At 39.1% G+C, this 72,089-nt stretch overlaps 1 protein-coding gene across 1 annotated transcript; it reads left to right on the top strand.

The window, feature by feature from the left end:
- Positions 1 to 15,679: 15,679 nt before the first annotated feature.
- FAM83B (family with sequence similarity 83 member B) lies at positions 15,680 to 65,880 on the top strand. The gene is made up of 5 exons (XM_049819362.1): positions 15,680 to 15,760; positions 20,545 to 21,048; positions 53,056 to 53,220; positions 61,248 to 61,372; positions 63,522 to 65,880. Exons 2-5 carry the CDS (start codon positions 20,599 to 20,601, stop codon positions 65,878 to 65,880), a joined length of 3,099 nt encoding a protein of 1,032 aa, XP_049675319.1. The 5' UTR covers positions 15,680 to 15,760; positions 20,545 to 20,598.
- Positions 65,881 to 72,089: the final 6,209 nt, after the last annotated feature.

Raw genomic sequence — 72,089 nt, 5'->3', positions numbered from 1 at the left:
GACAATTGCTTTTGATTCATGGACAGGTTCTGTTCACACTGCTGATCCTTTCAACACCAAAATTGAAAGACTTAAGTATGGGACACCATGGTCAAATCAATCGTTCAAACACACGTGTGATTCTGAAGTCTTCCTTAGAGGTCTCATGAACAGCCCGGTACAGACATTGCTGACCAGCATCTCCCCTGGAAAGACCCTAATTTCAGTTGCTTCCAACCTGGTCAAATGTTAACTGGTTGGCTGGAATCTCTTACCTTAGCTATCTCTCTTGTTGATCATTTTTAACCTTCCCATGTCTGGTTGTGCACTGCCCAGTGGAGAACAGTGCCTTCCTGTGCTTCACCATGACGAGGTAGCTCTGAGGAGGCTGCAGCTAAAGGATGAAACCAAACTCACATGCCAGCTGGTGAAGTGGAAAGTGTTCTGAGCAGAAGCACATGAGCTCTTTCAGAATGGCAATGGGAAGGAATTGCTGTTGGAGCCAGAAGGAATGGGCAGGAAGGGATGAAAGAGGAAGAAGGTGGAGGGGACAGAGGGGCTGGCTAGATGTGGATGTTCCACAGGACTGGAGCAAGAAGCCACTGAGCATTAGTGGAAAACTGAGACCAGAAACAGAATAGGGCACACGGAGAGAAAATCAGCTTGACAGGACTCTGATCACCTGTAATGGTAGAGAGGGGCATGAGTTCTGGAACTAATGGAAAACTGGGAGGCAGGACTACAGACACACTGCTGGAACAGAACAGGAACAATGGAGTGGCAGAAGTCATGATTAGGGAAAGCAGGCACAGATATTTCTATCGGCAGCCTACCCTGTTAGCAGAGTGAGACAAGTGAGCTGGCCCCAAAACAAGGTAACTATTGCCATTAAGTTACTGTGTATGAGCTAATTCGTCCATCTGAAAATTGGGGCTTGTTACTAGAGGTGTGTCACCATGCTGATATAAAGACACCACTTACCTGATAGCACAGGATTAGTGCTTGTATTTCCTAATATGAATAGCATCATGTGAACATTTCAGCTCAAGTGGCACTAGCTTAGTATCTCTATAATCCACTCCGTACAAACAAATGTGTGCCCAAAACTGTCAGAGCACACTGCCTTCCAAAGCCTAGAACAGAACTGAAGCACCACTTTCCTCTTCTGGCAAGGCATATTTGCGACACTCAGTGTACCTCATCTCTCAGATACAGAGCTATAAATGCATTTGCTAAACATTCAATCTTGGTCTCTCCAGGCTGAGAGACAGCTACAATACTGTTCTTAAAGTCGATCAACTTCAAGTTGATTAAAGCTGTGCTTTGAAGATAAAAAGTGTGATAAAAGTATTATGTACTTTGAAAATGAAGCATGAGACATCTCCTGTCGGGCATCCAAAATTAAGGGATGCTTTTGACAATTCTGACCTTAATCTTTGTGTGTCTCAATTTCTCCGTTATAAAATTGGGATAATAGTGGCACTTAATTTTGCAGGGAACCATAGTTTAGCTAATATTGTGAAGCACTTATGTGCTATGCTGAAAGCACAGCACAATCATACATGAAGATATCAGATAATTTTACATTCGATGCAGGATCTGTCTGTTGGATGTTGAGTAAGAGCTGATACCAAATATTGAAGGAAGAAGAAATATTGAGTAACTACCCCTTTATTGAATATGGCACGATTTCCCAAAGAGGGAAAAAACAATACCTATAAAATCATATGATTAAAAGCTGTCTGATAATGTGGCACAATGAGAAGCCTTTATTTTTACATTCCTCACATTTTAAGCACCTGACTTTGCAATTCTTATCACTGTTTTGGTATGGTTTCTCCCTGTAGGCAACTCTATTTTAATTACATACTGAGTTTATTGCATAAACTAGTTAAGCAGTTTAAAAGTTTGAAAGTTCTGGTTTTCATACACAATGTCATTAAAATTATTTTGATTGTCCTTTTTATCTTACTATGTATTTCTGATTCCTTTGTAAGTATTTTTATATTATGATAAAATAATTTATTGTTTTCATTATTGTTACTGAAATCTTATCAGGAAGTTTAGCAGTTCATTAAATTACATAATGCATGAAGTACATGGAATCAGTTAAATTAATGGAAAAATAGACTCCTGACATTTTATTAAAATAACACTTTTCATTCAAAAAGATCCAACTGGTATCAAAAAATTGTAAATGAGATTTGTGGTTCAATACAATGCTTTTATGAATTGATGTGCACAACAGTCCAACTTTCTGCCTAAGGGTAAAGTGATTCTCCAAGAGAAGGAATTCTTTGTAGGTCATTCCAAGAAGCGTAAAATTATTTTGGACAGAAAATAATAACCATTGCATGTTTAGTAATTTGCACTTCAGATACAAAGCACATCTCTTCAGTCTTAAATTTTCTAGTAAAAACATATGAGGTTTTTGTTTACTTTATCTGCTTGTTTATTTTTTAAATCCCCCAACTCTTCCTGCAAAAAATCCTACAAAACCAAGCAGTATAAAATGTAAACAACTTTTCTTCTGAGGGAAAAGGAACAGAGTGAACTGTATCTGCTGTTTCATATACCACTGGCAAGCCTTAGTCAAAACTTGGTGGGGTATGAATAAAATGATGAAGGATAAGAAATAAGATCTATATTGATCAAAATATGGTTTTTACTGTATTTAAGAGTACTTAATGCAAACTGAAGCACATATGCATTCAGACTATATGTTTACTAGCACTAAATGTCATTTAATGTCACAGAAATTCCATTACAATCAGGGCACAACAGCTGAAATATAAAGCTGCCCTGTGTAAACAAATACACCTAAATATTGACCTTAAGTCACTACAGTCTTACCTGCATTACAGTCTTTGTTTTTCCTCCTAATAACTAATGTTAATTTGAAGAAGAACTATATTCCAAGTATAAGCACCAGCATGTTCTAGACAAATGTGTTCATTTAGTTCTATGAATAAATTAATTAGTGTTTCTCATGAAATAAACCATTACTGTCATACAATTTCCTTTTTTTCCCCCTTCCTTTTCAATACATGTGCTATGTGCCTCATTTTTGTGTTAAATTTGCTGATCTGAGTATTTTAAGCTCCACCCTGAATATTTTAAGTTCCGTATGGATTATTTGTATTTTCTGCTGGATTTCATTTACTATGTTGCCAGTAATTCATTGGAGTAATCTATTCAGATCCGCTGTGAGAGCTCTCCTCAAAGTTGCCAGTTGCTCTTACACATTTCTCAGCATTCTGATAAATGCACGTCCAGAATCTACTTGCTAACAAAATAGATTCCAGTAGCTGTTATGAATTATAACACTAAATTAGACTTTAATTTTACACTACACAGAATTAAAACCTGTATAAATCTCCTTTCTCCCTATCTTTGTATTTCTAGTCTCAAAGGCCAGGATCACCCTTACAGCCAGGCATTTTCAGAGATCTCTCAAGGCTTCTTCTAGGGATAGTGTGACTCCTATGTGTCACTTGACAACATGATGATCTCCACTGTACTATTTTCTATCTGGCAATGGAGTAAGAAGAATTCAGTCAAACACATATTCACTCAAGCACTTCTTACCATAAATATTATTGATGTTTGTTGTACCTGGCTTTCTGCAATGCCCAATCTGGAATTAAATCAAATCAAAGCTTATAGACAAGGTATGGAAACTCAGTGCGTTGTGCATTTTTTCCTTTATTAGGCTATGGAGAAATGACTTTGTTTTGGGTTTGTGTGGTGGGGTTTTGGTAGCGGGGCAGGGGCTGCAGGGCCGGCTCCTGTGAGAAGCTGCCAGAAGCTTCCCCGGCTCCAAGTCGGACCCGCCGCTGGCCCAGGCCGAGCCCGTCAGTGACGGCGGTAGTGCCGCTGGGAGAACAGAGTTCAGAAGGGGAACAAACCTGCAGGGAGTGAGGGGATCGGAACGGGAGAGGAACCCCTGTGCAGATCCCGAGGGGAGTGAGGAAGGAGGGGAGGAGGAGCGGGGCAGAGAGGAGCCCACGCCGGAGCAGGGGGATGGATGCCCCCCAAGATGGCCGCCGCTCCCTGGGAGAGCCCACGCTGGAGCAGGCTGTGCCTGGAGGACTGCAGCCCGTGGGAGGGACCCATGCCAGAGAAGTTTGTGAAGGACTGTCTCCCGTGGGAGGGACCCCCCGGTGGAGCAGGGGCCGAGTGCGGAGTCCTCCCCGTGAGGAGAAAGGAGCGGCAGAGACAAGGGGTGAGGAACTGACCCCAACCCCCATTCCCCGTCCCCCTGCGCCGCCGGGGGGAGGAGGGAGAGAAAACCGGGAGTGGGGTTGAACTGGGAAGGAGGGAGGGGTGGGGGGAAGGTGTCCTGAGGTTTGGTCATACTTCTCATTATCCTTGTTTTGATTTGATTGTTAGTAAATTAAATTGATTTTGTTTCTTCCCCAAGTTGAGCCTGTCTTTTGCCTGTGACCATAAGTGGTGAGTGATCCCTCCATGTCCTTGTCTCAACCCACGAGCTTTTCTTTATATTTTCTCCTCATCCCCTGGGACTGGGAGGGGGGGGAGTGAACGAGCATCCTTGTGGTGCTTTGCTGCCAGCTGGGCTCAAACCATGACAGTCTTGCAACAATAATGGACAAACCCACAGGGGAAAGGAGAATGAAAATTTAGTTTTTTCAGGAATAGCAGGCTTTATTAGGAAACTGAATGACTACAAGGAAAAGAGCAAAATTCTGTCAGTGAAAACTACATTGCTAAGAAGGTATGTTACAACAGTATGTATGTGCACATTCAGGTAAGGGGATAAAGGAGATTACAGAGGAGGCTATTAAGTCATTTGCCTATAAAATAGCCCTCAAGGAACACTTTTGTTCTTATCACATCTGCTATTGCTTGTATTGATATTTCTCACTCATCCTTTTGTCTCTCTGTGTTACTTTTGACATAGGCAGTAGTTTCCCAAATTCAGACCATGATTCATTATGACCCTCCCTCACAAAAAGCCTGTTTCTGCTATGAATAATATAGCAATTAAATGCCTAATGTTACTGCCAATTTGGAATTTATTGATCAAAATCTAATTGTTGTTGTTGACTTGTATTCCAGCTGCACTATTCTTTTTTGTTGCTTCCTACTACAAGGATATGCACAATAACAACTGGACATAACCTTGTATTTGTTGTTCTTCCTGTGGGTGTGGACATGTTGCATGCTGGTTCATGATGCAGAAGGTCACCCAGCACTGCACGTTTCTGAGGTCACCGGAAGCCTTACTTACTCACTACAGTCTACGCACCAGTCTTCTTTCACGTGCTCTACTCATGTCTCTGCTGAGATTTGTGCTGTTTGTTAAGTGCCTGAACTAAAGCTGATTGATGAAAATTAAAATGGGAGCATTTTCTTTCATTGCATGGCAAATCACAGTAAATGAAAACTGAAATATAGCTGAGAAGACTAGAGCCAAGAGAAGACCTATGTACCTAAACCCCTTTTGATCTGAGCATCACGTGGGATGCAAGAGGAGGAATTCAAAGATGCTGGATGTTGATCAGGCTTATGAGTTAAGTGTGAAGCTGCCCAGAGGGGCCAAGATCTGTGTATACACAGGCACAGAATGCCAGGCACCCTGGAACTTTAAAATGGAAAAGTAAGACCCTGTGGAGTCAGTTTAAGTAACAGTTGAGAAGGGCTTATTTAGTGAGCAATTTTCAAAACAGGTGCCTGAGGTCTTGTGTTAGTCATCAAAGGTCCTTGTTAGAGTTGAAATCATTTTGGCTACTTCATTCAGAAGTTGCTTAGGCTTTGCTAAAAAATGAAAGGATAACATTTACTTCATTTGGAGAAGGTTTTTATGCTGTCTTACACTTTTATGAGAGTCTGCCTCATTCTACCTTGACATATATTTATAGTTCAGCATGACTGAACTTTAGATATTTTCTCGCTTCAAAACACTTTTTTTTTTTCTGTATAAATGATTCCATTTTAAAACAAGTTTAATTCTTGGCAAGGGCAACTGCCAATTTCCATGTTCATAAGCCAGCCATTTTTACTGAATTACTCCTTAGTCTACGTATTTTTTGTCCTGAGTTGAACTACCCTTATTCATTTACTAATTAAGTACAAGTCAGATTAGGATTGCCACTTAAATGTTAATGTATCTTTTTGATCAAAATGAATTGCAAGCACATGATGTCTCATAATTGGTAAACATAAGATAATAGCTCAAATCCACCTCTAGGCCTTTATCACACAGGTTAACAATTTTCCATTTCAGACAGCTGAAGGTAATGGAGACAATCCACAAACGTTTGAATTTATGAGTATGTTTTGCCCAAGATACTATTCAGGAATTTGACTATTTCAGATTAACCATCAAGTATCATAAAGGACTCAAAGTTTTGAATTATTTCAAGGTTTGATGCACAACACAATCTCTTGCAGGCATATCAATGTTATTGATAAAGTACAGAACCTTTTCAGCTTGTTGTAAACATTTGACATAAAATTTCTCTCTGACATGAGACGGTCCAATAATAACCAGTAGAATCTCACAGTATTTGTTTTGCTTGACTTGCAGTTTCACGAATGATAGTAGTGTATAGTCCATATACAAGGAATCTACATAGCACCACAATATAATGGTCTCAGATCTATTAAAAATAATACATATTTCTGGGCTTCAGAACTTCAGGACAGGCCCTAAGGATATTAACAGAGCTAAATGAAGACTCTAGTGTTGGGAGTGAATGGTCTCCATTGTTCTTGCTGTTTTAACTCCAAAGCCAATTTAAGTATCAGAGAAATTAGCCATTCTATTGCTGATAATATTAGTAAACATAACCAGGTAATAATATATAATTTCATAATCTCAAGCTATTACTTCTCACTGTTTCTCAGTTGCTTCTCTTATGAACTGGCAAACCCTTTAGTCTCCAAGAGGTAACTTCTACAGTGCTCTTATGTGCTGATAACGTAAAACAAAGTTGTAAAACCAAAATTTTGATTACCACCACGTAATTCCAGTTAAAGACTAGGGGCTGTAATCTAACACACAACAGAGAGAGAAACATAAAGAAAAAATTGCCTTTTAGCGAAAGTCTGGTGAGGACTTTACCGTTCTATTGATGGAGTAAACTCTGTCAGAATTACAGCTGTTACAGGAAGGAGAGTAAGTATAGAATCACAGTATCATGAAAAAATTAGGTTAGAAAGGGTTTTTGGAAGTCATCTAGTCCAACCTTCTGCTTCAAGCTGGTCTAACTGAAAAATTAGAAGAGGATGGCCAAGGCCTTGTCCAGTCATGTTTTGAAAATCACCACGGAGGCGGATCCCACAGGCTGTCCGGGAAGCACATCCCAGCGCTTAACCACCCTCACAGAGAGGAATTTTTCCGGTGTGCAATTAGAATTTCCCCTGCTGCAACTTGTGATTGTTGTGTCTTGTTGTCTCATTGTCATGGAGAGCACTGCCTAAGTGCCATCACAACATCTCTCCTTCCTCCCACAACTTTACAGCAAGAGTTTTTAAAACTTTAAATTGAATCAAGTGACTCCTCTGTCTTTTCCCTACTTGAGATTTCAGTTATGTTTGGATTTTCAGCATACCTTATCCGTCATCTCCAACTCGCCTTTCAGATTCCTGTGAAAGACCTGGCAACTGAAGATGGGAGACTACAAATGTGCCCAAATCTTTTATTCTAACCACTTACTGTCGGAGACATGATGTTGAATTAAATGGATCTAGTTTTGCTACTTCTGTATTTCTTCTTCTGTACCTCAAACATCTCTAATTCAACTCAGAGCAACTGTTCACAATTCGTAGTTGGACTTGAAGTTTGCTGCCTCTGTTTCAGACCTGGAGAAGCTTGAGCATCCATAAGCTTGTCTACTTTATACAACTATTAGCTAATTTGATGAAAGACGTTATCTCTTCATAAATGTCTGCATAATCTATAACCTTATGTCATGGTTTAACCCCAGCCAGCAACTAAGCACCACGCAGCTGCTCACTCACTCCCCCCCCACCCAGTGGGATGGGGGAGAGAATAGGGAAAAGTAAAACTCACGGGTTGAGGTAAGAATGGTTTAACAGAACAGAAATGAAGAAACTCATAATGGTAACACTAATAAAATGACAATAGTAATAATAAAAGGATTGGAATATACAAGTGATGCACAATGCAATTGCTCACCACCCGCCGATTGACGCTCCATTAGTCCCAGGGGGCAATCCCCCCACCCCCACCTCCCCCAGTTCCTATACTAGATGTGTCGTCCCATGGTATGGAATATCCCGTTGGCCACTTTGGGTCAGCTGTCCTGGCTGTGTCCCCTTCCAACTTCTTGTGCCCCTCCAGCTTTCTCACTGGCTGGGCATGAGAAGCTGAAAAATCCTTGACTTTAGTCTAAACACTACTTAGCAACAACTGAAAAACATCAGTGTTATCAACATTCTTCTCATATCTCGCTCAAAAACATAGCACTGTACCAGCTACTAGGAAGACAATTAACTCTATCCCAGCTGAAACCAGGACACCTGACTTTATCATTGTCACAGTAACACTACTTCTACATTAATTCTGAAGACAGCTTGATAAATGTTTCATTAATTCTAAGTTTAACAACTTCACACTGATTGTAAAGCACCAAATTAATGAGAAAGCATTTGCTAAGCTCATGTGTGAATTCCAGCATCTGCTTGTTACCACTCAGCTAATAAATGATCCCTAATCATAGGCCATTTGTGTTTTCTGGACAGGTATGTGGACAGTTAAGAAAACCTTGACTTTGAGCATGGAATATTTTTGGAACTTATTTACAGCTTATAATTCTGTGGTTATAACTTCATTGACAGTTCATTAATTTACCCAGAAAAGAATCAGCCTGCCATTTCTTAGAAGCCGCATTCAGAGTATAATGTTGTTGATACTTTGGAACATCAATATAACTTTCTATGCTGCTGAGACTTTTATGTGATTTTATTGTTTGATATAGGTTGCTCTATTCCCTGGTTTCTTTTTCCTTTCTACTTCTGCCAGTATCACTATGGATGGCCAGAGACCTCCCAAAGGCATTGTGAAACCTTTAATCCTTCCCAAATTTTAGCATTAGAAAAAGGTTACAGGAAAGATGGGCTTGGGTTTACAAAGCTCATTAGGACCATAAGCACCCAAGCAAACACTAAGGTAACACTGCAGGCTCCAAGCATCCGCTGTAACCAGCAATGGGAGGAAAACTAGCTTCAGGCACTTCTGGGATTGGAAGGAGACAAAGACCTTTCATCCTTTTGCCAACCTCACCTCCAAGCAGAGAGCTGAATACTAGGCCAAAAGCGGGTCCTTGGAAGTGCCAACACAGGCCTGTTATAAGTGGTTATAGCTTTGAAAAGAAACCATGTGCAAATCAAGCAACAATTTGTTCCCTCTAGCTCTATTTCATTTTTCTCTTTCTATGCAGTTATTTACAGGGCTCACCTTTCAGTCAGAAGCAACAAAGGAGCTGTGAATTCTCCTTTTGACTAGATCCTTATGGCTATGTAGCGAGCATCTATACGAACCCAGCATACTTATTTTGGGTCCCTGGCCATGCCCTAATGCAGGATTTGGGTCTCTGGTTCATTAAAAAAATTAAGATCAAACAAGAGCAGACAGCTTGCCATTCCATAAGGGAATTATTCTCCCTTCTTATGGGGAGCTGTAGACTCATGGAATCTATACTGAGAAGATGTAGCTTAAACAGGAAGAGGTTATTTTCCATTACTAACGTATCAAGAGTAAATTGGACTTTGATGTACTCAAAATCTTGGTCAAACTGGGGTATACTGGGTCTAAAGCTAGCTTTTAATAATTTGATTCTTATTTATACACAATGCAAAGTTGTATATAGTAGTTTCTATAATATTAAAAATGTTGATTATACAAAATTATCTGTAAGTTTACCTTTTACTATATTAATACAAAATTTTCATTATTGATCTCCACATTACCCAAAGTATGTCTGGCTTCAAGAGACAAGCATATTCACCCCTTACCTCTAAAGCCTTAAGCCCTGAGTCCAGATCACAAAATACACGGTTAGGATTTTGTCATTCAAACTCCAGCAGGGCACCAGCCCTTAGGAAGATGTGATCAGAAGAACAGGTTAAGCCCAGTAAGGAAAACACTTCAGCAAGTTTAGTTTCCTGGGAAAGTGAGCAGGTGGAGAGCAAGATATAAGAGAGCTTTCCAACCAACTAGAAGAACGGATGTATTTATTTTTTTTGCTTTATTTTCTGGTCAATTTTGTATTACTGCCTGCTTGTAATAATAATAGTACAATGAGTCGTATTTCCAAAGTAAGGCAAGGGTGGATGTTAAAGTAAGGCCAAGTGAGAAAAGAAAAAATAATTACAAGAGTCAGCCTGAAGTATGTATTTTGGAAGTTACGACAACCACATGGATACTACCTGAGCAAAAATATTTCTAAGACTGAGTCTGAATCACAAGGATACATAAAGTCTCAGAAGACGTAAGAAAATATTAGAGGTTAGGTAAGTTTGAAGAAGATACCTAAATGGGTAACTAAAAAACTCAACAAGCCATGAAAAAAACAGACAAACCGGGCTACCTGCTGCTAGCTGTACAGCCATCATTCCAAAGGGCCAGGGGTGGAACCACATCTAAGGGCATATACAGAGGTCTAGGAGCCTGTAAGAAGCTCAAAGGGAGCTACCTCTCTGACCCATAGGGAAGGAAGTTAATCTCAAGTAAGGAAACGGTACTCTTCCCCCTTTTTTATACATTGGCCTTAGCATGCTCTGAAGGAATTCAAGAACAGCTCTATGAAGTCAGAGCAAAGGTCTAAGTAGCCCTGTATCTGCCCTTCAATGACTAGCAGCACACGTAAACGTGGCGAAAGGGAAAAGGAGAGGAATGAAGCATTGGGGTGGAGAATACATTGTCATCCTCCATCAGTTTGGAGCTTCTTGTCTCAGAGCCTCCTGAGCCAGAGGTGTTGTCTTCATATTAGAGCAGATCTCAGAGGAGTTTCCTTCTCCATATTCAGCCCTGTTTTACAGTGGAGCTACATGTTGTGTGATGAACCACATGAGGAAGTCTCAGTCACCAACTCCATTCCCACCCTGAACAGTCCCGGTCTGTGTGGTTCTTCCTCAGATGGCAGCTGTTCTTCACCTTTAATCATTTCTCTCACCCTGCTCTTTTGCCCTATCTCTCGTTTATATGTAGTGGGGCTAGAAAACAAAGACTGGTGGATTTTTATTTATTTGTGTCTCAAAAATAAGATGTTTTGCATAATTTTATACATCTCTTGCCATAAATTCCTTAAAGGAGACCCTCAGATTGTCTTCACAATTGAACTTCCTGAAGTCATTTCAGTAGGCTTGCACAAGGCTTTGACACAGGACCTGGCCTAGAACAAAAATCTACCCTATAGTATATAGCATACATACCCAAGCGACCACATATGGGTTAGGAACCCTCTCTCAGCAAAAGATCTTGACTCTAATTCTTTGTATTTCAACTACTGGCCATTTTTTGATAGAAGCTGTGGGGGTAATTGGTAAACTAATTGGTGTTTGGACATTGTCATTTCCTTTATGTCACTGTGACTAAATTAATGTATCCCTGATTTGAGAATATGATATCTGTTGTGGTTTAAGCCCAGCCAGCGACAAAGCACCATGAAGATGCTTGCTCACTGCTCCCCTCCAGTGGGATGGGGAGGAGAAAATATGAAGAAAAGCTCTTGGGTCAAGACAAGGACAGGGAAGGATCACTCACTACTTATGACCACGGGAAAAAGACAGACTCAACTTCGGGAAGAAACAAAATCAATTTAATTTACTAGCAATCAAATCAAAACAAGGATAACGAGAAGTAAAACCAAATATCAAAACACCTTCCCCCCACCCCTCCCTCCTACCCAGCTCAACCCCACTCCCGGTTTTCTCTCCCTCCTCCCCCCGGCGGTGCAGGGGGACGGGGAATGGGGGTTGGGTCAGTTCCTCACCCCTTGTCTCTGCCGCTCCTTCCTCCTCAGGGGGAGGACTCCTCACTCCTCTCCTGCTCCACCGGGGGGTCCCTCCCACAGGAGACAGTCCTCCACGAACTTCTCTGCCGTGGGTCCTTTCCGCGGGCTGCAGTCCTCCAGGCACAGCCTGCTCCAGCACGGGCTCTCCCAGGGAGCGGCGGCCATCTTGGGGGGCATCCATCCCCCTGCTCCGGCGTGGGCTCCTCTCTGCCCCGCTCCTCCTCCCCTCCTTCCTCACTCCCCTCGGGATCTGCACAGGGGTTCCTCTCCCATTCCAATCTCCTCACTCACTGTGGATTCCCCTTCTTAACTCTGTTCTCCCAGAGGCACTACCATGGTTGCTGACAGGCTTGGCCTTGGCCAGAGTTGGGTCCGACTTGGAGCCGGGGAAGCTTCTGGCAGCTTCTCACAGGAGCCGGCCCTGCAGCCCCTGCCCCGCTACCAAAACTCTGCCACACAAACCCAAAACAATACCAAATAGAGTAGGTTATGATTATTTAATTTGAAAAAGTATGTACTGAGAGTAGGACCACTGCTTTTCCATATGAATTTGTACTTTCCTGTGTAATTTTTCTTTCTGCTACTTTATGAAAGGTGGGGGGTTTGTGTCAGTACTCATCAAGCTTTGTGTAAATGCAGTGCAGCTCCTTTTATATGCCCATCTGTAATAGCACATTTCCTCTAATTTTAAGATTAGTGTGTGGAGTCTCTGTGCTCATGCTTTAAATGAGATGGCCTTTGATTTGTAAATAGTATGAATCTTAAGGGCTGTACTCTTTCTTCATCTGTTTAAAATCTAATAAAGCTCAACTCATAGATGTCATGAATTGTATAAACATCCACTGTTTCCAAGTAAATCTAATTTAGTAAATCTAAATTAAATCTTAGTGAGCAAGCAGTAGGCATATAAGTATCATTCATATAAGTATTTATCCTTAATTTTTCATATCATAAACTTATGGACTGGTGTCATTGTATATGTGATAACAATCTTTTATCTTCTGCTTGCATTCAGCTAGACCCGTACATGGCAAGATTATCTGTCAATGCAAAAAAAAAGGTCTCAGAACTGACAAGTGGAAACTGATGGAATTCACAGACATGAACATCCATCAGCACCATCATCTGAGTACCCAGGTCACTTAAGACAAGCAGTGTTCTTTCCGATTACATTCTCAAGATGGTGGTATCAAACATATGGAGTTGATTTGCTTTTCCCATGAACAAGCTATGTCTACAATAACAACTTTTTTTGTATATCTGAGGCTTCATGAATCAGTGGGATTCCAGTAAAATGATTCCAATCAATAGGATGCTTCAACTGGTCTTGCCCAATGTTACATTTCCAATGGCAAAAGGAAAGGCTGTTTAGGCAAATGAGAGCCTGGCCAGTTTCTGCAGTCCATTCCCTTCAAACTGCTGCAGCTCCACAACTCTAGGAGTAAAGATGCTGAAGGATGATCCCTGCCTCATTCTTTTAGAATCCAGTTTTATACCTATTGCTTAAGAATTTGTCTTACTGCTTATTGAGCTTGCTCATACTGTCTGCCTCCACTCTCTCCTGTGGCTGCAAGACCCAGAAGTTTACTACCTGCAGAGTAAAAACATTCTTTATTTTGACAGTTGACTGTGGATAGCTGGTTTCCAAAACACGTGATCCAAGCTAGATTTTATGAAATGTCAGGTCTGGTATAGCTACTGGTGGGCTTCAGTTGATAAACTCAGGCAGCCCCCAACTGGAAGGATCTCCAAGAGCATTTGCCATGCCCTTTTTCTGTCTTCTACGCAAGGGCTTTCTCAGTATTAAAAAAGATCTTTTTAAGTTTTCTTCACCTCTTCTCATCGCCCTGTTTACCTGTTAAAGTTGGCACCGTGTACTGGCTATTCAGAGAGCACATGGTTCTCCTTATTAAAACAGCAATAGTAATGCTTTACTATTACTGATATTATTGTTGCTGTTTTATACTGTATTGTTCATTTCTAGTGCATGTGTGTTGCTTAAGATCTCAGTACTAGATCAGTTTCCCACTGAGCTGGGCACTGTAAAAGCACAGAAAAAAAACCCTTTGATTGTACAAATACTAATGTAGCAAAAAACCCTAGGTCCTTTTTTCATGCAGATTGCCTGATTTAGAAAGCTATTCCTGGTCTCATTACAGCTTTTTGTTTATGCTAAGCTGGTACTCAACCACTGACTTCTCTAAAAGAAAGACCCAGTAATACTTGTAAATTTTATGTAATAAAAGTCCAACCAATTCAGTCAAGGTCAAAAGTGCTTCTGTGATCACCCATCCACCTTGCTACCCTTTCAAAAATAATTTTAGAAAATAGATCTGCTCTTTTAAAAATTTACATGGCCCTACCTCTTTATGGACAAGTTTCCACAGAAACACATTCTCCTTCCTGACCACACATTTTCATGGGATAAAAACTGCTGTGTACTAACAACTATAAAGTACTAGGTGCATTTTAAAAGTTAGTTTGTTTGTTTTTACAGCAGTTTTTCCCCTTTATTTTTCATCAAAACCAGGGAAATTCGCTTTTTGGCTGTCAGAAGAGCCTAATCATTTAATCCAGGTGATCCTAAAGGGTAGTCCAGTCCATGAATATATTGACACCTACTATTTCCTCTTTTGCATTCCATTGCCTGAATTAACTGTATAGAAAAAGTCACTGCCGGGTGGCCACCTGACTTATACATTTATATATGTATATTGTTGTATAGATGCTGCATATTTTTACCTTTTTTTTTTTCCTCAGAGGACTGTCATCAAAAAGTTAGAGTAGAACCATGCTTAGCTTCAGAAATAGGATATACCCTGCACTTATGATTGGGTAGTAAATGTTAGAAAAAAAGTTTGTACTTAAGGCCAGACTGGATGAATTATTGCTGATAAAGCATATTTGTCAGGGTTACACTGCATCGTCTTAAAAGGCTGATGAAAAAGTTACGCACCACAGAGTAGGATATGGACAAACCCTACAAAAAGTTTTCCATCTGTTGCCATTAATTTAAAATGACAAAGCAAACTTGGTTATGCTTAAGTCATGCACACGTGTGATGCGCTGATCCGTTGGCCGTCACATGGTCCTACTAAAAAGACGACCGTGTTTTGGAAGGGACTTCCAGAGAGGGCTCTCCGACGTTTCCAAGCGTGGGATCGCCACGCTGGTGTGCCCACCCTGCGCCAAGTGAGGAGGAGGATGACGGCAGTTGCGGGAAGGCCTGGCCTGGGGCTCTGCCTTCAGGTCTGTTCCTCTAAAACTGAGACACGACGAGCGAAAGAAGAACATTTTAAAGCACCTGAGCTACAGAGAGGGGGCTCACCCACATAACCTAATTTCAAGGTCTCCAACGGGTATCGCTCCCCGGGAGTCAACCTGGAAACCGTGACTCGAGGCTGACGGGTTTATTTTTTTTTTCTTCAAGCCAATGTTTGCTTGGAGTTTTCATCTCCCACGCACACGCACGCCCCGCTGCCGGGGGCCACCACCCCGCGGGCCACCGATGTGCGTGGATCGGGCCGGGCCGGGCCCGCCGCGCCCCTGGGAACGCGCTGCCCTTCACTCCACGCGAGGGCCGGGCTTCCCCAGTTCAGACAAGTCCTTGCCCCGCTCCCGCGGCGGCGGGTTTAGGTGCGACACCGTCCTGACATGTTGTAACTAGTTTCCACACCCACCGCGCCTCAGAGAGACGGGAAGTAACCTGCGATGAGCCCTGCGCCTCCTTGACTCGCCGCCGCGATCGCAAGCAGCCGGATCGAACCGCTCCGGAGGTGAGACCCCCCCGTCCCCCCCCGTCCCCCCCCCCCCCCACCGCGGGGCACCGGCGCCGTGAGTGGGTCTCCCTTCTGTCTCCCCCCCCCCCCCCACCCCCGGGACTGGGACCGGGGACGGCTCTACCCCCGCCGACCCCCGCCCTCTCGACGGGGAGCGTGAGGCGGCCGCCCCCCCGCCCCGCCAAAACCGCGGGGCCTGTGAGACGGGGGCGCGGGGGATCGCGAAATGGAGGCGGCGGCTCCGGCCGCGGGCACCTGAGGGGAGCGGGAGGAGGGGGGGGGGGGGGGGGGCGCGGGGTCCCTCGCGGGGCCGCGTCGCGCAACCCGTCCGCCCCCCCTCTGCGGGACCGGGGTCCCGCGGGGAGCTGTGGGCCCCCAGCGTGGCCGGGGGTGACCCACGCGCGGTGTCCTCAGGGCTGAGGCGTGTCCCCCAAGCATGTGGCGGTGCCGCCTGGTTCCCGCCGTTTATGCCTGAAAAGTTAACTTTCTGGTTTAAAAAGGGGGGAAAAAAAAGAGAGAGAGAAAGAAGCAGGAGCGCTTGCGGTGCCGTTTTTCGCTTGAATTCGATGCCTTTTGCATCCACGGAAAATACTGTAATTTCATTAATAATGAAATAACTGCCTGTCACTGCTTAATGTAGGCGATTATCATTTATTCTTGACACAGTTTCTTCGTACAAAGGGCTGGTGGAAGGCAGCTGTCGTAAAATGCCTCTTTATTCTGTTAAAGGCTGGTCACGCTGGGCCCTTAAGCGATGGGGAGGGTCCTCAGCAGAGAGCTCAGGTGGATGCCCCAAAACCGATACCTGAGAGAGGGGCTCGCGACAAGATGTTCCCGCAGTTTAAATTTCCCCTGACTGAGGTGGCGAGGTTGAAACTTCATGCAGAAACTATCCAAGCAGTCACATTTCCTTTGGGAAAGAGATAAGGACATCCCGAGGAGAGGAGAGCATCATGGCCAGGGCCTTGCCAAGGACCAGCTGAAGGAGCCTGAGGTTAGAGCTGCTCCCCCAAGTTGCTGAATAGGAAATTTTTCAAATCCTGAGAATATTAGTAAGGCAGGGAAGTTGCTTGTCTTTAGCTCTAGCCTGGAGGACTGTGCTCCTGGAACCACCGCAGAATGTTGCATCATTTTCTTCAGTGGGCATTTGTCATCTGCTGCTTTTGTGGAAGCTGGGATACTCTCTGTATCTTTCTGCAGAAAGGCACATTTACTTTTCTTTCAAAGAAAAAGCTCTCTTCTTGCTGGGTTCCTGATAATGGCACTGGAAAGGTCCGAGCATGTTGCTCATAGAAGGACAAGATGATCACATCAGTGCAGGATTCAGAGTTTTTGTTCTGCAGCATAAGATTCAGTTTTAGCAGCTGCGTGGGAGTTTAAATTCAATTTAAGCCTATTAATGGCACTTAATAAAAAAAGTTTGAAATAATTGATACCTGTGTCCAAGCAGCGAAGACGGCTGATATGCTGGGCTGGGATTAAAAGCCAAGGTTATTTCTCAGAGGATGAACAACAGCTTTCCTGGCACTGGTAAAATTTGTAATCATGTACATGAAGTCTGATAAAGCTCTGGAAGCCTCCAGAGATGGGCCTCATTCTGCACAACCTCGCTAAAAGAATTGTTGACCTGAGTAGGATCTTTGAAGAATCAGGTTGATTATTCTGAAATCATTATACATGGTTGAAGAAGACACCAAAAAGTTTATTTTAGAATTTTGTCTAAACCTCTGCCCCTCCATCCAAAATTACATTGGTTTGATAGGTACGTTTCCTACAAAATAGCTCTAACCTTCTAAGGAGGAAAACACCTGTGTCAAGACATCTAGTGCTTTTGTCAAACAGATATGAAGCCATCATTTTGATTTGGGAGTTTTCTTCTGTTTCTTCTCATGAATGTATGGCATGCTGATGTCCTTCATTCCAAAAACCAGAATTAGAATTTTCTCATTTGTCTCATCTGTTCTGTGATTTATTTCCATGCTGACAGATTTTACATTTACTTTCTTAAATAAATGCGCACTGCTTTAAGCTTCTTTTATAAACAACACTTGTAAATCAAAGATCAACATCAAAGATGTAACTATCCTAGTTTGGAAGACACTGCACTAGAAGTCTCACCTTTCCAAGATTATGGTATATTTATACCTGCTTTCAACATAAGTCTGAGCATAAGTTACTGCATTTGACCTATGCCACAATTAATTAATTCATTGTTTTCAATGAAAAGTCAAACAATATACTATACTATTACAAAAAACAAAAGAACCAAACCAAACGAAAAACACACGTGAGCCAGCACACACACGCAATCATTTTTTGCCTTTTATTTGTTCATAACATTCAGTATTTTATATTGCACAAATTAACATATTAAGTATAGTCCTGTTCCCTTATATTATTTTCAAAGGAAAGAGTGAGTGAGAAGAAGAAAAAAGGGATTTAGACAAGCTTTTGAAATAAACACGTCTTTCTCAACTGTATATATGAAATCAGTGGCAGAATTCCTATTTTAGAAGTATATCCATTACAAAGTAATAAGAATTTTAGAAATATCTTTCATTTGCCTTTGTAAAATCACACTAAGCCTTAAATGTCATAATAAGACTGACTGTTTTATTACACTGTTTAGACTGGTACTTGTCCTGGAGGGCCCTACAAGAGGGTTGTATTAGATTCTCAGTAAAGTCACCTGCATTAGTGTTCAGACTCTTCAGAACAACTCAGCTGAGTAACTCTGCATTTTGAACTCTTGGTAGTTTTTCGTTCTTCATCTAAAATGTCTTGAAAACCTGTTCCAGATGATTGGCTTCCATGGGACACCAATGCAAAAGTTTTAATTTTACAAGATTGTAAGAGTTTGCTCTTTGAATCAGTCTGTCTCGGCTGTACCGCGTGCTTGGTTCTCTGTCTCCTTACACCGCAGACTGTATCTGCATCTGGGCAAAGTGAAATGGTATCACTCCTATTTTATAACTTTTTATTTCTACCTGTGAGAGCAGTGTAGAGTGAAGCCTTGGGTGTCTGTCACAGGAATACATGTAATTCTCGGTCGGGGGAGAGCAGTCAGAACCCTTTCGCTTGCTGCTTTCCAGTTCACCACAAAGAGCTACTCTGGAAGCAGCCAGAAACACTCCCTTCCCCCAGGCTCGAAAGCAATCCTATCTGGGAAGATCTACCCTGCTACTTGGCTGAGAGACAGGATTCAAATGGAATTATTTCATATGACATGCTGATGCCAGCCTCAGATCTGGATTTTTCTTTCTTGGTCTTTTTTTAAACCTCAGACTTCCCAAGTTCCTCAGAAATCTTGGTTTAATTGAACATTTAATTGGACTTTGGAGTATCAGTAGTGTATGGAGATTCTGATTTTCATTCCTTTAGGTTAATGTAGATAATTTACATTTCCTTTCAAGAAGGTTTAAACTGTTCCCAGCAGACAGTGGAAAGCAAATGCACTGTTGGCAAAAATATCTGAAAGGTCTTGATGTGAAGAGAGAATTGTGTTATGTTTATATGCCAGTAAATGAAATCAGAACTCTGCACGACTATTCCTTGCTGTTAAACTGCTATACTATTAATTAGGCTTGTAGGGAAACCCAGTGTTAACTTTCAAGCTATACTTTTTATATGCTTTTTGTAACTATTCTGCCTTCACTGGATGTCCTTCCTACTTCTGCTATCTTTCTCTTAAGCTTCATGCCCTAGCCCTGAAAGATGAAACAGTGCTACCATGTATCTCATGCTCATGGTTCTCTCATGAAAATTCTGCCTGCTCCCCCCCTCCCCACATTTTTTTTTTTTTGGTGGCTAACCGGTCCAGTGCAGAAATTCATTGCAGTTTAGGTTTTAGGCAAGCATTAGAGTTGCTGGAGGAGTTGCTGGAGTCCTGTAGGCTTGCACAAATGTGAAGGAAGAAACATTGGCCATTTGTCCTCTCTCTACCTTAAATCCCGAATTGTCACAGCAGAAACCAACCCTCTCAGCTCTTATTAAATGAAGTAAAAAGATGGTAAGAACGAATTTATAAATCGGCAGCAGTAAATAATTTATTATTAATGGGTTTTGGGGAAAAAAAAAAATATTAAGATTAAAGCAGCCGCTCCTTTTGGCAGAAGGAATGAGCAGGGTGGAAACTAGACATCATATTGCTGATTCAGAGTTTGATCCCAGATGTGGGAGGAGAAATCTTTCTGGAGTTCCTCATAACTCACTGAAATGAGGTAGGCTGGTCCTGCTTCGGAGCAACAAAATGGATTAGATCAGCATGGGAGAACAAATAGATAAGGAGAAGGACCTGAATTACTGCGGTTTCAAAGAAGTTGGAGAAAAGGAATGCGCTGCAGAGAAAGATTAATGCATCAAAAAGTAGAAAATCAATGGGTTTCTGAAGTGTTTCTCTGAACACCACTCTCAGTTGTTATAGAGTTTCTAAACACAACCTACAGTAGTGTATTGGAGCATACATTGCGTATCTATTGGTGTTATTGGTACAGATCTTCAGTGTATTATGAGCTCTGCTGTAGCTTTTAATATAAGAACTTCATCAAATCACTTAATTATGTGTTTACTTTTGTCATATGTAGAAGAAACTCTTTATCTAGCTCTTTAATATTCATTTGACGATATTAATCCCTGAGCCTTTTCAGAACATTTTTAAATTCTTGGAAGGTGCTAGAAAAACTTAGAGCAACATTACCAGAAAAGTATTTTGAATAAAATCTGTGTGCATGTCATAGATCTCTAGAAATATTGATTGTTTTCTTACTTTTCCCTCTTTACAGATACATTTCATCAGCTCACGAATGGAAGTTTAAGAGACTTTATACAAAATATATATGAAAATGGAAACTTCATCTTTGCTATCGTCCTTACATGATGAATGCAGATCAGACAACTATATTGAACCTCATTACAAGGAATGGTACCGAGTAGCTATTGATGCTCTAATTGAAGGAGGTTTAGAAGCCTACAAAGAATTTCTTTCCAAAGAGAGATGCTCAGAATTCCTAGCCGATGAGGAAATTGATTATATTTTGAACAATGTTCACAAACTTCCCCAAAACACAATTTATTCCTCTAACAATGCCATTGATGACACCTCTTCCTCGGGAACATACTGGCCTATTGAATCAGATGTGGAAGCTCCAAATCTTGACTTAGGTTGGCCCTACCTGATGCCTGGAATTTCTGGTGGCACAAATATTGATCTGCTTTTTCATCCACCACGAGCACAGCCTTACACCATAAAGGAAACTATTCGGAAGATGATACGAGATGCAAGAAAGGTAAACATGAAAAATATTATTGAAAAGAAAAATGTGGCAATAATAGTCTAGTTGGTGTCTTACTAGAGGCTTTTTTTTTCTTCTGGCAGGAAAAACAGTCTGGCTGCTAACAATTCAGATGGAAAGGTTTTCCACAGACTGAGATCGGTCCATTGATATCACATGCACCAATGTTATTAACCTTATTTACAAGGGACCAGGAATTAATTGGATGGATTAATGAAGCATAATTACCATTTTATTGTAATGCTGACCAGTCCATGAGAAATTTGTAGATAATCAGCACACCTTTTCTTTGACCTCAGTTGAATATACCTCAAGTGATACAATTCTGTCTAACTTGAGGATATATCCTAAGGTTTCTCTTTTGTGTCAGTGGAAACATGCATCGACTTGGCACGGTAGACAGCTGTTATAAGAAAATAACACCTTGGTGTACATCTGACTCGTGTACCTTGACAGTCTCAGGTTTTGTGATTTTGCATGCCAACTGTCCTTGCAGAAATTAGTCAGAAAGTATTAAAGAGAGCTCAGAAGAAAAAAAAAAAGAGGCTTAGGCAACAAGAAAATAGATTTTAGTTGGGTACTTACCTTAATTTCTGACTAATGACTAATTTATAAGAAGTGTGGACACTTCTGCAAATGTACTCGTCTCCACTTAGGGGCACTTGCATTTTGAGTTTCCTAAGGCACACCCAGCATACACCTCAGTGTAGGGGGTACTGTATGTATAAACCACCTTTTGCTTTCCAGTGTCAATTTTAAAAAAACACCAAAAAATGTATTAGCATGCAGTCTGTTTGACCCTGGGCAACGTTACCTCGTTAAACAGATGTGACAAGGTTTCAGAAGTATTCCTAGCAAGTACGTCACACTCCCCTTTCTTCCTCGTGAAATAAATTGGGTTCTGTGTGACTCTATGGGCTTCAAATTGGTAGGATGGGTTCTAGCTCGAGTGCATCCATAAATGCTTCAGTGCCTGAAATGTGCACGTAAACATGTGCAATGGCAATGGACTGAAAAAGGCGGGGAAGGGAAGGACAACATCTTTTTACATTGTCTCTCCTTTATTTAAGTAAAGCATATAATTTGTTAGCATAATAGAGTTATCACTAGGCCTTTTATCCTGCAGTTTACAGTCTAGAATGACTGTATGCTCAAGGAAGAGGAGACTTAATTACTTCTCTACCTCTTTGTACCTTTCAGAGTGAGATTTGGTGTTTTCTGCTTTTGTATGTAGTGAAGCTTGACCGTGGCTTGCCCAGGATACTCTCCGATCTTTTTCAACTGCAGCTCCTGAGCTACCAATGTATCCACTGTACGGGAAACCACAGAAACTCTTTGCCAAGACTGGTTCAGTTTTGGTACAAGGTCTTGATACGCCACGATGAAAGGCTGCCTCCTGTTAGCTGCCATGCTTTTTGTGCCTAGCTGGCTGTCTGCATGCAATCCAGTCCCTTTCTGATGGCTCTCTTAGCTGGTGGTGCTGCCTTGTAAAATGCCATTGAATGCAGCTGTGGAGAAAAATTAGATGCAATTCTTACCCCTCTTCAGAAAAAGGTTGAGTGCATAGTATATTGGGTCTCCAATGTGTTTGTAGTGCTTCCACTTTATAAAGAGGATGTTATGCACATGTCACTGTCAAATCTGACAGCTGAAAGGTTTGTTCAGTTGATCAGCACAACCTAAGCAGCAACAGCCATTAACACTTTTGATACAATGATATGGGTTGGTCGCTTCAGGAAGCAGCAATTAAATCTAAAAGGCAAAGTGTTGTTCAGTCTCTTCTGTCTGCAGAGGCATAGAAAAGTTTAAAGGATTTCTAAGTAAGGTTAAGTAAGGTATTTAAAACATGCTTACAGTAGGCAAACACTTTGTAAACAGGCTAACCTACTTCTCCTAAGCCACTTATAAAAATATAGTTATATTAAACAGGGTTCTTTGTTATATAGTAGTGGAGATGTGTAGTCTTGCGAGAATATTCAAAGGAAATAGGAAAAGGTTATACATGAAAACCAGAAACCTGTAAAGAATAAACAAGTTCTTCAGCAAATCACAATAAACCAATACAGCTCTAAGCAAAATTTCAGAATTTTGGCAAACTTCTGTGGGAAAATAAACAGACTGTTGGAGGTGGGCATATTCATACCACCTAACTTTAACCACCAAACCTGAGTGCCTGAGTTCAGGCACTGATTTCCCTGGGCTACGTGAACACTCGGTGCAGTAGGAAACCAGCTCCTACAAGGGCAAGGCAGAGAATGTTTCTGCACTGATTCACCCCATGAAGGAACCCATTCTATATATTTATATCTATATACTAGCCCAAAAATTTATGAAGGAGAATGAGCCAGTTGCAACCTAGATTCTTTTGAGTATTTGGAGATATATAAGGATAAGATGACATTATTAGTGGACTTACTCTTGACCTCTTTCATGCTTGATGCATCACAGTGTCACTCCTTAAAATGATCATTACATATGTTAATTTTGACCTTAAGAAGAGATGTTGTAAAGAACATTAAGCAACTTGCTTGCTGACAGTGTTTTTTCCTGACTAAAGAGGAAAATCATCTGTAAGGCTATGCAACACTAGACTAAAAACAGTGACTATGAAAAAGTGTCGTAAGAAAATCTTGTCACTTACGTGTTTCTTAAATGCATAATCTGCATAAAAATTATGCACATCACCTTCATGGTAAGTACAGGCAATATAATACAGGAGTTTTTCTTACATGAAGGATCAATATTTTTAAATCCTAGAAAAATGAGGTAACCCTTTCAAAGAGATGAAACCATGCTTGTGATATGTTTCTGAACTTAGAGCAAGGCAACTGTATTGTACATGGGATGGCTTTACATTGCAGTCTATACTACAGCACTTCTGAGGGACAGGTGTGATGTTAGCAGAGTGCCTTAGGTCAAACCTAACATGTCAACAAGCTGGGTTTACTGTTGGTGTAACTAGACCTCATCTCCAAATGATAGAGCATGCCAGCAACCCTCCTCTGTCAATACAACACTGTGTTCATACAAGGAGCTGTTTGGCGTGACTGTGTCAACTGGGGAGACACGAGTCTTTTTTAGATGTTGATATAACTGTGTGGGGAAGAAAGCACTGCAAGGTCTGTCTGACCTTAATGATGGATGGACTTCTGAAAACAAGCCAGTGGCCTTATTTCTCGTGTGTTTTGGAGGCTTCTACCTTTAATCATTGGCAGGTTTCCGGCTTCTCTGAAGCTTGAGGTGCTCCTACAGCCTGACTCATCCTGGCTGGGCTGTCTGAACCACAACTGATAGTGTTTAGTAGTTTTTCCTGAGAAGATTATTCATCTGGGAAATGGTATCAAGATGATTACTCATCTGTGTCAGGTTAACGTGAAACTTCCTTCTCTTGCTATAAAGTAACACAGAGACTTCAATAATGAAGCGTCTTCTCCCTGTATGACTTGTCCTAAGAGTTGCCTCAAAACCGTCCGTTATGAGGGTTGTACATGTGTGCAACAAACAGCTCGTACTATCTTCTCAGGCGTGATTGACAGGGTGAGGCAAGAGGGAAAGGACAGGACAGAGCACCAAAGGGTCCTTCTGGCAGTGTGTTTTTCTCTTACTTCATTAACTGGATTCCTCTCTCCACCACTGAGACATTCCTACACGGTTTTAGAGAGAATGTATAGCTCTAAGTCTTTTAGATTGATATCCAAATAAGGATCAGCTCTTCCTGGAGAGAATTCAAACCTGTTGTTTAAAGAACCATGTTGTTTAGACAACTCAAGGATTGATGGTTTGCAGCACAAGACAGAAAACACTGAAGGACTTCCCTGACATACTTTTGGGATTTCTGATGGAATGTATGAAGTTGCATGCTATTCAATAAATATGCAGTACTTTTCACTGATTTTATTTTACTCAAGTAGACTAGCACTCTTAAGCTTAGGTTCGTAAAATCAGTGATAGTTGTTAGACTTTTTTCAAAAGTTAATTGTTTAGAAGCTTAAATAGAAATGTAGATGTGTGTTATCATTTTGGAAAATCAAAAAAGGCAGTTGTTTTTGCTGAATTACTCATGATTGGGCTTCTTAATGTGAGAAAGGGTTGCAAAACTTGGACCCTTGGGAAAGAATTAAGTTACACTGTAAACAAGCGCAACTTGTTATTAAGTCTTACCAGACCCACTGTAGGTAGGCCCTTAGTAAGTCAAAAAGGACTTTCTTTGAATTCTTGTGAGAGTGAGTTATGTACAAAATCTAATGCCTGTGTTGTCTTCTAGAGCACTGGACCTAGTCAAATAAACAAAAACAGTTGACTCATTTTAGAATCATATAAAACGGAAAATATTTTCTTACAGTTTGGGGTTGGGTTTTTTTGTTTTGTTTTGTTTCAGGCAAGAGTGAGAGGTTGTGTATTACAGAAAAAAATGGTTATTCACTATTGATCTCATTTGATCGTGTCTATAATATAATAATAATAGTCTAGTACTGGCTGCAGTCTAGTATGAAAGAAAGTCAAATTCTTTACATGCCTATATGAAGAGTGATGTTTTTATACAGAAAGAAACTTGTAGAATATGGGTGTGTTGAGCAATCTTTTTTTACTCTCTCAACAATACTCTTTGCCAACTATTTTAAAAATAATTTGAACGCAGACTGGAACAATGATAATGAATCGTGCTTGTGGCAATGCTTGTCTTAGCTTATTAATTGCAACAGTCCAACCAGATGAGAGAGGGGCTACAGTTTTTTGTTCATAAAAGCTAGAGCAATCTGCTGAATTGAAGGAGGGAGAATAGATAAATGAAATAGTCATCCCACTCAAAAGTTTTCTGTGTTATCTGTAGAGTGTCTGATAAACAGTGGATATCTTTTTTAAGGTGAGAATAACAGGTGGAAAGACACAGTTCCCAGCTGAAGATGTATAGGCAACATTTTCCCTGCCAAAATATTCTACCCCACGAGGATTTCAGCAGGTGTTTTTTGGTTCAGCTGCTACACTGAAGGGTGCATTCATCATTCACTTCCACTTACCTTCTGTTAAATGACTTGCTGTTGGTTGAAAACCAGCATGGCACTCATGAGTACGGTTTCCAGGTGAAACATGATTTTTAGCTTTTGATAGATTTATTAGAGAGAGTGAGGTCACGTCCTAGCTTTTCTAATCACGCAGGGCACATGCCATGCATTGGAAGAGGACATGTGTCTTGCTCTTGGTGCTATTATTGTGTGGCTCAGTATCAATTTTTTGCCATCTGCTCAGAACGAGTAATTATTTCAGGTATTTTAGCTGCTTGGGTTTGCCTTTGGAGTCTTCACACTATTTTACTTGCTTGTCCCCTTGTCCTTCTGCCCTCCCACCCCCTCCATGTAAGGGTAGTCCCAGAGCAGTCAGAGCAGTGCACTTATAATGCAGACAGAGAGGGCTGCCATCAATGGGACACATCTGCAAGCACTTTTATAATCTGGACAACGTGGGACTTCTGCAAAATGCATTTCTTATACCCAGTTGCTCTAAACATGAAACCCACAATTTTTCCTGGTAACCCTCCCGTTAAAATAATTTTTAATCAGTTGTAGTGGGTTTTTACTCATAGATTTCTATCAGGCCAAAGGATTGCAAGGCTATTTTGACATCTTTGTTACTGTTATTTTATACTAAAAGATGTAATTGACTAATTTATAGGTATTGCTATTTTTATGTCACAACTGTGCTAATGTGTTATCAAAATATCACACCTCCATAATGGATTTCAAAATGGAATAGGGAAAAATGAAGGCCAGATCCCACAGGCAGCTGTATTTCATTATTAATATCCGTCTCATTCACATATATATATATCTGAAGTAAGCATACACATACGCTTTGTAGCAATATTTTTTCATTAAAATATTCTCATTGACATCAATCTTTGTCAGTCAAAACAAAAGTGCTGTTAAAAAGTCATTTACGCTTTTTGCACATTCAGTAGCTTAAAATGTTCTTTATCGTATTCAACAGTAACTTTGTACCAGAATATGCTGAAGCAATTATAGGTCAAAATATGCTATAAATACAAAACGGTTGATTTCAAATAATTTTGCCCAGGCAGAATGCTTCTTTCAGTGCCCAGTCTAGTGTATTTGGGTTTGTCCCTCTCCTTTTCTTGCTTGTAAAAAAAAAAAAACCTGATAAAGTTGAAGTGCTATTTTTGTTCTTCTGAATTCCTATCCTCAAGAGGTCTGAGTTTTTCTAATTTTTTTTCAGCCAGGGAACAATCTTTCCTGAAGAACTATAGGCTTAATCACTTCACATTCATATTGCCATAGGCCTTTTTGATCTCTTGCAGTTTTAGCATAGCTTTTGATCTCTGATAGCTTTCCAACATAGCCAGTGATGCTCTGAGGGATAGGGGACACATTTTGGGTTATTTTAAACTTTAAATTTGTTTGTCATGTATCAGAATTTGGAAACTAAAATATTATACTATCTGTGATAGAATTCTAAATGAGCATAGCTTGGTATACAGATACCTGCAATACTGCAGCAGTATTTGTGTGATACAGTGTGATAGAAACTACATGGGAAGTGGAGAACTGCTGATGTGGAGCAAAACAAAAAGCACAAAAATCCAAAGAGAGCTGCCAGTTCAGAATTTCCCATTCTTCTGTTTTGAAGGAGCGGGATTGAATGCCATGTAGTTATGTGTATTAAGTTTCCTCATATATCAGATCTGAGTACCAGTATCTACTTCACTTGTAATTATTTCAGAACAATTTGCTTAATGCTCTGTTATTTTCCCCGAGGAGTACTGCAAATGTTCCAGCACAGGTGATAGAGGAGTCAAAGTACACTTCAGTATTTACCTTTCTAAAAAAAGGGCAGACTTTGCCATTGATACAAGTGTGATCACGCCTTTCCGTTTAGCCTGTTGATAAAGTATGTCTATAACCATTTTCTAATAAAGAAGTGCTTTTCTGTGCAATAAAAGTTAAAGTCCACATTTTAAAAATGCTGTCAGCATGCTTGAGATCTCACAGGGCTTTTACTCTTTAAAATTCTACAGTAATTTACCTATGGGAAGAAAGAAGCAGTGGCCATCACAACAGTAACAGGGCGTAACTGGCATTGAGCTTGCAAGATTAGTAGGATCTGCAGACACCCATAAAATGACTCACCTGAATAGAGCTGTTCAAACTGAAGAATGGCAAGATCTGGCTATGGCTTGCTTGATCAACGAAGTTAATAATTTTTCAGTATACAGTCCACTGATCAGTAAGGCAGTTGAATTTACAGTAGTGTTATTTGCATTATAAATATAGAAGTGGAAGCAACCAAACTAGCCATCTCTGCTTTCCTTGCCTTTGTTTGACATCTTTTCCCATATCCTGGGTGTTTGTTTTCTGAAGCTGTAGACATAATTATGTTTCGCTGCATGTTTGTATATCATATAGTTTACTGGTATCTTAGTCTTCCCGATTGGTGCCAGCCAGTACAGACATACCACTACTGCAGTATAAACAGTAGATGAAGAATTTATGTGCTCTCCTTTATCATTAGCCATCAAAGAACATGACCAAAGTGTGTGCAATTTTATAGACGAGAATACTAAGCCACAAAAGCATTAAATTAATATATATCACAATTCAAAAAGAGATAAAATTATGAACCAAAAGCCTGAGAGTATTATATATCAGCAAACAGTGCTCAGAGCAACTAGGGGTCAGATAACAAGCTTTTATTTTCTTGTCTCTGTTGTTCTGGTTGATAAAAAAATTTATAGTCATGCATTTAGTGTTATAGTTATGAAAACTAATTTCTGAGGAACATCAGTACTTCTCCAAAAAAGTTTGCATTAGTATAGAACTGTAGCTTTGTATTGCTTACTTTTCAAAAATACTTGTAAAAGCTTAAAGTCCTTTCTTATCTTCAGATAAAGAGGGTGTATCTTCAAGACATACACAAGCTGTTCTCATACCTTTGCTAAATAAGTGGATTATCTTAACCAGTTCTGCCTCTTGGTCTGGAGTGCTTGCACTGGCTGTCCAGAAGATGTAAGATGGGAGGGAACCAGAACAGATTCCTCAAAAACAGGGTCTGCAGTGACCCCTGCTCTCCCCAGCAAGGCGTGTGGGCATGAAGCTGCCTTCAGAAAACTTCTGTGGTGCATCTTTTATCTGGGGGTTTTTGCTAGCTGCAGCACCAGATCTCCTCAGGCCTTTGCACTTCTGCCAGCAATCCTGCTGTAAGAGATGAAGATGGGCGATAGGATAATATGAGAAGTTATGCACCGTATCTCTTAGAGATGAAAAGAAAACTTTGATATCTGCTTCATCCACTAGCAGTCAGGCTCAAACAGTAACACAGGATTGTGCATTCAGGTAGCCAAATGGGTGTGCCCTCAGTTCAAATGGCAGATACAACATCTCAGCCTTATTTTCATGCTGTTTCCTGGAGCTGCAGGCGCTCTGTGCCAAGCAGGCTGCACTTCAGCTCAATAAACTCTCTCTATGGCTTAAGCACCAGGTAAAGCACTAGACATCACCTTCTAATTCAGGTGAATCTGAGTGGCATCAGCCCACAGAAGGTATTGTAGTTAGTGTTTTTCTACTAGGCTTTTGATGCTCAATAAACCAGAAATAAGAATGAGGATGAGATGAAATAACCAGCACAGAAGAAGAGCAAGTGCCTACTGATTCTGTGGGGGACCTTTCTCAAGAAATGCCCACCAAGGGACAGCCCTTTTTCAGCTGTGCAGAATTCACTGCGAGTGGGCTGTACCTCCTGGTCAGAGACATCAGAGGCAGCGAACAGAAATGTCAGTGTCAGCCAGCAAATCTGATTTGCTCAAATGCCAGGGGGATACCGCCTGTCAGAGCAACCAGGTCCCCATCCAGCATGACAGAGCACAATAATATCTGAAACCGTCTGTTGTTCTGGTAATTTCTTGGCATTGCCTAATGGTGGATTAGCACAGGCATGCAATAATTGCCTGAAAAGTCACTGTCAAGGGTGTGAGTTTCTTTCAAATAATAGGCAGGTATATGTGGCTGCACAGTATCTGTTTGATAGAGATCTGTAACCTGTCTTTGCTGAGGATGGGCCTAAAAATACCAACCGTCAACGGATCCAACTCTTACAGTAGTATGTACTGTTAAGAGTCTACAGAAAGCTGCTTTAAAATTTAACAAAAAACTGTATTACTTTGCTCAAAGGAGATACTTTTGAAATGAGAAAATTGAGCAGAGAGATGAAACTGGGAATTATGACTGATTCTTCTATTTGTTTATTTGCTATCACCTTATTTCATATTTTAGCACTGTATGATCACCAGTAGCATCACTATATTTTATGATAGATTTTATGTTGCACTATATGGTTGAGGTGATATCATCATCTATTTTGTTTATGAATTCTAGGCTTAGTAAATGACAGTAAGCCACTTGTGCCAGAAGTCTTAATTAGTCAGATGATTTGATTTCTTATGTGTAAGTTAAATTTAATAATGGAAGTGTAGTCCATATCTGAAGTGCTGTGATACAGGATTGCAATCTCCCATTTCAGGATTTCTGACCCAAGTAAAGGCTTGGTACTAGGACTTGAAGTTCCGAGGAGTTAATCAGTGCCTCTGCAATGAGCTCTTGAGAGCCCAGGAACCTCTTCTGTGTAAACGTCAGAGCCTTGCAAAGCCAGGGCTCCAAGTGTTTTCTGGAGGAATAAAAAGGAAGGAAAAGATGTGCTTTTCTTGGGAGTTGGGAAAGAGGCATGTCAGAGGAGCAGGGATCTCTGGTAGTCCATTCAGTTGCTGGAAGGCTTCCATTAGAAACCAGTGCAGCAACTAAATGCTGTTTAGACCTCCCGAGGGACCATTAACACCCTGGAGCCTGCACCCAGGGTGAAAATGCTGGCAGCTTTGGATTGCTTCAGTCTTACAGCGTCACATGGAGGGGGACAGTTTAAGACAAATGCAGATGGACCAATGTTCACTTCAGCCGGGCTCTGCTCTGTGCTGTCACGTGTCGATCAGAAGTAACTCCATGAGAATCAGTATCAAACGGATGGAAGTAAGGCAAGAGAGTTGTGCGTAGTGTCTGTAATATGCAGTCATTTCTGCTCTGTCTCCCTAAAGTGACCATACTTACAGTACCATAGGAAACATACGCATTTTCGTTGTAGTCCCTCTTTCATTCCCTTCCCTCTTTGCCCCCCAGTCCAGCTATTCCCTTTGGACAGCCCTCTCTCTTCTGCCTTTTCTCCTTTCATCGTGTACCACAGCCAGAGGTGAGCATTTACTGCCTGCTCTGGGTACTTTTGGCACCTTTCCTGACTGCAGTTCCAGGTGTGACATGTGGGAATGTGAGCTCCCTCTTAGGTCAATAAAAAAGGGGGGTGCCTTGGAGGATGCCAGTCAGAACACCTGGAGCAAGAGCTTACAGGAGGGGCTTTGAGTCTTTTCCCCATCCTCTGTCTTTCCCAGTAAAAAGTGGTAAAACACCGTCATGATGTTAGAAATAGAGCAATGCTTTTGAATTTCTAGTCAAATCACTCAATTTTATTGGCAAGTTTCTGATATTTATTATCAATGGTAGATGTAACAGATTCAATATTAGGGGAGGTATATTTTCTGAATAGGGCTGTCTTATTCGCCCTCTGTTTTATTATGCAATAAATTGAAGTTTTTGTCAACAAGGATGAAGTTTAGAGATAGAGCTTTTGTTTATCAGAAATTACAATAGAATATTTAATTACAAAAATGTCTGGTATGCACAATTGATTTTCATCTCATTTTATGAAACAATGCATCTAATGAAACTTGAAAAGGATTTTTTTTCGTTATTTAGTAAAGCACAGGGAGAGAAAAATATAACACCTGCTCAGAGAAGACACTTTTTTTCTACTTGAAAAGGATTTATTTAGGTATTTAGTAAAGCACAGGGAGAGAAAAATATAATGTCTGCTCAAAGAAGACACTTTTTTTCTTCTTTAAACAAAATTAGATCCCTAATCCTGAGAGGATTTAAACACTTTAATTTGTGTACATGAGACGTTCCATTAACCTAATGTGCATATGTGTTTCCAGGATTGATATGACCATGTATCACTAAGATTCTGATTTTAAATAATTAATTAATCTATTTATCTTAAATCGTGCCACAGTACTCTTGTAGTACAAAATGAGCATATATCTTCAGTTGATTGCATCCACTGTGAGTTACTAAAAAAAGAATAATGTGTGTCCAAGCAGACTGCTGTAATTTTTTTATTCTAAATAAAAACGGTGTTGAATAACTGAATATCTGAAACCCAAGCAAGGCATTGAAACTGGTGGAAGGTTTTCCTTTCCCCAGATGCTATTCCACCACTCGGTTCTCCTTTACTGATCCCTGCACGCACACGCAGGCCAGGTCCCACAGAAGTCTAACCCAAATGAATGGACACACATATGAATGTTACAGAAGATAGGCTGGTCTCTTAAAAAGAAATTCAAGAGCAAGACTAATTTATCATGTTGATGCATAAAGAGCAGCAATAGTTTTTGCCAGTATAGAATGTCTATCACAGAACATTTTTTTTCTCTTAACTTTGTATAAATGGCCTCTACCAAAATGATTGACTTCTCTGCTAGCAAACCTTAAGCGTTCGTACTGGGGATAGAGGCTTTATTATCTTCTGCCACATTACACATGCTCATTACTGAGCTCCTATACAGTGCAAGGAAAATTCTGTAGAGAAGTTTCTCAATTTGTACTCTAAGGCTTTTGAAATGATTGCAACATATATATTAAAAGCACACGTGCACTTTTTCACGCATGCTGGCATGCAAGAAAGCAAAATGAAAGAAAAAACAGTAAGAATTGAACATCTGGATTTTAGTTATGAAGGTAGAACTGTCCAATAGTTTATGGATTATTTTTTTTTAAATGCTACATATTCTTAAATAAAAAAAACAACACCCAAACCCTAAACACCTTGAGAAATAGTTTCATGGACAATTATGACACTATGCTGATACAAAATTGTGTGTACACAAATAAACATTTTGAATTTTGTTAGTGGTGTTTCAAAAAATCCTAAGGATCAGAATTTCATAATCTGCTAAATTCTATGGAGATACATTGCTTATACTATCTGAGGAGGTGACTCGCTACTTTTAATCATACAGTCATCCCTTGTGAGATACAAAGTAAAAGAAGAAAGCATTTCAATTTGATAGTTTACTCTCTACTTTATAATACAGCTGTCTGTTTGAAGGTAGTAGACTCTGCATAACAAAAATACAGGTATTTAAAAAGGGAAAAGATCTAATTTCTGAAATATGTAATAGTACTTAAGTGCAGGCATTGAAGTTACCAAGCTGAGTAGTGTATCTGAAATCAGCATTAGAAATGATATTTGACAGACTTTTTTGCATAGAATGTAATTAGTTTAAAAAGAACACAAAAAGCTAGGTGTTTAAAGAATTTGTGGGACTTTCAGCAAAGTACATTGACTGAAACGTTCTAGCAGGACAGGTATATAGCATTATCTGTTGTGGAAATACTATACTGAATGAGAAACAAAAAGTTATAGCATTTTAATTCCAGATACAGAAATCTCTCTGTCTTGTTTTAAAGAAGTAACAATAACATTGTTGGCTGCATTTCAGTTCACCCTGATGTTCACATGGAGTTTCTAGTTTTAAAAACCCAAATGGAACTTACTCAAAGCTGCTTGTTTTCATACAGTTTGTATGAGGACCCATACTATAATGCATGCAAAAAGAAATGGACATAGGTTTAAGCATAATTTTGCCTGGGTCAGTAGATCCCAATTTGGGCAGACTCTTTGATCAGTCTTGCCTGAATGTGTGTCACAAAGTTTAGGCAAAAGACTCGCTGATATGGCACAGAAGTACAAAAACTTCTTGTCAATGCCTATTGGAGGCGTTGCTGTCCTAACAGTGGAGATGTTACTGATAATTATGCTAAATATTGTCCTGTTTGGAAATTTGGAAATTACACAAGAAATTGCTTTGACCAGACTTTAAGTTACTTCTCTAGTGAAGAGAATTTCAGAAATATGGGAAGCATTGTAACATACAAATTAAAAATAATCCAGTACTTTTTTTTTTTAATTAGTGTCTTCAGTTGACTCTAAATCCTGTAGTGCTAAGTTACAGTAAAAATACACTGAATTATATTTTTGCATCAAAGTATATCTATTTTTCAACACCTATGAATAAAGCCCATAGCAATTACAATGTAAGTAACAAGCATTGATCTGGTTTGGGTTTGGTTTTAAATTGATTATCTGTGGCTCTGGATGGGATTTTAGCCTCAAACAGTAAAACATAAAGCATCCTGCTTGGTCACTCTTATGACTATAACCTATATAAACCTAATAAGGGAAATCTCTTTACCTATAAAAAGGGAAAAAAGTGACATTAAATAATTTTCAAATGATCTGTATAAACAGGTTACATAATATTTATATAAATAAATATGCACACATAGGCTCTGGAATTTCATTGAAAAGCTTGCTGTCAGCAGCTCCCACAGTAAATATTGCACCACACAGGCTGAAATGCAGAACACCTATGAGTATGATGTATGTGAAAAATCTTTCATGGTAATTATTAACATATTCAACTAAATTAACACATTATAAAAATTGAGAACGGTGAAAGCTTAGGACATTTTAATTCATTTCAAAGTCATGGTTGGCTCTTGAAGGTCAGCAGGTTGTCTGGGAAGGATTTTAATGTTAATAAACTATACCCTCTTTTTCTTTCTCAAATTTGTGCAAAACCACAAGACCAAGAAAATCTCAAATTAAATGTTTCCTTTGTTTTCAAGTTGCCAAATATTCCTCAGTGTTTCAGGGAATCATTCATCTGCAGTTTTTGCTTGCAGTTTTTGCTTGCTTGGTTCTTTCCAGGCATGCTTTTGGGTGCTTTGTGCCTGGGATTTTGAAGGGAATGAGTCTTCTGCGCTGCATCCAGTGAGACTTCCTACACTCCAGGTTCATTCCCCTCAAAATCCCAGCAAGGCTTTAGTTTTGAGCTCGTTCATAGAGACATGTTCTCCTCCCCCAAGACTAGCAGTGATTCTTATATTTTAATGAATACGATTTTTTGTATAAACCACTTGTCTTTACTTCTTGATTTTATGCTGCTGCTTGTACTGTGTTCACATGTCCTCTCCATGGGTCATTGCTTTCATTTTCAGGTATGATTTTCTAACTGATTTTATTGGAAGTTGTTCTGAAAAAGAGCTGGGTAAACATGAACCTGTAATCAATGTTTGTACCCTTTAAAAACTCATAGTTTGTTACCAGTTTTCGGGGCCCTCCCTATTCATCTTCACAGCCATTTCCAGACTGCAGAATCAGCAGACGTTGATAAAACTGAGAGATTCACAGATTTTGATGCCAGAAGGGACCATTATGATAATGAAATCTGACTCCCTGCACAACACAAGCCCGAGAGTGGTGCATCTTCAAAGAGCTGATACTAAGAATAAATCTGACCTTAAAACACTTGGGTGCTAGTCTTACAGTCAGCACTTCTGGATAACTAATTCATAATTGCTCAGGAGATCAGACGTTTTTTGGTACAATCACTTTCCTCTAAATGATGGAATTTGCTTGAAGAAACCCGTTTTGCAAGCCCAGACCAAGCCTGCCTGAGCTTTCTGCTTGTGTATCTCATCACTCAACATGACAGTCAGCCAAAAGAGAAGGTGCAGAGAATTTTAAATGCAGGACTGGAGGGTGAGGTGAGGCTCAGGATGCTGTGTAGCTGCAGGGATTGCTTTCGGAGGGACTTTGGGATGCTCAGTGTCTCTAAATACGGGCCATTAGCCTCTAAGGATCTGTTCGCATAGCTTGGTAAAGTGCAGCGAGGAGATTACCAAGGAGCAGGGCGTTTTCACCTTCCCAGAGCATCACGTTAGTGTGGCCAGACTGTTTCCAGTAACAAAACTAATTAGCGATGGGGCTGACTCAGATGTCCCTGCACAGGACAGCGGTGTGACAGGCATACCCCCCCCCCCGCCAATATATTTTCAGTTTCCCGGATAAAAATAGATGCAATAATGTTATTCCCACATTTATGAAATGGTTTGCACTTTACATATTAAAAGCTTTCTGCATGCACTTAAGTGTTATTGTAAGTAATTTAAGAGGAATTAAAAAAGCTGCTTATTTTTTCTGGTAATTTTTCTGAGTCTTTTATGACAGAGAAGTAGCAAACTTCAGTAAGTTTTAATTTTTTTAGTTATGCCATGGATGATTTGGAAGCCTATAATTCTATGCTAATATCTTCTGGAACTAGCTAAAATGCTTTTTTGGAGTGATTCACATGCTTTTATAGTTCCAGGCATTTGTATCGATTCAAAGACCTTTTCCATCCTTTAAAAAAAAAAAAAAAGTTATTCTTTATATCATTTTATTTTTGCTGGACATAAAAGTCTTGTGATTAAAAGCATTGGCCTCGGACTTAGGAGACTTGTATACAAATTCCTTACAGAACACAGACTCCTCATCTGTAAGTGTGAATATTAGCTCAGAGTGATTTGTGAAGACATATACATAGTTTGGCATACTCATATACTAGGGGTCGTGAACACAGTTTCAAGAGCTTAAGCTGGAATCGACCTTTTCAGGTGATTCTAATGGTTTAAAACTTTATATTTTGCATCAACCTTTTGTGTATTTGTTCTTGTCCATGAGATTGTTTATTTGCTTTAGAGCATTCAAGCAGAAATATTTGAGTCATATCCAAACACAAAGCAGAGAGTTGTTCATGTCCCCATTATCTGCCCATGTTCTGCTGTTACTTTTTTCTCACAGTATACCTCTGTGCAGCTATGAGAAACAAGAAAATATCTTTTTTGTTTTTGACTTGAAGTTCTGTTTCTGATTCAGGTTGCATTTCAGTGAATGCTCAGTCACCCACGTAAATGTCATGAAAGTCTTACCTGTTGCATACCTGACTCATTTCATTGCAAAAATTGTTCCCATGTCAATTAAGATGATGTATATTGTATTTTTTATGATTGATAAGAGACTGGAGTATCTTTTAATTACCAACTACTGGTCACAGTTGACTAAAAATGATAATCTCCTTGAAAAATTCCTACCTGACAGCTGCACCTCATCTCTCTAGTGAGTGCCGACTGCACCATCTGCCAGCAGGTTCAGAATTACAAGGAAAGAGTCTGAAGAACAGCAAAAGACACATGCATTTCTAAGTGAGCAAGAAAAAAGGATAAAAGCTGTCCTGTTACTACATCTGAAACGACTGCTGTTTTCCACACTGTTGACAATACAATGCTGGTTTGAAAGTTTTTATCTAAAGGAAAGAGGCAAATATTCTTTCTTTTTCAGTCTGAGTGCATGCATGTGCATGCAGTCCACTACATGCACACGTGCATACCATGCTACAGAAAGCATGGTTTCAAGGTACGCACACGTGCACAGGATACATAGCAGTCTGGTACGGAGAGCCTTATTGGCATGAATTTGGAGTGGGGAGGTTACTCAAGGGAAGATCTTTCCTGAGATCAGGGAGGTACTTCATAAGAACAAATGTTTATCTGAAAGGCACTAGTTTGCATCAACAGACAGTTATTTTCCAAAGTGTTCTTGGAAAAAAATGTTCACTTCTCCTCCACAGAGGTATTTCAGGTTTTCATCTCCATTCTTATTGCAAGCAACTCAAGTCATGTAGTATATTAAGCTATTAGCATGCTGGGCCCATTTTCAAGAGCAAATTTTCCAACAGAATGTGGCTTAATGTAAGACCATGCGTGGTTTGGTCAGTGATGTTTTTGCCTTTTGTTCCTTACAATTAGACAGGTTCTGTTTTCGATGGCAAAACAAGTGAATTTTCCTCTCTACCCCTCATGTTTGCTATGTGTATGACGGATACGCCTATTCAGCATGGGAATGTTTTGTGGCTGCAAGGGCCTCACTGACACAAATAGGCAGTGAATTTCTCAAAGAAAGCTACTGAAGAGCTGCAGTAGGTGCCCCTGAGACTGATTTTCTTCTTCCTCCATTCTTAAATCCAGGTGCCTGCTGTGATGCTTTGGAAGAAACCCCCTTGTCCTAGCAGCAGCTTTGCATGTCTTGCAGGTGTTCAACATGCTTCACGATTAGATCTCTGATTATCATTACCCAAACTGGGGGGGTATGTGCGAACCGGCACGCAATGCACATCAGGAGGAATTTCTAGAAAGGGGAATGATCTGACATACATGAAGTTGTACAATGGAAGACTTGTGATAACATGTTTCTTTTCAACCCATTAATAAAACCCGATTATGTTGCCATCTTGGTCACTAGCTCAATTGAGTACAAAGGGTTCAGTTCCTTGCACACTGATAAGGCATTTATTTGAATAACTGTTCATTTTATTCATTTATGAATGAGTGCTTCACATTATCCTTGTGAGGATGAGAAAAATGAGAGGAACAGACTGTGAGCATAGGATGACAGCGCCCGTCTGTGGCTGAGGTGATGGGGTCTGCATCGCAGAACTCTGTCCTGCAGCCCGGCCGTGTGTCTGCTCCTCCCCAGACACGTCCTGGAAGTGGCCTAGGAATCTGATCTAAGAAAACATTATGAATACACTGAATAAACTTTTAAACATTAAAAATAAACTTTTACATTTAAATGGAAAGACTAGTAGATATTGAAGATGGAGCATTATGATTATCTGATCTGACTTTATTGCAAAGACCAAATAATCTTTCCTGTGATTTTGCATAATCGAAGTATCAAATTGCAAATGATGAAGTAATACTTCTCCTGTGGCCTTGTTGAGGAGCTGTATGCAGATCAGTGAAAGCTGATCCTAACTGCATGTACAAAAAAATAAAGTGTCACCAAGATATTTTCTTAAGCTGTATGGTTTGTTGCTGTCTGACAAAGATGGTTATTCACAATTCAGCTCACGTAGAGACTAAAAGATCAGTTTAGCAAAAACCTGGCAGAAAGAAATAAGAAAGAACTGGTTTTTTAAATTTTTTTAAACTTGTTTCTATTAATTTCCTTTCTTGTCCATTGACATGCTACTCCCTCAAATGCCTTACTGTCTGTGGAAGATTCACCTTTGAACAAGAACTGTCAGGTTTCTCTTAAAAAGCTTTTAAAGGGTTTCAGAATTGTTTTTTTTTTTTTTTAAATACAGTATTTTAAAGCATAGTATTGCTACTGAAATTATAACTCTTTCAACTAGTAATAATTTTACTTGTAATTCCTCTCCCTTTTTTTTTTTAAGTGCTGCACTTGATCCAGAAATTAAATTTTGTTTAATAACTTATTTAGTTCCAATTCACTATCCACTCCACTGGGGTCTACGAGAATTGCAGAATTACTTATCTGTTTCATTTCAGTTTGCTTCACAAGAGGTGTGAGCATGTTTTTTTTTAATTGTTTCCCTACTCTTTCAGATATCTTGCTCCATACAGTAATGTGCATAAAAAATTTAGTTTGTTTTCTTCCTGAAAAGCTGCACATAATTACTTATTAACTAGCTTAATCTTTTCTTATCTTTAGGACATTCTGCTGATGCTTTCAGACTAGTCTGCAATTATTTTTTGTTTTTCATCTAATCTGTAATAAATAATCTCGCATACCAGGGTAATGGATTTCACCTGAGGATCTCAACATGATTTGCAGACAATAATTAATTAATTAGTTTCACAACCTGTCTTTAAAATAGGTGAAATTGAAACGCAGCCTGCCAGCACACAGTCATTAGCAACATGTTGCACCATTAACTGTAGCTGCTCTATAAGCAGGTGTTGTAATCTGCTTCTCCTGAGCGTCAGTGAAGGTTCCTGCTCAAGTGGCACCATATTTAAAAAAATAAATAGTTAAAATCATCTGGTTGGGTTGTTAACCTTGTATTCAGATGTAATTATGTGCCATATCGACCTATGCAGGCATATCTTATATCTGTAATATATATTGCAGAATAGTGATCTGACATCATTGCTGTTGCTTTTTTTAGCAACATAAATGTTACTACAGGTATTTGTCCAGGCATGGTGTTTTTACTTATAAATGGATTTTACTATGTCATGTATCTGAACTGGAAAAATTTTAAAGAAATATATGAGGTGAAGAGAGACTTTGTCAGAGTTAAAGCCTGAGGCAACTTCTCATTATTCTTCCTCTTCCATTTATACAGGAGAATCATTGACTTTCATTCATACTGACCCATCACTGACCTGTGGGCAGTAATTTTAAACAGCCTGGATTCTGTATTTTTCTGGTTTACCCTAATCATATTACTGTTTGAATTGAGCTCCTTAAACAGAATTAGGTACATCTATAGGGTTTGAAATTAGTGGCAGCGAAGTAAATAGCATCTGTAGCACAAAGCAAAAGCTTTATTGTGAATATCACAGCATTATGGTCATAAAATGTGCAATAAAAAGTGATGTATTTTAAAGTTTTCATAAAATGCGTAGGAACCCATTTTAAGCCCACATTCAGTATCCAAAATAAGATATTTTTTTTTTCCCCATCTCAAATTTAACTGAGTTTGAAGTTCTTGAAAGAGGGAGCGAAGGACAGGAAGGGAGAAAGAAAGAATTAAGGGAGTGAAGGGGGAGAGGGAAAGGAGGGAAGGGGGAAGGAAGAGGAAGGCAGTGAGAGAAGGGAGAGAGGAGGGTAACAGAAGTAGGCCATAGTAATTTGTAAATTATAGTGGTTTTGCTTGCACTTTTGTCACAGCAATATGAAAATCTTTAATATCGTTGAGTCCTACAAGCTGCTAGAAATACTCACATGCAATCAAAATGTTTTCACAAGACAACTGCTTTAAACATCTGGCCATTAACCAGTCCTTAAGTGTGTATACCTCACATGTCTATTACTGACTCTTAATCACATGTATGAAGCTGAATACAAAAGCTGTAATCTTGAAAAAGGATGAAAGAAGCAATATTGGAAAAGATTTTTTTTCTCCACTTACTCTTCCCTAAATATATGATTAGCCTTTATTTCTGTATTCATTGACTCTTGTGTTGGTTTTCCTTTATAAGTCAGGCTAAGCAACCAATTTGGTCATCAAGCTGTTTGTTGAATATTGGGCATAAGTGTTATTTCCCTGATACTCAAAAGTTTAATTAAAAATGACCAACAGCAGAGCAGGGAATTCCTCCAGTGTCTTGGGTGTAAACTATCCAGGTCTGCTAATGGCAGTTGTAAAAAATATTACTCTATTGCAATGGACTGTAATGTTTCTTCTTAACCTTGTAAGACAAGGAGATTATCCCACTTCTTTCCAGAGATGAACAGGAGCCTCTGTTGAGGACTGTTTTCTCCATGTTCACATTACCTTTGCTGTACCATGAACTAGGGGAGGTTTTTAACCAGAATTGGTTCTAATCTCAGTTGCAGTGGTTCTGTGGACATCTAACAACGTCTTCTGCGAGGACTTCCAATTTTTTATTCCTCTTTTTCTTCTACATTTACCTCTGAGACACTTTCACTAGCAGTATTGCTTAGGATTATGAAATCTACCTTTTGGAAGAAGGAGTTTTGAGCGTCTATAGAGGACTAATCTCCAACAACTACTGATATAATTAGGGCTTGTTTCTCAGTATTACGTATCATCAGGTCATGCTCATTGGTCTGTAGGCTTCCACTAATTTGAAATCTGGCAATTGAGTATGTTTTTTAATCGGGCACTGCCATCCGAAATAGATTTGTTTTCTCTTGAATGCAGCGTCTTTTATGTTACAAAATAATAATCTTCTAATGAAGTTCTGTTACTTGCTGCAAGGTCAGGTATGAGGCTGACAGACTTACCAGTACAACAGTCTGCAACTGTATGTTTTTATTTTTTGACATACTAACAACATTTGATAGGCCATCCTTGTGGACTGTGGTTAACATCCTGCATATAGGCATTCAAAAATCCATCTTTCTGAATCATAAGTAACTCTGAAACACATCAGGTTTGTGTCCTGACTTGGATCCACCAAAATCTTCCTGTGCTTAGAAACATAGAAAATATGTGTTTCCCACTTTTGAAACACTTATCTTCAACTACCTCCGTTATTTTCCAGGGTCTACTATGGAAGCAGTGTTTCCACCTCTGTCTTAAGTCCCTGCCTTTCTTTTTTGATTCTTTTCTTATGTGCTCAATGTACCTGTAGTACATACTACTTCCTGTAAGTAACAACAATGGATTTCAGGCAGTATTAGACCTTTGAACAATCTAGTTATGTTTTATTGGATTTTTTTTTGTCTGAAATATATATATACTAGCAGCAACATTGAACTCTGTGCAGGATATTTTAAATATGTTGTTTATTTATAAAATATGAATATTAGATATTCATCTCTTCCCGTTTCATTTCATTTCATTTCAGAAACATATGTTTACTATTAAGGTCTCAAAGATGACAAACAGGGCACAGTTCTTGCATAAGCAAACTTAAAAGCAAAATTATTCTTCCCAGTCTAGAAAAGTGGGTCTGAATCATCTCTTCTTCGTATAAATCTGCCTTTGACTAAGAGAATCTTTCATTGTTTCCAAGTGTCTAATTAACAAATGCCAACAAAGTTGTCTACCTTAAAGAAATGTTGCTTGTTTTTATAGTTTAAAGTCTACAACCTGTAAGTGTTCATTAATATTGTGGTTTTCTAAACATTGTCTACTGTTTTTAAATATGTAAACTCTCGGGAAGTGGGGTTCAATGTTTATAATGTGTTTATACAGGATTCTTGAGGAAACTGAGTGGAGCAGTGGGAAGGCAGACTGACTTGGAACTTCATTCCATTCCCAGTCTGAGAAACCCTACCAATATGTACTCTTAAAGGTGGCAAAACCCCAAAAATATTTTCAAAAATTGTTACCCAGATTAACTGAAATCTCAGACATTTACTTTGAGTCTTTGATAAGCAGCAAATTATTGTAAGATTTCTTGAAGGAAATTTCGGAAAGAGCCCTCAGAAGTGTTGGCATCCAGTCTAGTTTATCTTGGCATGAAGAATATTTGTAAGCAGGAGCAATTTGAATGGATAGTTGTAGTACATTTTTAAAAATGTTTTTGTCCCTTTGCATGCCCCTGCCCCCCTCAGTTTGAAGTGGCCTTTTCCCATGTTCTTACCTGTGTATGGTAATTTATGGCAGACATTCACAGTTTCAAGTATTGAAAGAGTTCTTAGCTGTACAGTAGTCAACTCATACTTCCCTTGGCCAGGTAGAAGCTAACCAGGAGCATCTACTACCCTTACTAGTACTCCAATTATTTGATGGAAGTCTCAAAACTGAGACTGGTCTCTGAGGTTGCCTTATGAGGTTTTCAATCCTGCATGGCACATCAAAAAGTAAAATTTATTAAGAGTTTAGCTCTAATTACTATTGGCACTTTGGAAAAAAATAATTAAGGCTTATCACATGGTTGCACATTGTTAGGTTTTGGGCAGCCATTAAGTAATGCACACATGAATAAATGAGTACTTCTACTTACAAACAAATTTAAAATAAAAAGTAAAACATTATAATAGTAATTCAAGTAGCCTGAACATTCCCTAAATATTAAGGGTCAACATTCCCTAAATATTAAGCGATCCAGTGAGAACCCACATATTAAAGCTGTTAATGCTCTTTTAAATAAAAAATATTATTTCTGAAGCAGCAAGTCTTTGAAATTCATCATAGAGAAAGCCAGAGGCTAGAGAAGTACCTTTTATTTTTGTAACGAATTTCCATTCTGGTATAGCTGAGTCGTAGGCTGTCAGAAATCCTGGCATTTCCTTTCTGTTTGCTTTCCTCAGGAAAAGGTTGGCAGCTTCCCAAAATAACAACTGAATAAGAACATTCTGAAGAGCTAAATACAAACGTTAAAATCCTGCTACCCAACCAGCTGCAGCCCACATGGCACTGAGAACAGAGCAACAACATCAATGGCAAGAGAAGAAAGGGCAGAGTAAGCTCCCAAACACGTTCCCTCCATCATGCCAAGCATTTTCTGTGCTGCGTTATGTGCTTCTCTGTAGGACCTCTGCCTGCTCCTGTTTACAGTGACAGAACACAGCTTGCTTGTTAAATACCAAAAGCGGTTTAGTTATTGATGGGAGCATTGCAAGCAGAAAGCAAGGTTTTAAAATTGAACGTTGTGAATTCTTGTTGCTTTAATCATGCATGACAGTTCTTTGCAGATTTATGTAAACCTTTTCTTGACTATGGTGCACCAGTCGCTGGGCAGCAGCTGTTTCTTTGCAGATCCTTTCTTCCAAGGATTACGTTTATAAGTGCTTCTTGGAAAGTCCCCACGAAGAATCCCCAGAATATCTCCTTCCCTCCTCTCATCTCTATGACTTGCTGAAACTCGATTCTTCTCGAAACTCCACACTTCTTCATGTGCGGAAGTAAAGCTTCAGAGGAATTATCACCTCTGCTGTTGGCCACAACGAAGTGGTGTCTCCTTTAATTCGGTCAGCTCAAGCTGAGTTCTTACTAATCCTTCAGCCAGAATAACAACTACCAAACCCATAGATACAGATCACATTTATAGAATTAATGTAGCTTACTCCCATACATTTTGCAAGATACTCACCTGTAAAATTCCCAGTTGCATGAATTTGAAGAGGTGACACAGAAGGTGTCTTTTTAAGATGGTACACGTATGACTTGCTAGCTCAGCCTGCAATGGCTTTCTGAAAGGTAATGCAGAAGGCTACTGTACATTCACTTTTCAGAGAAAACAATCTTATCTGCACTTCAGAGATCTTTTCTTTTGTGTTGGTTTTAGTTTCATTTGTAGAAGAGCTAATCCTGATCTTCTGATCTGCTTTTTTAGAGACACGGTAAGCTGCTCAAAAATTGCCAAATTGAGCAAAAGGCAGAATTGTCAGGTAGTTGTTAGAAGATGGTACATTGTAAAAAAATGGATCTTTCCAGTGTATTTCAAAGTTGAATCACATTCTTCTTCAGAGCTCCTGTTTTTACTGCCATATCATTCTTTGCTGCCAGAATCAGAACATTTTTCCCCGTTACTAAAAGCTAGAAAGTTCCCCTACCACACATCTTTCTTACATGTTTATTGAACAGAATGGATGAGGCTTCACCATGTAGGCTACACAGTTAAACTATTTATATAGTGCTTTATGTGGTTGCCTGCATTCATAATTTTCTGAGAATAGTTTGCATTGGTTTTCCATATTGTATTGCAGGAGATTTCTAGAATTTTAGTTTACCTTTGTTTTCTGGACAGTGACTCTTTTCTTATGAATTTTCATTGACGTTGAGCATGTCTAACATCCTGTTACAGAGAGAAGCTGTTGAGGTGATTGAAGATTGCTAGTGTACATGCTGAAGTTAATTTTTATTCCATTTAAACTTAGTTTTCACTTTCAAATGCTTATGTTGTGTAGGTGCTATATGACATGATAAACTGAGAATTGGTGATCAGAACAGAAGATGTATTCGGTTCTGAGGTGCACGCTTTTTGTATCCTCAGAATTGATGGTGGAAACATTTTGGAGCAGGAGGAGGAAAAGAGGATAATGAGGGTTAGGAGAGCTGGTTCTGAGGTAGTGTAGCTGCCTGTTATAGTGAAGTGCCAGAGTTCACCCTGTAGTTAATTAAATTGCTTTTAAAGAATGCAATAATGGAAGAACATTTCGAAGTACACTGTATGGTTATGGTCTATTGCTCTCTGAATGCAGTGCCAAGTTAAATAAATTAAATATGATCTCTGGGAGCCAATTTTGGTGATAATATACTACAAGTAGTGACATTAACTTCATGGAAGTTGCAGAAGTGTAAATCATCTCAGTATTTGTTCCATTACATTGGCACAGAAATTGTGGGAGAATGGATCATACTCAGATTTTTTATTACTATTTTTAATATTGTATCTAGGCTCTATATACAGAGGAGGGCTCCCCCCATTATAATGCTCTTTGGCACTTTATTTCAAGACTTCTGATCTGCTACATTTGCTGTGTGAGATGTCAGCAATTCAGCCCGGCCAAAGTTTACCTGAGATATTCAGGTGCAACTCGCAACGGTTTCAAAGTATGTTTTGCAATGGACAGATGTGTTGTGCAAAGCATTTCAGGGCTTTGTTCAATTTTGGAAATCAATAGGAAATTAATGAACTATCATCTTAGAAGCACTCTGGTGTTAGCAACAGTGCCAGATAGTAAGGATATCAGATGATTTATTAGGATGCTGTTAATACAAATTGCAGCAAGCATAAACTGGATCTAGACCCTCAACCATAAACAACAGCATAATGTAATTAAAAAAACCCCACAATAATTAGTGGGACATATTATATAGCTTACCAGTGGGAAGGCTGTCTGTGTTGATCACAAAATTTGTCCCTCTTTCTTTTGTGGTGCCTGAAAACCATCTAGTCAATTTGCTGCGTGTCTCCTGTTGCTAAGAGCAAGGAATGGAGTGCTGTACCTTCTTTCTGCACTGTTGCAAGTGTCATGACCTGCCTGCTCTCTGAGAAAGACCAGATTCAGATAGCACTGAGCCTCTGCCACAAGGAGATTCTCTCTAAAACAGAGATCTGTGAAAAGGAATTTGACTGGAGTACCAGGGAAAAGGTCAACGAAAACAAGAGTTAACATTTCTGTCTGAAATGTGGTTCTTTGGTCTTGGGGTGAGGAGGAGTGGTGGCATTCAAAAGCAACTGCACAGCAGTATGGATTTTTGTCATAGCATGCCCAACATAAGCCTCATGTAGGTTACAAGAAATCAATGCTCTTGCAGTGTAGGGTAGGTCTTTAGCATTATTCCCGACTAGGCTATTGGTATAATGGGAGGTGTCTCTTTAGTAAAGCCTGACCTAAGGAAGAAGTTGCCTTAGAGGATTCCTCTTTTTTACTCTTTATAGCAAAGGGGTTGTTAATTGACACACTCTGCAAGATATCCCTTAAAGAATTATAATTAGTGCTTGTGGAAGGAGTGAAGATACTGGGATAATGAAACTGTCAGTAGTTCACAAAATAGACTTACAGCGCACTATCAGTAAAGGCCTTTCATTACACCTATGACTTAATTTCAGTACACACCCATTAAAGGGGTTGATTTTGATGTCCTAAAACTGAGCTATGAAGATTAAAACCCACTGATTTTTCTTACCAAAATTCTTAGCAAAAATGGGAGAAGTAAAGCAGAAAAACTCCTTTACTTCTCAGTATTCTTTATTTATAGACTCTGTTTTCTTTGAGCCTCACAGCAAAGTTTATAATTACAACCAAACATGGCAAAATTTGCTTGGATGTTGACAATGATGGGAGCGGAGATCTCTGAATCGTTAAACTGCAGACTTTGTCAGTTGGAAGGGACCTCAGGAGGTCTCCAGTCCAACCTCCTGCTAAAAGCAGGGCTAGCGATAGGATCCGACCAGGTTGCTCAGGGCTTTATCCAGTTGGGTCTTGAAAACCCCCAAGGATGGTGACCGGACAACCTCTCCAGGCAACCTGCTCTACTGCTGGGCTGTCCTTGTGGGAATAAGAGTTTTCCCCTATATCCAGTCAGAACTGCTCTTGTTTCAGTTTGACCATTGTCTCTTGTCTTGCCTGGCTTTGTGTCTTTGACACTTTTCCTGTAAGGCACTGGGGACTGCTGAAAGATTCCCTCAAGCCACCTTTGCTCTGGACTGAACAAACCCAGCTCTTTCACATACTCTTCACAGGGCAAGTGCTCCAGCCCTGAACATCTTGGTGACCCTCCCCCAGGCCACGCTCAGGAGATGTTTAGTGATAGATGTATTCGTACCATTGGGATTGGCAACTCCTTTCTATATAAGCCTTTGAACAACTAGTTTCTGAAGGTAAGAACCATTTAAGCAGTTGCAATGCATGTCAATGGGCCCAAACTCAACGGCTGGCCCTGTAACATGATAGATAACAGAACTGAGCATCAGCCTCCATTTAGTCGTGTAATACCCAGTGTGGTGTCATGTCACCATGTACTTAAGCTCCTGTGTTGCAAGAATCTGCATAATTTTGCAGAGTATTTCAGCTATAACTGTTTATTTTAACTTTCAAAGTATGTGTGTGTCTGTCTTTCATGAATCTTGTCACTAGTATTTTATGTGGGAGTGAGTCATTTCCTGAACTTGGGGATTATTAAAGACTTTTAAAGAATGAAAAAACTTGGTATTAAAATGATTTGATAGTTTAGAGATAATGAGTTTTAAAATGTTACTTTACTCAATACTGTGCAAATTAAATAAAATACATCAACTTACCAAAAAAAAAAAAAAAAGTGTTTTAAAATTCTTGCATAGAAATAGTGCTACTCAACAAAATTATACTTTTCTGCCTATACTTAAATGTTTCTAAAATGTTAAAGTAATGTGTGAAGCTTTACTGTTCTATTGCAAACCATAGTCTTAGTGTCAAGACAGTAGTAAGAATAATAGAATATGGCTCTACTGGTGCCTTCATTTAAATTGATAAAACTATCGGCTTTACTAGGAGTAATTTTGTTCTTATTGACTTCAGCAAATTTTCTTCTTCTGTAAGGATGCCACTGAAACCAAATTTTAACCTTAAAAAGCATTCACCACTTTAAAAAAAAGAATTGTTAGATAAGATGAAAAGATTCGTAGCAACAATCTAAGATTATTTAAATTTCATTTTGGGGGACAGGACTAGTATAAAAAATTTCTTCTGCACTGTCTTCACTTTAGTTGATCACTGATATCTTCTATCTAATACCAAATCAGGTGGTGGTAATTCACTCTTGCTGTGCATAATATCAGTGTTACCTGATATTATGCACAGGAAGTATCTATTCTGCCAACTATTTTCTCCTCCTTGAAATTGTAAAATGTTTAATTATTCCCAGCTGAGGGTTATTTTTGATCACGGTGATAATCAGTTTCTCAAAGTTTGGAAAGTTCTTCCAGAATTCTGGTGCTCTCAGGAGAAAACTGCTGCACCCATCCAGTGTCCCCTGCATGGTTGGATGGCCTTTGTATTTCCTATAAAAACAGTGGTGCTTGCTTTTGAAAAGACCTCTGCATTTTGGAAAACAAATACGCTTTGGAAAGAAAATGGCAGTTTATAATGAAGCCTACTGTACGACACTGGAGTGTTCTGCCTTGGGGGATTGTCTTGACACAGGATAGTGTTATTATACCCAAAAGAAACAGAATTTGTGGAACAGGCAATTTTCTGACCTATTTTCTGCACTTTGAATTCCATCCATTTTTCTTCCTTGGTGGATTTCACTGTTACGTGGCTTCTTTTTATAAGTATCAGGGTGGAAATTAGTTCTACAATTGCAAAAACAAATGTAAAACCACAGTAGTGAAATCTTTCTTCCACAGTGATGCAGCAACTAACTAATCCTGCAGCTGTTGTTACATCTTTAATTAAAGGTAGATACACATTACAGAATACCTCTTTTGAAGTAACTTCCTAGTCTTGGTCTCCTTAATCCATCAAAACTTGGGACCCTGAATACCGTATTGGCTTTTTCATTCCCCAAGCTCAATACTCCCTTCTGCTGCAAAGTAGGCAAATGTATGGGGAAATGTACCCCCGCAGCCCCTGAAAAAAAAAAGTTTAATACATTTAAAAGTCAGAATATTCTGTGACTTTTGTGGAATCCACTCTTTCTGCATCCAAATCTATAGTTTATGATCAAACTACTAGTCTGATTTATAGAAATCAGTATACAGAAATGACCTTATCACTGTAAATGACTTTTTACTTATGCATGTTTTTCATATGCATTGTTCAAATTTTGCACTCTACTTCCTCCAGCGATCAAGCCTAATTATGTTTGTGTTGACTAGATTAATTGAGTGTTTCTAAGAGTGAATGGGCGGGCTAATGAGGGCATACAATAGGAGTCATCTTTGGTCACCAGGGAATGCAAAACTGGATGTCCAGTTGGTTGTCAGATCACGACTGTGGCTTTGCATACATGTCCTTAAATCTGGTGAGGATTTTTCAGGTAGCACAAGCTTTAGGTTTCAAAATGTAATCCCTATTCCTACTCTGGAAGTGAAACCTACTTTTTCTTGCAAGACTACTTTGATGCATTGTGGAACACTAAATGGTTTAAGAACAATTCTACTAGTGAAGACAAAGAGGGTTTCCCTGTTCATTCCCACATTACGATGTACCTGCATAGTAGTGCACATGCATCCCTCTCATGCCACCAAGTTACTGGCCTCCTTGCCTATGTATTTGTTACTCTCCTCCCCTCTTCATGAAGATAGATATGGCCATTCTAGGCAGTGTTGGTTTTTAGTTTTTATTATTCATTCGTGGTTTTTCTGTATATTTCCAGTATATTAGTCTTTGCGACCACAGATGCTGCAAACAAATTAGCATCATAGATATCTGCCATAGGAAAATGTTAGAATGATTTTTGCAGGCTGTACTGTTGATTTTGAATATTTCATGTATTCATGTCAGTGTACACTAATGAACCCATTCAGGATTTCTCTCTTACATTTAAATAGATCCTTGAATGTAATGAGCACCTATTTCTAAAAGATCTGAAGAAAAGGAAAGGTTAAGAAGAAATTAGGGAGTTCAGAGGGAGAAGGACACAGGTAGTGAAACAGAACAATTTGAGAACAGACTTTCTTCTTTGGTCTTTTTCTTAACACACTTGATCTGTCTTGGCAGATTTCTGCTCAGACGTAAGTGAAACAAGACAGATGAATAAATAGAGTCGCCATGTTCATTTATCATTGTGTATCTCAGAAACAAGACCAAGCAGAAGGTGCAGTCTGAACGTGACGAGGCCCTTAGTGTCAAGATAAACTTTTGTGGTTTTCAGTCTTTCCTTTCAAATTTAGATAAAGAAATTTGTACTGTTAAAAATCACATTTAGGTTTTATTTTCAAATAGTCAGTAAAATGAATGAGGTAGTACGTGGGCATATTACCTAAGATTTTTGAAAAATTTGAATTATTTCATGCTATGCAGTTCCTCTCTGGTGGATTTGTAAAGAGTTTTTATTACCAAGTGACATGTTATGTTAAGTCCAAGTCCTTTCATTTTTACTACTTCAGGAGCTGACGTTGTTTTGGGTTTTTTTTTTTTTTGTATCTCAGCTCTGATTAATATTTCTAGTATTTTAAGTACATTTGGCATAAGTGGGTCTTTTAGTTCTAAGCAGGTGGGATTCAAAAAAGTTAATTCAGATGACTGACTGGAGACAGAACTTTTACCTAGGTGGGTGCAGTAGCATCTGCCACATTTTGTGATTGAGGTAAATGTTTCTGTTCCAGAGTAACATGAGTGATTGTAACTTAACAAATACACCGCTGAAGTTGAGGTACAGGTAGTTTAAAGATTAGTGAAAATCATAAAGCATGTTCACTATCAAGCCTTCTCTGATACCTGTGAAAGGTTTTGTTTGATTTGAATTTGTACCTGAGGCATTTCACTGGAACTTTTCATGAAGATTTTAGTGGATGGGAATATTATCTTTAAAAATTAAACAGATACATGCTCTCCCTCTGTTAATTTCCTCTAACGCTTCAATACTAGTTCTTCCCAAATTGCTAATGATATGTCAGTAGTATATAATCTCCAAAACACCATTAGCAGGACATTGCTTTTCCCAATCAGAAATACTTACTTTATCCCCGTAGGTTGAAGGGCATCAGTAGCTGGTGTTCAGCACTCTAATCTTCTTGAACCAAACTCTCACCAGCTGAGGAAGTTTCATCCCAGTAAGAGTACTGAATCATTAGGGATTCTGAAGTCCTCAACTCCTCCAGCTCTTCAATGTCTCATTATCGACTCCTTCAAGCTCTTGAGCCTTTAGCTTTAGAGAAGGTGGTGAAAGATGAACAAGCCCCTTGTACAAAAATGTACACTGCACTTATATTATGATGGTTTAATTTTTTCCACTGTATTCATATTGCTGTTTCCCCTTTTCCTCGTATAACCAATTGCTACGCACACCCACAACACAACTTTCTGCCAGACTTTGGTACTTGTGACTGTCATGGTTTAAGCCCAGCTGGTAACAAAGCACCACGAAGCCGCTCATTCACTCCTCCCCACTGGCCCCGGTGGGATGAGGAGGAGAAAATATAAAGAAAAGATCATGGGTCAAGACAAGGACAGGGAGGGATCACTCACGACTTATGCTCACAGGCAAAAGGCAGTCTCAACTTGGGGAAGAAACAAAATCAATTTAATTTGCTACCAATCAAATCAAAACAAGGATAATGAGAAGTAAACCCAAACCTCAGAACACCTTCCCCCCACCCCTCTCTCCTTCCCAGCTCAACCCCACTCCTGTTTTTTTCTCCCTCCTCCCCCCGGCGGCGCAGGGGGACGGGGAATGGGGGTTGGGGTCAGTTCCTCACCCCTTGTCTCTGCCGCTCCTTCCTCCTCAGGGGGAGGATTCCGCACTCGGCCCCTGCTCCACCAGGGGGTCCCTCCCATGGGAGACAGTCCTTCACGAACTTCTCCACCGTGGGTCCTTCCCGCGGGCTGCAGTCCTCCAGGCACAGCCTGCTCCAGTGCGGGCTCTCCCAGGGAGCGGCGGCCATCTTGGGGGGCATCCATCCCCCTGCTCCGGCGTGGGCTCCTCTCTGCCCCGCTCCTCCTCCCCTCCTTCCTCACTCCCCTCGGGATCTGCACAGGGGTTCCTCTCCCGTTCCGATCCCCTCACTCCCTGCAGGTTTGTTCCCCTTCTGAACTCTGTTCTCCCAGCAGCGCTACCGCCGTCACTGACGGGCTCGGCCTGGGCCAGCGGCGGGTCCGACTTGGAGCCGGGGAAGCTTCTGGCAGCTTCTCACAGGAGCCGGCCCTGCAGCCCCTGCCCCGCTACCAAAACCCCACCACACAAACCCAAACCAGTGACACATGTCACACAAGCAATCACCTGACTTCTCAAAAAGAAGATCCAGTGGTCTTGAAAAGCCTTCCAGGTGAAGTGGTACCACATGGAAAAATTGTACCTTTTTGATGTGTAAAAAATATTTGTGTGTTAGCTGCCCAGTGCAAGCTTCAGTGAAGAGTTTTAAATATATTTTTATACAACACAATAATTTGTGTCTTTTCTGTTTTATTCAGGTCATTGCCATTGTTATGGATATGTTTACAGATGTGGATATCTTTAGAGAAATTGTGGAGGCATCTACTAGAGGGATTGCAGTGTATCTCCTGCTTGATGAGTCAAACTTCAGTCACTTTCTGAAAATGACGGAGAAACAAGGCTGTCAAGTTCAGAGGCTCAGGGTAAGGCTTCCTGTGTTCCTGTTCATGAACATTCACTACTCATTCTTCCACAGCCTACTGAAAAGGGAATATTATTCAAAAAGTGATTATCAAATACTGCTTTTTCAAATTCACTAAGAGGTATAAATTAGGTAAGCTCCCAGCAGAACCTTCTCTACAAATGTTTTTCCCTTTAGAAAGACTGTTGCATTTTTCATGTGTCAAAACGAGAGTATTTGATAGAATGACATAATTTTTCATATGTTATTTGTAAAATAATTTTCCATTCTTATATATTTAGGAATACTACATTTTGGAAAACTTAAATTCTTTTTGCTTTCTCTTAAAGCAGCCTGCAAACAGAGTCATAAAGCACACTTCATTTTATGAGCTTTTTCTTTAAAGTTATTATCTATTATAATACTTTAAAAGACCCAAGATTCTATTTTATTACTGTTTTCCTGAAATCTGTATTATCATGTATTATCATGAAATATGTATTATCATATCTGCATCATGTTTTAGAGAGTGTTATTTTTATACATGAAATACATAATTTCATCCTCTAAGAAAGATAACAAGACTAATGTTTACATTTTTCACAAGATGTCCTGTGTCACCCTAATATTTAACAGGGAATAGAATACAAACCATGAGCTGCACTGAACTAATGTAAATGGTTCATAAATACTTCCAGATTTACTGTACTAGCACTGAAGAAGTTCCAAGGACATTGCCAGAGTTTCTTTGCAAAGCTCTTAGCACAGCCTTGGCTGAACTTTTCATATAGTTCCATTTGCAATTCCTTGTTTCTGTAGCTAGTTAGGCTGTGTTTGCTCCTGGCAAAAATAATATGAAAACTCTTCTTAGCAGCATGCATTTTAAGAACCCAGACCAAAAATCAGATAGAGGTGTGGTGTATTTGTGAGGATAAAGAAGGCTTTTTGTTAGAATTTTGGAGCAAACCTGTATTTTATACCACTTTTTGCTCTGGAGTGTTGACTTAGGTCCTTAGAAGTATTCCCACACCACTTTCCATGCCTGATTCTTGTGTATGTGTGTGGGATTGCCCTCTGGTGGCCTAATAAACAGAGCTAGGGGAACTTTTGGAAAGAAAATATTAAAAATGTGTTGTGGGTCTGTCAACACTGGTCATGATTGCCTTCATGAAGTCAGCATTTGGCAATATTTCCACACTCTGGAACTTGAGATACCACCATTCGCTGATTACCTGGGTTAACTATGCCATAGAGGTTGCAAAAAATGGTGTATGTCTTTTTATGGCATGAGTTTTATCCTCCCAAAATAAATTAGGAGCATGTATTTCAAGTGATACCTCAAAAAATGCCATAGTATGCATTTTCAGATTAATTCTGTGCATGTGTATCTACAGCTGTTTCGAAAGCTTGACTTCTTTTGGGTGGGTTCAAGGTTGTCTTTTAATATGGTTTATAGACCTACAGGCATTTATACTGCGGTGGAAAGAATTAATGTACATACATTAGAGTGGATTTTGTATGGATTAGTGTGGATTGGAGAGTTTAGACTTGGCCTCCAAAGTGACATTATGTATTATGTGTTTCTGTTTCGTAATGATGGGAGAAGTAAAAAATTCATCTTTACTCTGCAAGGTTTACTTAAAATACTTCAAGTTTATCAGAAAATGAAAAATATATGCCAAAGAGAGTTGTGTGCCGAGTTTCCAGTTTAGCTTGTAATAAAGCTGTTCAAATTAATGGTCTTCTCATCCAAGTGCTACTCCCAGTTGCTCTGGGAATAGAAGCTTACTACTCCCACAGTAATTCTCCGGTGCCTTTCTTGAGGATGAAGAGAAACTGCCGGTGACTATGGAAGAACAGTCAGTACTTTGGAGAAGTTGTCTCCCTTTCTTTTTCTCCCATTGCCTCAAGGTTCACAAAAAACAAACCATCTTTAACTTTTTGTGCTCTTGGGTTTTGGTCCTCCCCTTCTGTTCGTATGGATCTGTTTCTTTTCCTCAGGCTGTAGCACCAGCAGCACTGGTCTTGTTATTCTCTGGCATGATGTGGTTCAGTCTTGCAGGAGTATGGCAGACACTCCTCATGCCATGCACTCCTGATGAGGAGCGTCTATAAAACTTCTGACTCAACGTCTTCTCTGGCTCTTTTTCTCTTCCTTTGGGTCAGTAAAAAATGAGATGCAGTGATAAGCGAGACTGCATTTTTAAATTCAGATTTAGAAGTAGTCAGTAGTCTGTATGGAAAAAAAAAGAGGATTTTATTCATAAATCTACATTAAATGTCTGTGCAGACATTTTTTCTCATCTGTAGTCTGATCAGGACATGTTTCCCTCTTCATTGAAAGATATAACTGAAAAAATTGAGTGACTATATATTCTGTGATTGTTATGTGGATTCTGTATAGGAGAATATGAAATCAGGGGTCTGCTAGGAGCTTCTTCAGTCTTCCCCACAGCATTTCTTCTTGTGGGTTGGTTTTTACTTAATGTTCACCTTAAAGTCACCAGTGGAACTCAACACAAATAAACAATTCCTTTTTTATACTTTCTTATTTCTCTTTCCCCACTTTCATTTGTCTGTTTCCTGACTGTCCTACATTTTTCCCCATTAATTAATATCTCTTTTCTTCTTGTCTCTATCTAAGCTTCTTTTGATTAACTTTTTCTCCAGTCTGACCTGTTGTTCAGTCAGTAATTCCTTTGCATAGAAAGATGAGGAGTCATTACAGATTCTGACTTTTTTGCAGTGATTTTTCAAAAACTAATAGCTAAATTTTTCGACAGATGCTTTTTTTCTACTACTGACAGGTGCTGCAGCTAACTATGAAATAGATTTGCACTGCAAAATGCAGCACTGAGACAACAATCCCCAGAACTACCAAAATGCTCAATGTAGTAACTTCAATAACTTGATTTTGGATTAGAAAGAATGTACCAGTGTAGGCAATGTTGTTTAATGCCTAAGAAGTCAGTCAAGCTCCTTAGCTCATGCCAGATCTTCGTGTTTTATTTGATATGAGGTGAGGCACGTGGCAGAGGCTCAATGCTCTGCAGAAACCTATTTTTACTTCTCTGGCAATAATGAAGAATCCTCTTGCTACAGGAGGGTATTGAAAGCAATCTGGCAGCAACTGTTTATCACCTGATACTCCTCTCAGTATTTTTAATGAATTGCAGGAATGAGAAAATGGAACCACTAATGAATTGATTTTATTTTCCTTTTGTGAAGTCTACTCCCAGATATGCATGCTTAAATGCGTAGTAGGAGCTGCTCGTGAGACCTGATTGCTGCCTGTTTTTTCTCACCAGTATTATCAAAATCATCAAAAGTTTTCTAGTACTTCCAAGTCTAAGTCAAATTTTGTTTTTCAATACAAGTGCACAGCACAGTGTCGTATCTGCGAGCAAACTTCTGTGCTAAGGGACTCCAGATTCCAGTGGAGTCATTGAGGTTTTGTCTTCAATGGTCATTGAATCAGATCGAGGTTAGAATAGAAGCGAACTTGAAAACTACTTAGCATTTGTACACCAACTATTATCTCTTACTAAGAAGAGAGGCCCAGATTAATAAATAATATTGGTAATGATGAACAATATGAGAAATGTGTGGTTTTTTCCTTTAAAGCTGTTAGGCTAAGTATTAGGTAGACATCCATTTTCTTCTTTGTGCATTTTCTTGAACAGCAAGTATAGGGTGAGTAATTGAACACTAATAAAAGCAAACTCTACAAATAAGAAGTGCTGAAATGAAATGTTTGAGACCAGTATATTCACTGTACTTATCTGTCATATTGGAGGGGTTTTACTGATGAAAATAAGTGTGTAATGTTGAATTATACTTCAAAATTTTAAATCATGCTTATGTGGCTCTCTCTGGGAAGATAGTGGTGCAGTTGTACCTAAAAAGAGGTTAGAGCTTGTTTCCTGTTCATCATTTGGGTGTCATTTAACTGGATGGCCCTGATGGCCATCCTTAAACTGCAGCTGCTGGATGTTTCAAATGTCCCGAGTGTCCTACCTACAGCCTGCTTTTGGAGGGGGGAGAAGATCCTGTGTCTGCCTTCAAAAACCTCCTAAAACATCAAGTTCTTGATTAAAGTATTATTCCATATGCCTCCACTAGCAGTCACTGACATAAACATGTTACAGGACCAGTCAGACTTTCTGTTTGACTCACTGTGGCTGATCTTACGTACGTTTGTGTGTCCCATTGGGCTAGCTTGGTTCCTTCATTATGTGTGGGTTTTTTGGTTTCTCATTTGCTCAGGATTTTCTTCTCAGGATTCATAAATGAATTATTGCTTTACCCACAACGATGCAGTGATCAGTGACATGCTACTCTTAGCAGGGGAGTCCTCTAGCCTGAGGATGAAATGAAGTAGGAAGGTGAAGCCCAGGATTTGATACCAAATGGGGCTTGCAATTCAGTATGTATATATTTACTGCTTCTAATCCCAAGTGGAACACACTGTTACTATATGTCCTCAAATACTGTCTGTATTTGGGGCGATTATTCAAAGTATGCATCCCTAGCACCTAAAGAGCGGGTTTGAAGTGGGTGAAGAATGCCAGATGAGCTGTGGAGGAAAAGGAAGTGTGATGTGAGAAAGGTGAGCATGATCCCTGGCACATGCCTTTCTAATGCCATGTTCCCATCTGTTAGTGGATGACCTACCAAGACAGGGAAAGAGTGGAGGATTAAGGAAGCAGGACGGAAAAACTGCAGGAGGAATAATACTGAAGAGGAGGAAAAGAAAAAGGAGAACAGAGGAAGCAGTGGCTACGATTTTTTTTAAAAAAACAGCAATTTAATGTAAATTTTATTCCTTTTCTAGATATGACTACTTGAAGTTATATTTCAATTTAGGAGTACCTAAGGCAAAGGATTTTTTTGTATAGTACGGTAATTTGCAAGCCATTAGCCTTGCTTGTGCCTCTAGCATTCCAGATTCCCAAGTGATATCCCATCCAATACCAATCAGGCCTTATCTCAGTAAGATTTGATGTGTTCAACTGGCATATCTTTAGGCCAGCATTACTTGTTAGGGTTATTTGAAAAGGTATAAGCTGCCTCTCAAGTTACCTTTTTCAAATTATAATGACATAAATATAATTTAATATAGTTACATAGAAATCTGACATACAAAAATGATTGCATGGTATATAGAGTTGGGTAAAACAATCATTGAACTAAATGCAAATTTCATGACTAATTCACAAAATTTTATTTTATAGTAAATAAGGGTTTACTATTGTGATAATCTTTAGAATGGGTAAAGTCCGGTATTTTCTTTTTTTTCTTTTTCAGGAATTACTTTTTCCACACTATTTAACTTTCAAATCAAAACTTTTTATTTAATTACTTTTACTTGAAGCTTGAGTAGCTGCTGGAGAAAGAGTAATTTTCTTCAGTGGGATTGGCTTGCTCAAAGTTCAACAAAAACTGCACTGGAAAAGCAGGAAAATTTACTTTCATTGATAAGAAAACTTCTAATCAAAGTGCAGAAAACTTGAAAGACACAATGCTAGATTATGAAAGGTGATTAGCAGGTAGAGATGCAAAATTATGTTAACCTCCCATTCAATAATGTAAATTGGATTGTTATTGATTCTTTCTTAGCAGTCCCTGAAAATAGACCTAAGCATCCACCTGTCTTTTCACTTTTAAAATTTTTACTTTTTAAAATTTTACAGCACTTCTAGATAATACTTTTTCTATTTACCTAACTAAGAGATAAACTTTACCTTTTATATTTGTAGCACATTTGCAAGACATTTAGGTCACAAGTCACAAACAAAAGTAATTTTTAAATGCTGTCTTTGTACATTTTTACTGAGTTGCATTTTTGTTCAAACACCTCTTGACAAAAATGCTAAGTAAAAACTCACCTAATAAATAAATAAAATTTAAAGAACTTGGATAGCTTGAGTCAAACCGTAATTTGCCAACTCAGCAGCTTTTAAGTGTAACTCTTGCTTCTTTGATTTGATTTTTCTTGTGACAAAAGTTTGAAGATACCAACAGTGAAATATATACTGATTTCGAAAGCATGTGTTATTTGGAAGTGTGCTATCATTTCATAGAGATTTTCTCCTAATTTTTTGTATTTTCTTTTTTGGAGTGACAAAGTTCATTGGATTGTCATAGAAACTGTCATTAAAACTCCTACAGCCTTGATCTATTAGAACTTAATATTTTTTACGTAAATGTGTAAGTGGTCCCATAGACATAAAGTTTTATGTAACTGTATAGCAAACTCGGTCATACTTTATAGGCTGTAGTCTTAAATACTTTTGTAAGTTTAAACATCTCTACAGCTTTCCGAGGAGTGGAAATGGGGAGGGAGTCTTCTCCCTGGAATCCAGCAATAGGGCACATGGGAATGGTTCAAAGCTGCACCGGGGGAGGTTTAGACTGGAAATGTAGAAGCATTTGTTTACCAAGAGAGTGGTCAGACACTGGAACAGACTTCCTAGAGAGGTGGTCGATGCCTGTCAATGTTTAGAAGGCATTTGGACAATGCCCATCATAATATGCTTTAACTTTTGATCAGACCTGAAGTGGTCAGGCAGTTGAACTAGATGATGATTGTAGGTCCCTTCCAACTGAAATATTCTATTCTATTCTATTCTATTCTGTTCTATTCATTTTATCCCCCTGATTTTGCTGTATTTACCCTCTACACAGTCTTATCCATTTTGCCTCATGAACAGCCCCAATCCATCTGTATCTGGCCTTTACAGAGCACGTCTGCTGTGATTTTCAGCCTGTCCTTGTAGCAGTCCCATGAAGCAAGACATTCCTCTGTATTCACAAGTCTTCCACTATTTCCATATATACAGTCTATGTAATAGTCATATAGACTCTGTTTTCCTACTGCCAATGCTGAACTATGGATTTCACTCCTACTGGAATACTTGTAAATTAGCACAAATTAGCGTTGCTAGAACAAATATTGCAAGGCTAGAAACTGTAGTAAGTATTGTGATCATTCACAGCTATATTCCAAGCTATTTTTATGTCTTGTGAAGAATTTTGTATTTCACAGCCACATGAGGTAGATACTGTAGGTTGCTTTGCGTTGAATATAAATTTTCTTTTTTTCTGTAAATAAATACCTTTCTGTAAGTTTCTGATAAATGCATTTTTTTTCCTACGTCCATGTAAGAACTTCTTGAAAATTCTTATTAGTATAGTCCAGAAGGTGTTGTAACACTTCTTTTGAATTATTCTATTTCTAGGAGCTTAAAAAAACAAGTGATGGTAGAGAGAAAAAAAAAAAAAGACACTGACTCAACTGAATCAATTTCATCCACAGTCTGGGAGAAAAAAATTGACCGCATTTTTGAGATCCATCATGGAAAATTTCCACAGTGCAATTTACTGAGTTTGCATGAGTAAAACATGAAGCTTCTTAATGGAATTCAAACTTAACTGCTGTATAGAGTTTGTGCTACCTATGCCTGTTGTGATAGCATCTCTGAATTTAGAAATGTGATTGATCCCATGGTGCAAAGCTGATTGAGAAATCTTACTGGTGGTAAAACTGCAAGCGATTCTGGCACCAGGTGATATCATTCAGTGGATCATCTCAGAGTGGGGTATCTGTGTTTGTAGATCTAGCAGCCGTCTTTAAAAGAAGAGTGATCCTGGCTCTTTAGATGTTGTCTCTGATTAGCTGAGATGCTTAGAAATCTTCTAAATATTGTACATCAGATGATGAAAGATTTATTATTTTTTTTACAGTACAAAACCTCCTTCTCTTGTTGAAGACTTCTTGTGCCAGAACCTCATTCTGGGAGTGGTGGCTATGGAAAAGTGGAATTTCATTTTTTCTGTGGCCCAGGGAATCTTATCAGTCTTGAAGACAAAGCAATAACCTACCATTTTGGGTTCCTAGGGTACAAGTTTGATCAGAGTTTACTTCCCTGCAGAGTTTATTAATATGCAATGATAAAACTCTTCTATTGTACCTCTGTCTTTTAAAGCCCTAGATGCTAAATATGGAATATAGTATACCAACTAAAGTATTTCAATTGTGTTTTTCAGAACATGAGGGTACGGACAGTAAAAGGACAAGATTACTATTCTAAAACAGGAGCAAAATTCCATGGAAAAATGGAACAAAAATTTATTCTTGTTGACTGTAAGAAAGTCATATATGGTTCTTACAGGTAAGGTCAGTCACCGAGGTGTCCATAGAAAACCTGTTGTCTCAGTACCTCTCCTATTGCATATTTGGTTTTTTTCTATTTCTGAAAATTCTTCCAGGGAACTTCATGGGCAAATTTTATTATCTTTTCTGTAATTTAACAAGTTATCATAGATACTTATTGCTAACTAGCCTAACATGGAGCCAAATTTTCAGATCTTTTATTAGTTTTTCACAAATAAGAAATCAAGGATATAGTTTTTGCTACAGCTGGAGACTTGCTAAAAAGGGAGAAAAATCCTGATTAGTTTTATATTGTCTGAATTATTCTTGTTTAACATTCACTCCAGAAAAGGCTGCCAAAATTATTTCATAAGCTCTCTTGGGTAGTTCCTTCTCACAATAATCTTCTAAAGCTAACTTAGACTTATTCTGTGGCACTCTGTAGTGTATCATGGTCAAATTCAGAATTGCCCAAGTTAAGTTGACATAGTCTCTCTTCATATTTGACTAAGTTTCTTTATTCCACTTTCCATTTTATTTCCAGTGTATGTGTGTGAAGCATAGGCTGAAAGAACTTACAGCTTTGCAGAGCTGGAAAAAAACTAAGTTAAAGCAGGGACAGTTTTATCTCACACATTATTAAATATTTTCCTTCTTTTCATGCTACACTTGTCTCCTTTGGCCTACTGAATTAATTTCTGCCAGCATATAGCCAAGGTGCCACATCCACAGCCACTGACTTTCATAGACTACCACCACTGTAAGCTTTCAAAAATCTGGCTTTTTATTTCCTCTGAGTCTTGGCCAGCCCCAAATTCAGACTGATGTATATAAATGGTAGTGAAGTAAGTGACAAGTTCATAAATGAATCAGTGTAAGAGAGTCCAGGGAGAGCCTGCCTGCTTTGACATCTACACACAGTGTTAGAGTCTGTGAGAATGTGATAGTTTTTCTCATTTCACCTTGAAAAATAACACTGCTTTAAGACCTAGCACCACAGGGACTGGAATCATCAATTTCTGTAGAAGTTAAGCTTGCTTTGTAAAAGAATCCGGTGATTCATAACAGGAAAGATGATTCTTTCTGAATTCTTGCTCTCTGAACTCAATTCAAATTATAGGGTTTATTCAAATATTACAAAATACATTATTCTTAATTGTGAAAATTAATAGAAAAAACTTATATGGCATGATTTATTTTAATTGCAGGACACTATTATTTCCTGTAAAATACAAAACTAACAAAATAAATAAAATGAAATCACCAAGCTATTTATGTGAATACAAACCTATTTTCTAACATCCAGAAGACAAACGCAAATAAAACAAGTTCATTGATTTAATTTTTTCACTTTTTTCCCCATGAAAATAGGGTTGCGAAACAGATTTTTTCTTTGTTGTAATCTACAAATTTCATGCTTTCAACACCATGATGTTAGGCTTGTTGAAAAATCCCTAAATGTACACATTAATGTATTTTATCTCATTTTGTAGCTGTAACGTAGCTGTAGCTACTTAGTTTTGAACCTGTGTTCATTCAGCTTTTCTAAGTAGAGTAGAAAAGGAGAACATTTCCTTCATCAGAATGTCACCATTGGAATTAAAAGAAATGTTTTATCCAATCTGGTGTGCATAGTAGAAAATGTAAACTTTTTAACAAATCTGAGGTGCATCTTTTTGAAAATGTGTTTAGAGTGAAGGACATTCAGACCTGTTGAAGCAATTCTGCATATTATTTCAAATGTATTTTTTTTCACAGCATAACCACACATTAATATTCTCTGACTCAGGACTAAATGCAGTGGGTCTAGTCAATCCTGGCTTAGTCTTTGTAGAGGTAATTTTGCTCCATTAGGTATTTGTACTCCACTGTTCTACATTTGTGAATACTTTTTTGCAATATCCACTTTTTATAAGGGCAATTATGTAGTTATAGACTCATTCCTGCTCCCACTGAAAGCAGTGGAAAGTCTCCAGCTGAGTTTGACTGGTATGAGATTAGACCTTCCAAATCCAAATTACATGAATCATGCCCACAATTTATTTATTTATTTAGAAAGTATTTGTGCGAAACCCAGGTTTATGTGAAAACTTTCTTATCAAGAAGGACCAGTGTAATACTTTAATTCAAAAGAACTGTTTCTAATGGTCATTTTGTTCTTCTTTCAGCTTTATGTGGTCATTTGAAAAAACCAACCTCAGTATGGTTCAAGTTATCACAGGACAGCTGGTTGAATCCTTTGATGAAGAGTTCAGGACACTATACGCCCGTTCTTCTGTTCCTAGTTCATTTGCCCCAGAATTAGTGCGGGTAAACAGTCGCAGGACACTCTGGGATAATGATACATACCAACACTCAGTGTCTTCCTTGGCTTCAGTTTCTAGCCAAAGAAACCTTTTTGGTAGGCAAGACAAGATTCACAAGATAGATCCTGTTTGTTGGAAAACTCATGGAAGATACGCAGTAAATGAAATAGATAAATATGGCTTGAGAAATCAAGCCTATAATAAACAACCATTTCATCCAGGTTTTAATATGCAAAATCCAATCCAGCAGTATCAACCCAGTGAAAAAAATGAGCACTGGAAGAGACATAGTTATGCTGGGGAGAAGCCAGAAAGGACACCTTACCTATTGCTCAACAGAGCTATTAATAGAGCCAACAATCCATCAAATACTTGGAAAATGCCATCTGATAGCCTTAGTATCGTTTCTTCATTACGAGGAGGATATGCAAATAACTACAATACACCCCAGCAAAGTTTTGCCGATCAGTTTTCACGACCAAAGGTAAATCTTGCAGAGAGAAACTCAATTGTACGGAGGTCTTTTAATGGGACAGATAATCATATCCGCCATCTGCAGCAAAGGATGCCAACCCTCGAACACACAACTAAATCATTCCTACGTAACTGGCGAATTAAGTCATATTTGAATGATCAATCAGATTATCCAGTAGAGTCTAATGGCTCAGCCTTGGGTGACAGATATGATAGCTATGACACAGCTGAAAATATTAAAACTCATGCGCTGTATTCTCATTCTCGCTTACGATCATCATTGGTGTTTCAGCCAACTTTACCTGAACAGCAGGAAGTAAGCAGCTGTGCAAGTTCTTCAAATTCAACTATAATTGGGTCAGAGGGAAGTGCAACACCTAAAGGGACATCTAATCATGCTCCAAGTGTGGAAAATGGAACAGGTAATATTTTAGAAGAGCTTAGCACAAACGTCCCAGTTAAATCAGATGCACCAAAAAACCACAGAATTCATATTGCAGACAACACAAAACCTAGTGTAAATTCAAATGCAACCGGCGACTCGTCTCTCTACTTGTACACAACACTGCGTGCAGACAAACATGCAGAAAATTTGAAGAACCTTCAAAATGAAAATATGCTAAAAAGGAGAAGTTTTCCCATGTTTAATTCAAAGTCCATATTAGACCCTGGTGCCAACAAACATGCATCCAGTTACGTTTACAGCACACTGACTAGGCATAGACTTAAGGAGCCAGTTAGTCCAAAACTTCCAGAAGATACACTGAAGAGCTCTAAAAGTTTGCACAGTGTGACCAACCACTTGCCACAGGAAGAAAAGAACCTCAAAGGGGAGCTAAAGAGCCCGACTGCTAGCAAGGCGATCTCTATGGCTGCTCTCTCTGAAGCTAGCAAAGAGGAGTCTTGTAAGGATTGCACATCAAAGAAAGAAAGTAAGAATTCCCCAAGTTTTCTAAAGAAAGGATCCCAGAAACTGCGGTCGCTTCTTAATCTCACCCCAGACAAGAAGGAAAATTTGTCAAAAAACAAAGGTCCTGCCTTTTACAGAATGTGTAGTAGTTCTGACACATTGGTTTCTGAAGAAGAGAATCAGAAACCAAAGATTTCTGAGAATAAGACAGATTCTTCCCCAAGGAGAAAGAGAAACACATCATCAAATTCTCAAGGTAGCTTGAACAGAAGTAAAGAAGATGTCACCGGGAGCCCAACAAAGTCTCCAAAGTCTCCAAAGTCACCAAAACCTCAAAAACCTCCATCTGATGAAAGCAATAAAAAGTGTCCTCTCTTGTGCCCCCTTGAAAGTAAGTTCATAGAAACTGCAGGAGATGCCTCTACCCCAAGGTTTAATACAGAACAGATTCAGTATCAAGACGTAAAGGAAATCACCACAAATACTACTCCCGAAAGTGCCCCTCTTTCTGCTCTTCAAAGAGCAAGTTCAATGACACCACAGCTGGCAAGCTCAAAACGCCAAGAGGAGCTAAGATGTCGTTTGAGTGAAAGGCGTGTTTATAGCCGCTTTGAGCCGTTCTGCAAGATGGAAAATGCTAACCAACCTGCAGGAAATGCACCCAACAGCAGTTCACATCTCTCAGATATCAAAAGCAAGACCTTAGGGAACAATTACGGCAGGAGTAATCACATGGTCAGCTACAACTCAACTGCTTACCATCCATTGCAGCCTAATGAAAATAAGCTGAGAGGATTTATGCAAAAGTTTGGGAACTTCCTACATAAAAACAAGTAAAACTTTTGTTGATTATGTTGAAATACAGCAAGAGTAGTGAAGCTGAGCATAATCTTAACTGAACCAGACTGATGGGCAACTTTTGTAGAGCTTACTTGGGTTTCTTCCTGGGTCTAGGACATTGGAATGAATGTACATATTTTTACATACTTATCCTAGAATTGTGATACTTAAGTCTTTACAGAAATTCTGTGTCCAGAAGATGTCTCAAGGGAGTTGTTTATAGTGTTTATATTGTAAGATTAATTTTATACATTTTCCTTGTGAAGAAAGTACTTACTAGCATATTGTAAGATTAAGTGTGGAGAAAAAAAGATGGAGGATGTTTTTAAACTTCAAATAATACTGTTTCCAAAGAATTGGCCTTTAAAAGTAGGATAGCACTAGGAATAGTGGCTTGCATTTTTTCAGCATTTATGTACACAAATGATAAACACAAATGTTAATGCATTGCATGTTACTTATCTTTAAACTAATTTTTGAAAATGTCTTTTAGGCTTCGTCTTGTTAATAATTTAGCCCATAGCATCTATCGAACTGTTTGGGCAGCAGATGGATCTATCTTACTTTATTGAATTTTCCATGTAATATGATATTTTTCTGAAGTATTTGGCACACAGATCTTAAAGTGACCTTAATCTGAGTTTTCACAGACTTGTTTACATGGATAAACTAGTGTGAATGTAGAATGAACGTTAAAAAAGCTATTTATAAAAAAGGTGCCTTGAACATAACTTACAACTACTTTAAATTTCAATGGGTTAATTACATTTGTATAACATGCCAGTATTCTGTAATGTATTCTAAAAATAGCATTTTGTTACATTTTTCTATTTGGTGTTTCCAAAAAAAATTGTCTGTGGACTTCCATTTCTCAGGTAAGTTTTTGAGTTTCACATGCAACAGTCTGTTTTAAATGTCGCCAGATATATTTGCAACTTTGGCTTTAATAACCTATTTTTTTAAATAACATTGCAAGTGCTTAGACTAGGCATATGAGGGAGATTGCAAGCTCAACCCTGCAATGCTGCCTTATGTCAGGACGAATATTACAAGGCTGGGAGCAATTGGGCATTTAAAAATGAGTTTCGTAAAAGTCACCGCATCAAACAGTAAGGCACCTCTCCTAAGCCGAAGAAAGTATCAGTGAAGAGTGACAGCAGCAAGTGTTTAAACTTGATGAAGTTATTTAGGCACCTAACTGCAGTCTAAGGGACACATTTTTGTTCATCTGAGCCTCTCGGTCATAAAAAATTTCCTTATATTAAGTGATGATGCCAGGTTAGTGCTTACAAAAAACACAGGCAGGTTGATGTGTTTGGGCAGCAGCATGGCATCTACTTCTCCTCTGCAGTGTGCAGCCAGAACATCCAGCTGGTTCATGCCCTTCTGGATGGGGAGTTTGTCTCATAGAAGAATGCCGTAACCATTTATCTGCAAGATGCTCTGTGACAGTTTTGTTCCAAATTCAGAAATTTGAGAAAATCAATTGCTGAAAGCTTGTATTTCTTATACAGGGTCTTCATGTTTCAAGAACATGTTTTAGGAGACCACTTCACTCAGACCTGAAGGGTCCTACAGTGTTCTATGGAGGAGTCCCACTGTGAAGTTCTTGGCTTTGTTCTTTAGAAAGAAACGTCCAAAAAGCACTTCATGCACCAGCTAGATTGAGTTCATTTGTCTCTTCTACTTGTGGCCCTGGGAAAAGATTTTATATGGAAACCTACTTCTCACTGAGAATCTGCTCTGGCTCCTGTGAACTCACCATAGTTACTGTCAGGGATTTCAGCGAAGCAGTTTCAGCTTTTTATTCAAACTGTTTCTGGGGCAACCTTATTAGGCTGATGCATCATATCAGTAACTGTTTCACTGTGGGGATGGTATTTATTTATGAGAGTGACAAAGGCTTGCATCTCAATCCTCTGCTGAAAGTTTAGGTGTCCCCTTTACCTGTGACCGCAGAAGAGATGTTATGAATTTCTTGACGAACACTGGTGACTTTGTTCACTCTTTTGCTATAGTTAGTATTTTTTCCCAAATGAACATCTGTACTTAAATACTCTGCCCCAACAGAGGTAGCATTTTCAGACCCAAGGCAAAGAGTGTCTTCTTAGTACTCCAGGCACATTTTCAATGCAGGCCCAACATAATACCACAGCTACACAGCCAACAGCAATGCAATACTGTACTTTATAGAACTCTTAATATATTTCAGCAGGGCAGATGGTTATGCAGGATAGTGCCTGAATTAACAGTGCAGCAAAGGAACTTAATCAAGACACAGGTGGTGCTAAAAATGGTGGGGGTAGGTTATAGGAGGATCTTTAGTTTTCCCTCATATGCTTACAAGCTCTGACATACACTTGTAGACAGTACTATATTTGGGAAGGAAATGAGAGGGAGAACAAGGGTCTTGGGGCAAGTTTTGAAGTGACAGTGCTTTCCATTTTGTAGTAAACTTTGGGAAATCTATTTTGATACAGTCTGGAAATATTTTACTGTATTATTCAGAGTGCTAATTAGGGAGTCCTGAGAAGGCAGATATTTTAATTTACCAAGAAATCTATGTTTGTAGATTTATACTGCTGTTTGTACCTACACAGATTAAGAGCCTTCAGTGAAGAGCCTGCTCATAGACTTTAGGCAAGAAGAATCACAGTAGAACCAGCTCTTTTTTTCATTTTCGGGTCTCTCCTCACAGATCCTGCATAGGAATGTTGCTACATTAAGGCCTGATCCGAGGTTAATTGAAATGAATGCCAAAGACTGCCACGGACCTCAGTGGAAGTAGGATCAGGCACTTAATGTACTGACACCACTATTCTAGGGACGTTACAAGACCCAGTGGTGAGGCTCTGATGCCGCAGGAAGAGGAGCCCAATGCCCTGCCTGCAGTTGGGGTTTTGGAGGTGGGGGAGCACGCTGGGGAGCTCCACTGGTGGTGCAAGGACCAAACAGTGTTCCCTCCAGAATTGTGTTAAAGGTGGGAAAAACAGCGCTCACCCAGTCCTGTCTGATGTGCCTCATGTCTCTGTGGGAAACCAGCTGTTCACAAAATAGAAAGGAAAAGTAGGGCGGGGGGGGGGGGGGGGAGGGGGGAATTACCTGCATCAGTGAAGAAAAAGGATTTACACGTTTCTGGAGGGAAAAATAAAGTTTATATTTTTGCACTTCCTTTTCTCAAGCTTGTCTTGATGTTTCTGCTTTTCCAAGGTGATGTATTTTGTTCAATGTGTCCTAAAAGCGCTCTGCACGTCGCAAGCTTGTTACACCCTGCACACACCCAACGCCCTCCCAGTTTTGTAAGGCTGTGAAGTAATAGCTGTTGCCGTCTGTGACGGTCATTTGGCCAAATGACTTGGGAGTTGTGAAACCCATAAAAAATGATGTGTCATTTCTACATTAAATAAAACTCTATTGGCACCATAATAGATGTAGGAGGGTGGCTGTGCAAAAGCTGATCAGTTTTGTAACACTGAGCGTGGCCCTCAAGACCACCATTGGCAGCAGCTGGGAGATACAAGCTCCTCACATGGTGCCCGTTCAATTCGTGTCATAAATAAACCACCCCTACATACGGTCATAATACCCAGTCAATCAATTGCTTCATTTCATCAGCCTTGTAATAAACAATTTTTACCGCCTCAGATTGCAAAATGTTGGTTGTTCTATTGATGTGCTTACACTGCACTCTTTATTCATGCTAACAAACATGCACTAGATGTAATGAAAGGTTAAAAATTATGAAATATTAAATTTCCAGCTGTCTAATACATGAGGGCAGTAGTATTTGTTACAAACCTTGAGAGGAAAAAAAAAAAGCTTATCAGGCAATAGATGTTTGCGCATTGATAATTGAAAAAGTGCTTTTCAGAGAAAAAAACGTTTGATCATTTTTCAGCTTTCTGAAATGTATTAGGAAATGTTGTTGTTTATAAAAGAAGTCGTAAGAAAAATCATACCAAAATCTGTTGCAAGACAATGTAAAAATAAAACCGAAAATGGCTCCACTAAGCTGTATAAGGATTTTTTTTTTTTTTTTTCATTTGTAGCATTATGTGGGATAAGCAGTACAACCAACAAGTAGCTTTGCAGCTGTGTAATGCAGAGAGATCAGTAAGATTACTGTGGTACTCACTGTAATTTATTCCCCATACCAAGGTTGTGCTGCACAGGACAGTATCTGGGGTTTTTTTAGTTTTCATTTAAGGCAGGAGAGTTAGAGCAACATAAAGCTGCAGTAATTCATGGGTAATTGAGACGTTACTCCAATTTTGCTTCTTCGTTTGCATGAGTACCTATTCCACTAGCACTCCGGTGACAAGAGAGGACACTGCAATGCTCAAAAGGCCCTCTTGCCATTTCATTCTTTATTTCATACAGGTGCTTACAGATGTCTTGGTACCTTTCTCTAGGGTCTGAAATTTTTCATCATTTTCAACTCAAAACTAAGAGTTACAGTTAGGTCTCTCTTCTTCACATTTTAACGTGTTGCCGAAGACATGTTGCATGTTCTGAGAACTGTTTTCTGTGTTGAGAAACAGGATGGAAGAAAACATTTGCTCTTGGACAGCTCAGAACAGAGCTGCTTTGCTGTTAAGCAAAGCTACTAGTGCAGATTTCTGCTTTAGTGATGTTGACTGCTTAAGTTTTAATCCCCTTAACCTCCTTCTTGCTTAGAATGATCCCCCCAGGTCATATTTAAAAGCAATTTTCATAGATGTAACACTTTAAAAAGTGGTCAAGTCCTATTTCTGAAAAGCCAGGGGGATACAGGAGGCTACATTCCCAAATCAATATGTGTATATCTTGAAAATATCTTTGCATATTTCTGGAAGAGAATCTGATTTACTAAAAATGACTGGATATGCCTTCAGAAGAAGCTTCTGTGAAAGTATGCATCTTTTTCCCACCACAGGTGTTACGCTAACTAAAAATTCCATGGATAAGTGCAAAAAATATTTAGGGGGGGAAATAATCAGTTCTGATAAGAGGCCCATGAAACACGTTTATTTTGATAGTGTTGCTTCCATATGTAAATACAGCTGGGATAAAAATTGCTTCTTTTGTCTCCAAAGCAGATAAAATTTATGACAGTTGAAGTAGAAATATTTTCAAAGACTATGCACCAGTGGCAATATTTTTTTGTGTTTGAGAAATGAATGCAACTCATTTATTAGCATTCAACCACAGGACTCGTATGTCATCTGTACGTTGTCTCTTCTTGCCTCATTTAACAATCAGCGTGCTCAAAATTCAGACTGTCTACAGCTTCCCAAGCCCTTGAATAATACTCTGAAGAACCAATCCAACAAGGCATTAAACACATACTTAGCTTTTTGAACTAGGCAGTCCCTGGATAAAGCATAACACCAAGCATACATGTTTGTTAGATTTTGGTGTAAAAAATCTCAGTGTAGTCCTAGCTGATGTATTTTGGAAGACTGCTGAATATAGGGTTTCATTCTTTTCTTTAGGCCGTGTCTAATTTTGACCCATGGTGATACCCCATTTCAACACCATGTCTGACGTGTTTCGTCCAGATGTCACGTTAGCTGGTGTTAAAATAGCATTATTCTGGTTTCAGAGATTAGATCAATCTTCCTTGTGGATCCCTGGTGATCCATAAGATTTCAAAGGCGACATGGAAGTGAATTCAGATGACTAAAAAACCACAACTAGACAAAACAGAAAAGCATTTGCACATATTTCCATGTACAGCAAAGGAAGCAAGTAAAATCAGATAACTCGTAAGTGAACATTCATAATGTACTTTTTACCAGTTGAAAATGAAAGCTGGTACACCAATGCTGCAGGGAAAAAAAAAAAAAAAAAAAGAATAATCAGGTGCTCTTTGATTAAAAAAAGCTGAGAAACACCACTCTAGATGGTGTAAAACAAGTATGAGGGGTGCTACAAAAACACACAAGGCCCAGAATAGATATTACTGGGTAATTTTGGGGGGTGGGGCAAGGAGGGAATTCCATCAAGTTGGTTTCAGTACTGATGGATGTAAAAGACTGTGCTGGTTTCATTTAAAATTGTTACTTGATATGTAAATCCTTTTTCTTAAGATGGAATTCCTGGATTATATAGCAGCTATGTTATGGATATACTGTGTATGTACAGATACAAACCAAAAGTTGTCTTGAAATAATTTATTCCTTTATTTTTTACCAAATAAAATGTTTCTTTTAAAGCTCAGCTCT

The sequence above is a fragment of the Accipiter gentilis genome, chromosome 16 (assembly GCF_929443795.1).
Source record: "Accipiter gentilis chromosome 16, bAccGen1.1, whole genome shotgun sequence".
Classification (NCBI taxonomy): Eukaryota; Metazoa; Chordata; class Aves; order Accipitriformes; family Accipitridae; genus Astur; species Astur gentilis.
The sequence above is the reverse complement of the archived record's forward strand: the minus strand, read 5'-3'. Positions and strand labels throughout refer to the sequence as shown.

Excerpts from the sequence above, each read along its gene's own strand:
- FAM83B (XM_049819362.1), top strand. The coding sequence starts at position 20,599 with ATGAAAATGGAAACTTCATCTTTGCTATCGTCCTTACATGATGAATGC. Across the intron at positions 53,221-61,247 it reads GTCAAGTTCAGAGGCTCAGG|AACATGAGGGTACGGACAGT; the intron begins GTAAGGCTTCCT and ends TGTGTTTTTCAG. Across the intron at positions 61,373-63,521 it reads GTCATATATGGTTCTTACAG|CTTTATGTGGTCATTTGAAA; the intron begins GTAAGGTCAGTC and ends TTCTTCTTTCAG.